The 70704-nt window shown below is 35.0% G+C and overlaps 6 protein-coding genes across 8 annotated transcripts; 3 read left to right on the forward strand and 3 right to left on the reverse strand.

Annotated features, from left to right (window-relative positions):
* The first annotated feature begins 1479 nt into the window (after nt 1-1479).
* On the forward strand, nt 1480-4537 carry LOC133693649 (glucan endo-1,3-beta-glucosidase 11-like). The gene is made up of 4 exons (XM_062114908.1): nt 1480-1811; nt 1901-3012; nt 3765-3963; nt 4343-4537. The coding sequence occupies exons 1-3, from the start codon at nt 1760-1762 to the stop codon at nt 3843-3845; spliced, it is 1245 nt and encodes a 414-aa protein (XP_061970892.1). The 5' UTR covers nt 1480-1759; the 3' UTR covers nt 3846-3963; nt 4343-4537.
* Nucleotides 4538-4799: 262 nt separating this feature from the next.
* On the reverse strand, nt 4800-13977 carry LOC133693637 (ubiquitin carboxyl-terminal hydrolase 9-like). Of its 2 annotated transcripts, none has more exons than XM_062114895.1 (14): nt 13749-13977; nt 13459-13664; nt 11998-12234; nt 11051-11198; nt 10304-10363; nt 10092-10187; nt 8907-9299; nt 8656-8796; nt 7965-8135; nt 7206-7463; nt 6985-7127; nt 6038-6598; nt 5639-5909; nt 4800-5454 (listed from the first exon to the last, which is right to left on the reverse strand). In XM_062114895.1, exons 2-14 carry the CDS (start codon nt 13632-13634, stop codon nt 5290-5292), a joined length of 2820 nt encoding a protein of 939 aa, XP_061970879.1. In that variant the 5' UTR covers nt 13635-13664; nt 13749-13977; the 3' UTR covers nt 4800-5289. The 2 variants fall into 2 exon arrangements, with proteins under 2 accessions (XP_061970879.1, XP_061970871.1); XM_062114887.1 differs by having other exon boundaries at nt 10092-10190.
* Nucleotides 13978-15388: 1411 nt separating this feature from the next.
* On the reverse strand, nt 15389-21907 carry LOC133704842 (uncharacterized). The gene is made up of 8 exons (XM_062129864.1): nt 20716-21907; nt 20179-20531; nt 17939-19084; nt 17704-17862; nt 17255-17603; nt 17052-17122; nt 16812-16934; nt 15389-16232 (listed from the first exon to the last, which is right to left on the reverse strand). Exons 1-8 carry the CDS (start codon nt 21656-21658, stop codon nt 15879-15881), a joined length of 3498 nt encoding a protein of 1165 aa, XP_061985848.1. The 5' UTR covers nt 21659-21907; the 3' UTR covers nt 15389-15878.
* A 6306-nt stretch (nt 21908-28213) lies between these two features.
* Nucleotides 28214-36534, forward strand: LOC133693907 (polyadenylate-binding protein-interacting protein 11-like). Its single transcript, XM_062115287.1, has 11 exons — nt 28214-28410; nt 28630-29096; nt 29613-29720; nt 29831-29875; nt 29953-30025; nt 30141-30253; nt 30367-30426; nt 30531-30578; nt 30675-30743; nt 35991-36052; nt 36152-36534. Exons 2-11 carry the CDS (start codon nt 28662-28664, stop codon nt 36207-36209), a joined length of 1071 nt encoding a protein of 356 aa, XP_061971271.1. The 5' UTR covers nt 28214-28410; nt 28630-28661; the 3' UTR covers nt 36210-36534.
* Nucleotides 36535-36773: 239 nt separating this feature from the next.
* LOC133693896 (alcohol dehydrogenase-like 3) lies at nt 36774-48931 on the reverse strand. 2 transcript variants are annotated; one of them, XM_062115269.1, is made up of 10 exons: nt 39675-39846; nt 39452-39588; nt 39318-39367; nt 38898-39226; nt 38559-38641; nt 38008-38083; nt 37801-37862; nt 37615-37710; nt 37158-37319; nt 36774-37058 (listed from the first exon to the last, which is right to left on the reverse strand). In XM_062115269.1, the coding sequence occupies exons 1-10, from the start codon at nt 39844-39846 to the stop codon at nt 36948-36950; spliced, it is 1278 nt and encodes a 425-aa protein (XP_061971253.1). In that variant the 3' UTR covers nt 36774-36947. The 2 variants fall into 2 exon arrangements, with proteins under 2 accessions (XP_061971253.1, XP_061971260.1); XM_062115276.1 differs by lacking the exons at nt 39318-39367; nt 39452-39588; nt 39675-39846 and adding an exon at nt 48918-48931.
* A 9787-nt stretch (nt 48932-58718) lies between these two features.
* On the forward strand, nt 58719-60221 carry LOC133673057 (uncharacterized). The gene has a single exon (XM_062093680.1). The coding sequence runs from the start codon at nt 58719-58721 to the stop codon at nt 60219-60221; it is 1503 nt and encodes a 500-aa protein (XP_061949664.1).
* Nucleotides 60222-70704: the final 10483 nt, after the last annotated feature.

Raw genomic sequence — 70704 nt, forward strand, 5'->3', positions numbered from 1 at the left:
CTTGGTTTTTTCGGTTCTGTTTTTTTATTAATTTCGATTCGGTTTGGTTTTCTAAATATTCTAATCGGTTTAATCGGTTTTTTCACAGTTCGATTTTATTTTTATTTTTTTCGGTTTTCTTGGTTTAATTGATATTTTGATTTTTTTACTCACTTCTACTTGGTTTTGAACAAACATCAAACTAGTCCCCGAATTATCTTTCTATCATCAATTAGGTACTACAACTTTTTCAATTGCATCTCCACAACTTTAATGTTTTCAATAGGGCTCCTCATACAAAAGTGAGGGCGACTTCGCTTAAACCCAATAATTACACTAAACAAAACTTTCATCTTCGTTTTTGTTCCAATTTAAAATTGGATATTTTTTAATTGAATCAAAGTTTTCTTATTTGGTAATTTAAAATACATATTATTTTTAAATGTTGAGTTGAACAACCATTTGCGCGAGTCTGCCTTATCAATGCATGCTAGAGTTGTTCATCCAAAGTATGTATTTTTATCAATGTATAGCAAGGCTGAAAAATGGCTTTTATGAAATCAGACATGCTGCAAGTGTGCATTAAACAAAATTTGAGTGATTGTAGTAAAACCTAACATGTTCAACCTTTAGTTTTTATGACGATATGAATTTATAAAAAGAATACTTTTTTTATTTTTAGAATTAGTTAGGTATTGCTTATCAATCTGTCTTTTAAATAAATAAATAAATAAAACATGTTGAAAATATAAAAAATAATGCTTTTCAACTTGTTTTTTTTATAAAAATCTAAATTCAAACTTGTATGATAATGCGAAGAATATATCCATTTATCATCTAGGCTAAACCTTACTCATTTATCATTCAAACGAAGACTTCAACGTTGTAATGCACATATTTATACAATAAAGCAAAAATCTAATTACTCATTTATCATTTATACTTATATGTTTGAGAGTATGGTTATAATTATTTTTTAAAGTGCTTTTCATGTTGAAATACATCAAAATAATATTTTTTTTCATTTTAAAAAAATTATTTTTGAGATCAGCGCATCAAAACGATCCAAAACACAAAAAAATTAATTTTTAGCAAAACAAATTAACTTTTTTTGAAATACAACCGCGTTTCCAAACGCTCACAGACTTTAAGGGTCTAATACACATATTTATACAACAAAACAAGAATTCGATTAAAGAATCTCTAAAAGGTTGGGAACTATATCAAGATATTATTTGGTATTGTGGTATATAATGTTTTTTTATTTAAAAATATATTAAAATATTTTTTTAGATTTTTTTATGTCAATATATTAAAATTATTAAAAAATACTAAAAAATATTAGTTAAATATTTTATTAAAATAAATACATTTTTAAGAATAGAAAACTATGTAACTAATTTGTGGTTTCCTCTTCGATTTTTTGCCCTTCTGAATTCAAGGACAGAATCCTTAACATTTATCGCCGCCCCTAAATTGCCCACTATATAACAACCTACTTGGACGTTAACTCCACCACTGTCTAGCAATCTTAAGCCAGGGTTGCACACTCCACACAAATAGCCAAAAGTTGAAGGTCCAATCTTTCGGCCATCCCTGACTCACCAAGCCCATTGCTTTCACGGTTGCGTGCCACCCTAACCTCTGTCTCTTTCACTCGCTGATTTGGCCTACAATCTCTAGATATTTTTGTGGTCTGCCCTCAAAACACAGCTTTGAACTAGCTTCTTGCATCAGGATTTCAAGCCCTTTTGAGCTCACTCGACCACTCTGGCGAAGTATGGAGCACAGTAGATTCTACTACCATGTTTCACTCATCCTTTCCATTTCAGGTACTTTCTCTTAGATCCCATGTTTCTTAAAGGTTTCAATGCCTTCTTGTTTTTGAAATGACAACTAAAGCTTGCTTTTTTACATGCAGGTTTGGTGTTTCCTGTCATGGTGGGTTCTATTGGGATAAATTATGGTCAGATTGCAAACAACCTTCCAACACCAGACAATGTAATCCCTTTAGTGAAATCAATTGGGGCAACAAAAGTGAAACTTTACGATGCAGATCCAAGAGTGCTTAAAGCATTTGCTAATACAGGGGTGGAATTCATAGTTGGTCTTGGAAATGAGTATTTGTCAAAGATGAGAGATCCAGATAAAGCACAAGCTTGGGTAAAAGCAAATGTTCAAGCTTATTTACCAGCTACAAAAATCACTTGCATCACAATTGGTAATGAAATCTTAACCTTGAATGACACAAGTCTAACAGACAATCTCCTTCCTGCAATGCAAGGCATTCAGACAGCTTTAGTGAATTTGGGACTTGATAAGCAAGTCTCGGTTACTACTGCTCATTCTTTGGCAGTTCTTGATGTGTCATTTCCACCTTCAGCTGGATCTTTTCGAAAAGATCTAGTGGGGAGCATCACCCCCATATTGAATTTCCATGCCAAGACTAATTCACCATTTTTAATCAATGCGTATCCCTTTTTCGCATTCAAGTCTAACCCCAAACAAGTTTCTTTAGATTTTGTGTTGTTTCAGCCAAATCAAGGGGTTATTGATCCGAAAAGCAACTTCCATTATGATAATATGCTGTTTGCTCAAATTGATGCTGTGTATTCTGCATTAGCAAGTTTAGGATACAGTAAATTGCCAGTTCACATATCAGAAACTGGCTGGCCATCAAAAGGTGATGAAGATGAAGTAGGAGCAACCCTCGAAAATGCTAAGAAATATAACGGGAACTTGTTTAAGACAATTTGTCAAAGGAAGGGAACTCCAATGAGGCCTAATACAGATTTGAACATTTATGTTTTTGCTTTGTTTAATGAAAACATGAAGCCTGGACCAACTTCTGAGAGGAATTATGGGTTGTTTAAGCCTGATGGATCGCCAGCTTATTTGCTTGGAATTAATGGAACTGATGCTATTAGCACTAACTCCACCCCCACCACTGCCACCACCACCACCACCACTCCTGCACCGCGGTCACCGGAGAGTTCTTCAACTGGGTATTTGTCAATTTCTGCTGCTGTAAAGGTAATGCTCTGGACTTCATGGTGGTGCTTTTACTTTCGGTTCTTTTGTTGTTGTTTTGTGTACCTAACCTGGGAAAGTGTTGTCGTTTGTGGCATGATTTGATTAACGCGTGAAGATAGAATGATGAAGTGTGGTTCAATATGATTGGTTACTGTTGTTTTCATTTAATCAATGATAAGGTAGTTTATTAGAATTAACTTGGCTAGCATAGTCCTTTATTATACAAGTAGCCCTAGTAGTTAAGTTTTGTTATCTATTAGGTTGTCATTGATTAGGACCGGAGTCTAATCTGAAGCCAGCGTGAATTAAGCACCGATGGTGACAACGGTTGAAAACCGTGTCGGCTCACATGTTGTAGATTAGATGAGAAATATGCTGTAGATAGCTTCAGCAACTTTCACATGCTTAGAGTAGGTGTTTTGGCGTTAGTTGCAATTGAAGCATTCGGATCGGGTGCACTTCTTGCATGCTAAGTCACATGAATAAGAACACGCACAGTACAGATGCAGAAACTGGTTCTGACATCTTGATATGAAATGTTAGCAAGCCATTCAATCCAATTGCTTTCGATTTGTTCATGTCTGGATCTCCTGTAAGTTAAACAATCATGTTGTGAACTAGCTGTGATGGCCAACAAATGTAATTCCAGAAACTAAGAGACTATTGATATATCAGCTATAAGATTGTTTTAGTGTTTTCCATAAAGAGTGTTAACTCATTGATTAGCATCTTGCTGTTGTCTTTTCTTTCAGGGAAGATGGATCAGTTGCATAGGCCAGCTACTGTTTCCATTGCTGTTGTTGAGCTGCTTGGCCTTTAGACTAGCATTTTGAATTGTGCTTTGCTTTCCAAGCCCTTGGTAAAAAAAAAAAAGAATCAGCCGTTAAAGCAAAAATGGATGAAAAGCAGGGATTTGGAGAGAATAAGAGGCAACTTCGTAGCTAGGGAAAGGTGAAGTTCTGTTCCTTTGCTTGTACTCTGCAAAATGCAAAGCATCATTCTTTATCATTAGTTGACTACCACGAGCGCACAGAGTGCTAATCTTGTTGGGATAAATTCCATTCCCAATGAGCCCTAATAGCTCCTCAGATGGGCCCTCGCTACCCACTTTTATTGATATTTTCTTAAGCTATCACTGCCACAATTGCTGGTAGAAGTTTCCCATGGGCCAATGCATGGGTCCTTCACCAACTTTTTTTATTGATCGTCGTTGCATTTGTTGGAGGGGGGGACTAGCTCATAGGTGTGGCTGATAATTAGGGTTACTTTCTGCTCTTTTTAGTAGGCAACGAATTTTTCTTTTTGAACTTTTTGCTCTTGTCTTTTACAGGGGATGATGTTTCCATGCCTCAATAATTTTAGTTTGCTAGGTTTGCTGATGGAGAGTTTGGTAGATCAGGGAGAGAGAAAGAGTGGACTGCATTTGTTGCTTCAGATAGACTACTGATGATTAATTTGCTGTAGTTGTATTCCATCTCCTTTATTTAGTGTGGATGAGTATTTATTAAATTTTTTATGCCCAGAAGATCCTCTTTTTATTCTTAAAATATTCTTGATGTCGCAAGATCATTAAAAACCTAACACAAAAAAACCAAGTGGATCACTCTCTTATTCGATCGGATCCTAGGAAACCTAGGATCAACCTGTGCTAATAGTGAAGAGAAATGGTCGGCAATGTTCTTCTGCATGTTCCCGTTACTAGCAGATGACACCCAAAATGCATGATAATGACAGCATAATCAATCAGATTTGGATCCACAAGGCAGATATTTAAGGTCTTTCGAAGGTTAAAAAAAAAAAATTATATGATAATACTGTCTAGGAGCGAAAAATACACGAGGGAAAATCTTATTTCAGATTCAATGCCCTTGATCTAATTTTACAGCACTGTGAATCTACACCGGTGATTGTTTTATGCCATGTCGATAGAAACCGAAAGGCAGGGCGAGTCTTCTTGTTTTGTAATCCAATCACTAGGGGAAGTCTGGGTGTAATGCAAAAAAGGCAAGAAAAAAGGGCTGCGACCGACTAATATTGATAAGAGGATGATCAATAAGCTGCCTAATAGAGAGCCAAAATCTCTCCCCAAGAATTAAAAAAATATGGTAAACTAATTGCCTGCTACGTTTTGCAAATTCTTTTCCTTGACGGCAATCCATGAGTAGAGCTTTCCTCTAATGGTAACTTGCAGGATTGCTAGGCGGAATTATTTCCCGTGAAGCTGGCCAATGTGGTATGGAACATTATGATCCAAACCCAGAGTGACCGCATAGCATTTTAAGAACCAGCTTGAACTTGTGATGTCTCTCCCGATTCGGCCTTTGATTCAGTCCTGACTCTTCGGTAGAACAAGACATACGCTGCTGATGTCTTGATGTCATCTTCATTAACTGGAGAAACTCGGCTATCATCGAAACTGTACCATCTATTCTCATCAATCAACTGCACAGTAGGTGAACAAAAAACTTAAGAACTCGGAGAAAATCAGTGTCTGAAAATTCATCACAGACATGCTATAATTATGATGATGGGCCTTCTGGGTATTATATAAAATCATAGAGTAGTTTGATAGGGTCCAAGATGACTGGACTAAGGGGCAACTGCTGCACCCCGAGTCTTCATTTACCTTGGCAAATGCAGTATAGTGCCCTCCACCTAGACCACCATAATGGTTGCTGATGGCAAATAGTTCGTACGTGAAAGAATGTCCATCCTTCTTTTTCACATATTTACTCAAATCAAGATTGTGAATAGGGAAATCCACAAAAGTATCCAGTTTGTTCTTCAGGTATCTGCTGTATGAGAACCGTTTCAAGTGAAAAACAAGAATATCTGGCAACATCCACAAGTCAAGTTTCTTGGTAGCTTGTCTATGTTCTTTACAGCTAGGACAATACCTGCACCAAAATAAAGTGCATTGTCACAAATATAGTTAAATGTGAAGTGCTTTCGCCGGGTATCCAAAGAATATTCTCACAGGAAATGTAAGAACAGAGTCGTTTTTTTTAATAAAGAACCATCATACCACATGTCATCAGGCCCGAGAGGCTCTTCTGTCAAGAATGCCTCCAGGCATGAAAATAAAGAGACAACTTCCTGTCGGGTTTTCTTTGTTGTATACCCATTCTTGTGATAAACCTCGGGGAGATCCTTCAGATAGCTGGAATCGTATAATTTCTGTTCTTTCTCAGTCCACTCCATGACAACCTTTATTTGATTTCCAGAGTTTATGACAGAATCCTTAAAGATTGGCTTGCAGCTTGAATACCGATCATCAGTCAAAAAGAGCTGGAATGATAATTCCCGGCTAGATGTGTCCTCTAGTTCTGTGTCACCCATGGATTGGTCTCTAGGTTCACATTGACCATTGCAGCTACTTGATGTTTCAGCATTAGCCTCTGAAAGCAAACCATTCTCCTTGCCACTATGAGCCATAGTAGGGGAACATGCTCTTTTCAAAGGTGAGAGAAGTTTACAAGCAGCTAAATAGATATCAGCTCCAGTTGGTGAGTCATCATCCATGTAAGTTATCAGAGGTGTGCCAAAAGATTTCCCAACATTTCCCTTCAGCAATTCCAGAGTGGACCTGAAACCAGTGCATAAAACTTCATTTCAAAGAAGTGAAAGAAATGAAGAATAAGAAGAAATAGAGAGAAAAACATAAATAAACAACAGCCAAGCAAAGCATCCAGCTTCTCCCCCTGTCTACCCACTGTTGGAACCATTCCCCACTGGGAAGAACACATCCTTACTAGTTCAAAACCATAATTTAAGACATTATTTGCCTGCAATTATTTATCGATGATAATGTGCAACACATTATGGAAAGCCACTTGGAATATGAATAATCACTATCATTGCAACAAAACATATTCATGACTAATCCCGTGACACAACTACTAACAAGTAACAACAATTATTTATCAGTTCTCCAATAAAAAAACCTAAAAGCCTCTTGATGACGTAACTCACTTATCCCGATGAATAATTTCCAATTTCCTTCTTCCTGTTCCCTTTCCAGAAAATCGATAGGCCACAATACGATCTTCATCCTTTATAGAGACCAATGGTTCAAAAGGATTTTCCAGCAGACGATAAATCTTGTGATCAAATACCTGATAAGAAAATGTCTGACACTTTAGCCACTTAACAGTGTAACTAGAAAGAATGAAGTTAAAGAGAAAACTTCTTACTTCTGCCAGCAGAAGGCTTTCTCCACCTTTCATACAGCATGCAGTTCCCAGTGCCTGGCTAAGATCTCTACAATTACCATGTTTTAGCACTGAAATGGTGTATGGCATTGGAAGGCCACTTCCATCACCATAAAACACTGTTACTGTCATTGACCGAGTGACAGTTGAAGGCAGTGGCAATGACAAATACATGAAGGGGTCAAAAGTAATTGAAATTTTGCTGCAAATTGGGCAAACCAGCGTTGACTTATATTGACCCTGAGAATTATTTTCCAACATAGCCAAAAGGTCAGTGACTGAAAATAATAATCCATACTAGATTTTGAGAGCTAAACTTTGAGATGCAAAACTGAGTTACATTTAAATAACAATATTATGGGCCAATTTCTCATCACCAATTGAAGGAAACAAGTAGAAAACTAAATGATATTAAATATTCATAAGAAATGAATTGCATTCTTAAACAGGTTGGAAGTCTCACTATGTCCTTACTAATCTGAACATTGGCATAGCTGGTACTTCTAGTTCTACAGTTCAGGCATACATAAGCATCAAACAAAGACAGTAAACCAGGTTTAAGTAACTAAGATCATTGTGTGATGAGGACCTCATAATTAGATGTTATAAAAAGAGCTCAACAACAACCAAGACTCAGTCCCAAACTAGTTGGGGATATTACAAAATGAGTTCATTTATGAAAATTCTATTGACACTTATTATGCAACCATAGAAACAGACGAAAATATAACACTTCCTTACTTGGCAAACATCCACAATAACTGAGTCATTCCGAGCCTTGTGATTTCTCCAGCACTCATCTGCAATTTCCTCGTCTGGTTCACCACTCCAATCCTTCATTTCAATGTAAGGCTTCTGCTTGACACGATTCAAATCTTCATGCAGCCCATCCAGCAAAAAAGCAAGAAGTTCCTAAAAAAGAAAAGATTCCATCAACAATGGAAATTGTGAAATATCACCTATCATCATTCAAGACAATGAGAATTAACAATTAAAGAAACAAAAAAAAAATCAAGTGCCAAGGCACAGCCCATCACATGTCAAGTCATCACTAGTCCATGTGTCTAAATTATTGCACAGGTCACTAACACATCATATAATTAAGAACCCAGAGTTCTGAACGCATGAGAGAAAAATTGAGGATGCAATCTTTTCTCATTCATAGTTTTGATAAACTCAAGGACATGAAAACACTTGGGCCAGAAATATTTGGAGCTACTAAAGCACTTTTTTTATGCGAGAGATCCAACTTTTGTTAGAGTTTTGTGAAAGGTGGGATTAAGAATTGAGACCTCATTCCTCTTGCTTTTGCAAGAGTACTACTGAGCTATGCCTACAAGCTCATCGGTAACAAACAGAGCATTTAAAATTTGAATTATGCTATTAATATTATTGCAGTAACATAAGAAAGCAGAAATCACAGAGTACTAACTTGAGAATCATGTTGATTATAACCACTGAATTGAGGAGCAAATAGTGCTAGTTTTCCCTTAAATACACGCGGTGCAATGGCAGTCCGGCCTGAGGACCACAGTTTCCTCAACAATTCACCAAATGCAAGTGCAAGTTCACCCTACACAGCTAAAACATAAGTTAGCAATAGTGTACGAATAAAGCTAGTGTCCTTCAAAAAACCAAAATGGAATAGCCAGCAGATGACAATAAATAAGCAAAGCCACCTACATGCATTCCTAAAGGATTCTGTGTGTTGATTTCCTCAGAGTAATCTTGCAAGAAATACTCAACAAGTTGAGGTGTGTGGATTAAGCATTGCAAAGCACTATTCATAAAGCAAGTATTTCCCATATTCTGCAGTCCTGCCAAACCTCCCTTCTCTACTCTCCTAACAGAGCTAGCACCAAATCCATTGTCCATATCTGTGAATGATGAGTTTAAGGCACTTCCTGGCTGTAAGTTCAAGCTATAACTACTCGAGTGACCATTTGACATGACCGGCCCCCCTGCAATCGACACGGGGGACCTTGGAGGTTCCAAGGTTACCACTGCTAACTCATTCCCTGTCGAATCCTTTCCAGATTGAGAAGGAGAACTATCTTCTTTCAGCTCCAAAAGAATCTGTGAAAAAGAAGAGGATGCATCAACCATGGTAATCAATCAACTCCAATGACCAATGGGAAGCTAATCCCACAGGATAAAAAAAGCACTAAATCACAAAAGAATTACACATCCATGCACGGCATTACAAATGTCTACTTAAATTAACAAAAGTTGTGCAAGTTGGGTTATCATCAGTGAAAAGTTGGTTCCAATAGTGCATTAGTAATCTCCATTGATGTTTTACATCACTTAGGCAATGACTAGAGGAATAAGTTGAAGTTATTAGACATGACAATAATTTTACTTAAGGAGTCTCTCCTTAAGTTAATGCTTGTCTCTTTAAGAAAGCTGCAACTTGGAATTAAGACTCTCATAGTAATTATGTTGGACTTTCTAGAGCCTGGTTAGAATGTGAGTCAAGTTCTAGAACTGTTAAAATGTCTTATGAAACAGAACTAAAGTCGATCAAATTACTAGAAGTCCAATGTGGCAAAAAATTTAAAGATGGAATGAAAATCAGAAGCATTATAAACATGCTGTCTTAAGCATTTACCAAGAACTAAAGCATTTTGTGCAATGTATAATTCCTCAAAAGATGCATGTGTGTGCTCAAGCGCATGTCTGTGTTTCAACTTTCAGTTATAAGACAGCATAAAAACTCATTAGGTACTGGCCATGATAAAAGGTTTATTTTTTCTTGAAAAAAAAGATAGTGGGAAATCGCAAATTTTTGTTATATAAAACCAAAAAACGAGTACCAGAATTGAAACCAGTTATCCACCATATATACAATGATACCAAACTACACACCTCTTGATCCATCTGCAAGTTTAATTCCTCCAAGGTTTGGTTTGAATCGCTCAACTGTGAAATCTTTTGCTTATTGAAGTAGTCCCATATAGAGGCCTGCTAACATGCATTAGAATCAGAAAATCAAGGGGGAAAGGTAAAAAAGAACCAGGCCTTCAGCATCCAAAAAGAAGTAAAAGTACATAGAGCAAAAACCAAAACATAAAACAAACCTTTTCACGCTCTACTCTTCTAACTGAGCAAACCCTCTCATAGAGCTCTTGCAGAGAAGCCTAAAAAAGAAAGCAAGTTAGACCCTGGATAGCCTACAACATAAAGAGGACCTTGAATCAATTATTCAAAAACTGCAAAACCACACTTTCAGAGTCATTTCTGCAAATATTACAAAAACTCAAACAAATAGATCATCTATAATCAGAAATTCAGGAAGATAAAATACAAATTTGATAAACCCAGTTTTTCTACTCAGCATCATATCATAACCTTCAAAGCCATAGACTTGGCAGATCCTTACAGAACCAAGAGTCACTCAAATATCTCCTATGCATAGAAACAATAAATTGAATCCCCACTATGATGCAATGCAAGTGTTAACTTGCACTACCTGCATGTTTGTGCACCTATTATATATGCCCTGTATCAAAGTTGATGCAATTAAACAGTTAACATGCACCAACTTCATTGTCATTGGAAGATGTCAAAAAGTGACAGTAGAAGCATGGAAAATTGAAGAGGCAATCACAATGATGTTGCAGTATGTAATACCTGAGAAGTTACTCAAACAATAAGAAATTTGGCAATCTAGTAAACCAATTGAACTAATGTAACACATAAGAACTTTATATGTGAGAAAAATGATATTTCTTGCAAATAGCAACGTGTTGAACAGAACCATCTTAAATATTGCAATGACAGAGTAAAGAAAAACAAAAGGAAAAGCAAAAAGAAAATGACATTACTTTTTTGCTTATCCGTATAGTTGATTCACTATCATCTCTGGGGTCAATTAACTTGAGGCAAAGCGGATAGACCTCCACATTGAACTGCTTTCTGTTAAAAACACCCTGAGAGATCATCTTTCTTGGCAATGTTGGTCCTCCTTTATACCTAAAAGAAAGAATAAAAAAAATAGGATCAGCTCACAAAGACAACTAGTAGTTTAAAAATACAGCCAAAAGAGTGTGATTGAGAGAGGGAGGGAGGGAGGGAGGGAGGGAGGGAGAGATTCAAGTTAAAATTTTAAACAATTAAGCTCATTCATAGATTCTGCATCCATTCAAAATTCAATCGCTAAGTTACTTAGAGATTAATGCAGAGTGTTTCCATATAAACTAGACAGAGAAAAGAAGCACTGTCTACATTCACTACAATGATTTAGAAAATTAATGATTTCGAAACAAACTTCCAAATCACCTGTGAGCCTGCAGCTAAAAATATCAATACCAAATATTAACGTAGGCTAAGATAGCAGCACATTTTGCGGACAAGGGATTAAAAAATAAAGTCATCATAAATTTCCAAATGTCAAACCCCAAGCCTTCAGGTGGTAAGATCATAACACACATAGACCTTATCAAATTCCTACTCTACAAATGTTTGATTCAGTCACTCAAAAAGCCTAAGCCATTGGGCAGCAAGACCATAACACATAAAATCATAACGAATCAAGATCCCCACCTTACCAATGTGGAATTCAACCACTAACAGTAACAATCAATCCAAGTCAGCATACTTGTATAACACTCAACAATTACTACCAAGCTGTTTATGACTTCCAGAAATGTACCAAGTATACATCACTTTTTTCTACATATTTTATCACATCCAAATTAATGAATTTCTGTTTTTATTTTGGCAAGTGAAACAGTCAATTCAACAAGGAAAATAAATAAGAAAAATTCCTTACCACTGGACAAGCTTCTCCCAAACTTTCTTAGGAACTAATACATAGTCCTTTCCTTCCAACAGTGCTCTACCAAGCTCCAGTTCATCACCCTCATTACCACTCCCACCCTCAATTATATCAGAGTTATCAATTGGCCCAGGTCTTTCAGCATCCAAATCTTGAGACTCCAAAGATTTCCCATTATCCAAGTTGTCAACAAAGCCTTGACCAACATATCTCTCCCATTTCGAGAACCACCTAAACAGCATAAGAAAACCCAATCACAACCATGCAAGTTCTTAATTGAAAAAACAACTTCAATTATTAAGAAGTGAAAAAGAATCACATTATTATGGTAAGCATACCTCAAATCCCTAAGGCACTAACAATGTACCCTTATCATATTTAGGCTACCTAACTAGCCTAATTGTAGCTAAACCAGTCAAGTTTGGTTAAAAAGTAACAATGAAAAAATGAAAATTTTCAATAAAATTGATCAACCTCAACACGTGCACAAAACATCAGCCAACATAAATCACAGCGGCACATGCCTTTCAGGCAGTAAGACAGCACACACCATATCTAGCATGCCTAACTAGCCTTAATAATAGCTGAACGGGTTGACATTGTAAAATTATAAAGTTAGTTTCTATTTTAACCTAATCATTCCAAAGATCCCTTAAAATACATGCCTTACGTGCCCAATCAAGCATAACTGCAGTACCTTTCCATAAATTTTTGCAATCATTGAACGTGCCTTTTCAGGCAGCAACACAACACCACACACACACCGTATCTAGCATGCCTAACTAGCCTAAAATAACTGAATGGATTGACATTGTAAAATTAAAAAACTTGGTTTCTTTCAAAAATTCCCTTAAAATACATGCCTTACTTGCCCAGTCAAGCATAAAAGCAATATCTTTCCATAAAATTTTGCAATCATTGCCAAAAAGGTTTTTTTCTCCATTGGATAAAGAATAACCCCTCTATTCAAAGAATCTATAAAAACACATGTATTATTAGCCTAACCAACCATTATCAGCATGATTTCCATGAAACTTATCAAGCACAACGCGTGCACAAATCTCATTGAAATTAAGTTAAAAAAATAATTAACCCACCAAGATGAGTTCGAAAAAAATAAACACATGCAGATACAAAACGCAAAAATGTAGCTAGAACTGATAATCATTGCAAAAGGGTTTTTTTTTTTTGGACAACCCAGTTATTCAAAGAATCTCTTGAACACATTCGTTACCTACCCAAACAAAAATAAGATATCCACAGATTTTAAAAAAATACAGCGATTAAATCATGCAGCTCAAAATCCAGAAAGAATTACAATCAAATCTAGAAAAAGATTAAAAAAAATAAAGTTCAAAATTAAAAAATACAACGATTAAATCATGCAACTCAAAATCCAATAAGAATTACTAACAAATCAACATAAGATACAAAAAAAAGAAAGTTCAAAATTACCTAGAAGAAACAACAAAATATAAATTCCCTTCTTTCAAATCACGTTCAGCTTCACGATTCAACTCCTCAACGATCTGTTTCTCTTCTTCAGGCGTACACGGCAAACAACTTCCTCCTCCTCCTCCCCCTACTCCTCCTCCATTCTCCATTAAACAACTTGAATCAATCATCGTCATGATTTCTCTCTTAATCTTCTTAATCACTCTCTACATTCCAATAATCAAACAGTGATTAGTAATCATTAACATCTCAAGAAAAAGGAAATGGATTTGGATTTGGAATTTACGTACTTTGAAATTCAATTTCGTGGAGATCCAGTAGCGGATTTGAGAGACTGCAATTTTCTCTTCTTGTTTTTTTTTTTTTTGGGGGGGGGGTGGATTTGAAATTCGAGAGAGAAGGAAACCCTAGATTTATGGGTTTGATTTGTTATTATGAAGAGATTATGGAGGAATTTATGAATATCAAGAATTTAGAGAGATAAAATTGGAGAGAGAGGGGGGGGTGTCTTTTCAACCATCTTGCTGTCTTTTTATAACTTGAGGCTGCCACGAACCGTTTTATATAGGAGGGGGGGGGGGATAATTAATTAGCTAATTTCAAGTAAAATATTATTAAAAAAAACCCTTTAAAGGTAGGTTAACTTTTGGTTGGTGCTAGCTATTTAATAGCAAGAGTTCAAATTGAAACCATGTGGAAGCTCTAAAGTTGATATTGAGGAAATTTAAACTATAGGGACCAAAGTGGAATATTGCAAAGTCTACAGGGATTAGAATAGTTTACCATGTGATTTTTTAATTTTTATTAAAAAACTCTAAATTTGTTCTTGTATTATTTATTTATTTATTCTGTTTAGAATTTCCTTTAAAAATGACGGGTGAGTCATTCATTAATTGTTAAATATTTTTATTAAGAATTTAAACATGCTAAATGACCCTTGATTGATGTAATTAAATGGAATTGATGATTTTGATTTCTAAATTTTATATTATGGATTTTGTTTTTTAATTTATGGAAGGTAGAAAAGATAAAGTTTCAACTACCTCACATGTGAGTGCTGAGCTCCCTTTTTGGCCTAGAGATTTCTAGTAGATTCTTTTGTTGTTTTCATTCATTTATCCATTATTATTTAATTAAGATTGACCGGACAAGTTAATTTAAAATTTAATTAATTCATGATCTAACTTAAGATGATTTTAAAAAAATAAAGAAGAAGAGCTCATCTAACTAGATGTATTTAAAAACTCGAGTTAATTTTTAAATTGATCGAAATTCAAAGAATTTTTTAAAATAATATTATTTTAATTTTTTTAAAATAAAAAAATAAAATAACTTCAATCAAAACAGTTTAATCCATTTAGTCCGCGACTTAATACCTGTGTCAAGTGGGTTTAGCAAGTGGTTTTAAAAATCATGAAAAGGGTCATTTTCTTGTCTTTAAATATTCATACAAAATAAAAATCATAGGTTGAATGGGAACAACTTGGACCGAATTAAAGAAACAATAAACCTAGTAAACATAGAATATTTATCAAAATTCAAATTTGGAAAGCCTCCACCATGGTCGGTCTTTGTGGGAAAAAGTAGAAGTTCATGCCAATTTTTTAGTTTTTAAATGTTGCATAGTATATATTTTCATCCAAGTAAAAATATTTGGATTTGTGTATTTGACTAAATCCCAGTTGACACATTTAAAATCCCACATTAGACAAAGAACTCAAAAAATAATAAAACAAATCCCATCACAATTGTATCAAATTGAATAAAAATCAAGGTTGAGCATTGAAATTGTAGTTTTCTCGTTAAACCTCTGAAATTCGAACCATTTCTTTGCAGTTTGACCAGTTTTAGGTTGAAAGGGAAGAGAGGGGCAAATTGCCCGGCAAGGAATGTTGGACAAGAAAAGAATCCGGTGACCAGAGAGTTCACATCAAGAACAAAATGATTCGCAGCTTCGCAAATCAAGCAAATCTCCACGTTACTTGTGGTTTTTGATACATGGAATCCAAGGGATTCTTTGCACCTAAGTAAACCCGCTGATTCTAAAGAAGCTTACAAACGAGCTGCTTCTTTTCTAAATTTTGCAGAATCTACTCTAATACAATGGCTCCTACGCCTCTACATAAAAGATGGCCTCTTATAACATATTGCTACAAAAGCTACAACAATTCATATGTACACTAGCATTACAAGTTTGGCTCCAGCTTTCATCTTGCACCTGCAAATTGGTGGCCAGGACAATTAATGACCAAATGTAACTCAGTAAGGTCGCGGACACATATCCATTCACAAAATTACAAAAGGATTCCGAGGCATCCTCCAAAACTAAATGACGATGTGGTAGCTGCACAATATTAACCTCGTGTGATGGACGCAGGACTTGGCTGAAACCAAGAAGCAGCTGCTGTAAGGAGTCACTGCTATGAGGTTTCTGTATCATCTGAGCTAGCTGTGGCCTCACTTCCAGTCACACCTGCTCCATTGTCTTGACTCTCATCCTCGCTAAACAATGTCTCGTTACTTGAATTAGAAAATAGACCACTATCATCATCAGTGAGCATGTCTGCCTTCTGCCGTTTCCTGACATCCTTTATACCTCTTCCTTGCAGTGCCAGTCGCCTTCGTTTCCTTGCTTTTCGCTTGCCCTTGGGAACCTCTTCTCTTTGTGACTCAAGCCTTTTGCTTTCTCCTCCTTTGGTAGTTCTTACCTCGCCATAGTCATTATCTTCTGATTCATCAGGATCAAACTTGCGCCGTTTTCTACTTGAATTTGTCTGGTACAGAATGATCAAAAGCCAGATTTGATTGATAATTAGGAAGTACAGCTGATCCAAGGGCACTAAGTATTAAGCAAATTCAAGGTGAAGACGATCCATAAAATCCTACTTGAAATTTGTAAATGATAACCGAATGAAAGTATCAGAATCAGTATTACAGTCATCCAGTTACCTTACTTTCCCCAAATGGCTTTTTTAAAATCGATGTGGATATATATGGATATGCAACACCACCAGCATTACTTAAAGACCAGAGTTGGCCAAAACCAAGGTCAAATAAAAGCCTTCCCAATGCTCCTTAGGCACCAGTATTAGACAATCAGAAAGATCAAACCACCAAGGGTTGAAATGACTGAAAAACATGCATTGATTGTAAACAAGAATGCATCACTAAATATCCCCACTTACAGTTTATTAAAGCATGTGGTACAATTGAATATTATCTAATTTGGTCAAAAATCATCTTTAAGTATGGGTTGATGGCATACTTTAATGGCAACTAGCATCGGAGACTTTGCGCAGTAAAACACCATTTCATGTGATTTAAAAACAACAAAAAAGAAACAGTTTGTGTACCTTGGGACCACGATCCACCAATTGAGCCCATTCTTGTCGATTCCTCAGGCAATCAAGAACGGCCTGAGATGGACTTGAATATGCATAGCGTTCTCCATTATGCTTCCTCAAGTTATGCCAGTGCTGCAAAAGGAATCACAATGAGTGAAGGAGATCTGCTTTGTTTTACTCAGGATCAAAGCTTCACGAAACAAACATGCAGAAAATAACAAGCGATTAATTAAATAAAAGTAACCATACCGGTAAAACAGCATTACAGAGCTCCTCATATGTCATGCGCCTGCCTTTACTCATGATCTCGTTGATTAACCCTATGGATGATGCAAGGAAAATGCAAATTAAGTTATTAACTGAGCAATTAAAAAGAAACAGCATCATTTGTTGTTATTATATCCTTTTGGCCCTAAACTGACACAGAATTTAAATTCCAGCGAGGTAGCTACCTGGTAGAGTGCGATGAACAGGAGCCCGAACAGTGCCTGTCTCCTCATCAGAAATATTCCTGGGTGAATTACGTCTAGATGATAAATGATGGTCATTAACCTCAGTAGAGGAAGATGGGCCACTGTTACCAGTTGAGGTGGAGGCAGGAGGGATATTGTTCTTGACAGAATGTACTGCCGTCGGAGATCCATTATCCCCTCTCTTCGACACTGAGTCAGGTTTATATCCTGTATCTTGCCTCCTCTGATCAGAAGAAGATGGTCTGTCAGTCTTTTTAGCCTCATCATCAGGCTCCTGATTACGGCGAAACCCATCTTTTGATGTATCCTTACCTTTTCTTCTAGAAGCCTGAACAATGATGAATCACAGATCATTTTCAAGCACCACTGCATAACCTTAATAAGGAAATACTAAAAGAAAATCATCTTGTTGTGGAAATACATCTTACCGAGCTATGATCTTTTGCTCCAGAACTAGATGTACGCTTCATCAGCGCACTTGTTGCAGTTGGAGAAGCTGAATGTGGTAAACCACCAGCATGGCGAACACGTGGAACACGAGGTACTCTAGGAGAGCTATTGAGTTCTTGATGTAAAAGCAAAGCAAGCTGTCACAAAAAGAAAAGAAAATGAAAATAAGAACAATACCAACCATATTTAGAAGAGCTTGCAATTTGTTTTCACCTCTTCATCACTTAAAGCTGCAGGAGAATTGATAGGTGCGGAAGTATTCGTTGACAATGCATGACTTGTCTTAGAACATGACTGGCCATTAGACTGATTAAGCTTTTCAGCTCTTAGGGGTAATCCTGATGCTGTTGCCTTATTTTGTGCAAGTGAAGCGGTCTCAATTTGCAGTGATCCAACAGTATCACCAGAATTCTGTGCCATTTGCAGTGATCCAACAGTATCACCAGAATTCTGTGCCAAAGATGCTTTAGGGGACGAGTAATGCATGGAATCTTTGGAATCTGAATTGGTTCTCTTAGGAACAGATGTATGCGAAATCTTGCTTGAGTGCAACAATGTTGAAACAGAATTCATAGAGGATTTTGGACACTCTTTTACTGTTTTTGTTGACAAGTCAAGCCTTTCTCCGTCTTTCACTATCTCACTTGTAGCTCGATCTTTCTTAATGCTAGTACTGCTGTCAGGTATAACTTGTTGCTTAGTGTTAGAACTAAAATTCAAAGTATCTGGAGATCTAAAATTGCCAGAGGCAGGCATTTTGGAGTTCATCACAGTGGATGAAGTAGAAGATGACTTTCCAACACAAACAACCATTTTACGGTGATTGAGTAGTGCTGGAGTGCTTGAGATAGTTTCACCTGATTTTGACAGTTCTTCAGCGGCCTCTGTATCATTTTTGGGTTCTAGAGGACATTGTTGCATTTCCATTGAGCCTTCAGATCTTTCTGATTCTCTTTTATGCTGACAAGGATCATCAGATAACTCATTAGCTTTATCCATGTGACAAAGAGGGACTGCTTCCATATTTCTGTCAACCTCTTGAACCTTATGGTCATTTGATGAACCACCTAATGTTGCATCATTCATTTTTGAATTTTCAGATATGTTTTCATAAGATATCCTTGCATCTTTTACATCACCATGAGGAGACTGACAATTCAAGACCCCCTTAGAGTTGTCATCATCCACTTCTACTTGAACACTAGGTTGTGCAAAACTTGGAATTGCATCACTGTTACCATTAATCTGATTGCCTTTAACTTCTGGTGAAGCCCTAGCTGGGTCTCCAACTGCAGGCACATCTCTTCCAGTGGAACCCTCCAATTTATCATCTAAATTTCCACTTAGAATGTTATTGCCCTATAGCAAGCACAGACGAAGTCATTCAAACACAGCAAGTGAAATCTGAAAGCATAGAAGTGAACGTACAATTACACCCAAGAAAAGAGCTATGTTATAGGTAAGATGTAAAAGCCAATCAATAAGGCACAAGGCGGAACCACCATATTGTAGAACAAGAGAAACTACTAATGTGCATATTTAACGGAAGAAGCAACCTGTCAAATTTAAGAGCTCAAAAAAACTGGCAAGGTGTCAAAATGTATGGTTTAAATCCGGGTTTGCTGGGGTAGGGGCCAGTTGCATGATGCTGATGGGACTGGGAATGGGGGGATTTCCACTGAAGCTTGGCTGGTGCACTGCTATCAGAGCTGAAATGTTAGCATTTCATGTGGATTTGCAGGAGGCTTGTTATAGAGACTATCATTGCATTGTGTTGGGCTTGGATTCAATGATAAGAGTTTGGTGTCTTCAAACTTGATGGTGCAACTCAGTCACAATTAAGGCTCATAATGGCCAATTTATGGATATGCTGTTAAGAGAAGGGTTTGGAAACTTAGGTATGTTATGGTTAGGGGAATAGGAGTACTGCTCTTTTAGTAACATTGGGGTTGAGGCAGATGTAATTCCTTTTTGGTTTGAGGGTCTGCCAGAAGGAACAGGGCCTCTGTTGTTTGATGATTCAAACAAGGAGGGCTGTTTCCCTTGTTTAGTTTTAGTGTTTTTGTCCTCTGAACCAATTTTCATACAAAAACATAAAAATGCAAAGAACCCAAAAGGTTATTCAAAAGAGACATTCTTACTTCCTTCTAGCATAATGATTGATGCGCTGCATATCTTGAAAGACAACACAAATTTAAACAGTATTTCAAATCACTAGTTATGTATGCTCTGGTCAGAACTCAGCTTTTGCTAGATTCCCACATATTGTCATTTCTCATTCCCTGTCAAGGGATTCTAAACTATTATCATCACTTACAAATGTCATTCTTGGTTTTATTCTAGTAGTCTTGTTTGTTTTCTGGATCTGTAAACTACTCCCAATAACAATCATCAAGAGACAAAGCACAGTACTATCCCAGGCAAAACCAAAAAGGAGAGAGAGCAAGGCATACCTCTTGTTTTACAGGCATTCTCCCACAAGATACATTAAACTCTTTGGGAGAACTCTCAACTGCAACCAGAACTTCCTGGCTAGACTTCTCTTCCTTCAATCCAGATCCAGTTGAAGAATCAGGTCTAGATATGTCAGGTGACAGTGCTTCCAAGGGCAGCTCAACCACTGCCAAGTTATTCTTGGGCTTCTCAACACCATTTTCTACTGCTATATAACTATCTGACTTCTGTTCTTGAATATCAGAGTCCTTTAAATTCTTGTTCTTATTACTTTGAAGTTCACTCTTGAAGGACTTCAGAGCTCTGTCTTCATAAAACTCCAACGGTTTTGCATCACTGGTGGATGTAAATGCTAGTAATAAGAATAAAAACAAGAAAGAATTGGAGTCAACAAGTGTGTGTCTACTACTACAAGATGTGACCTAATGCCTAAACTTCATGCCATTAATGTGAAATAAGTGCACTTGGACAGCTCGAAAAAGGAGAGACAGACAATACAATTAGGAAATAAAGCAAAGCAAGTCATATCCAATCACCTGGTTTAAAAGCATGAAAAATCCTCTTCTTTGCCTCCATCTCCTTCTCTGCAGTTCGAGCCTTCTTCTTTACACTCCAATCTTTGGACATCCCAAGATCTTCTTTCCCCCGCTTACCTGGATTTGCAACAACCGGCTTGAGTGCACTTCTCTCCCTTCGCACTGCAAAATTAGCACCCCCAACTTCTCCATCCTCACCCTCCCACTTCTTCATCTCTCTCGAATACACCTTCCTTTCACAACCACCACCCTCATCCCTCTCTCTCATGCCACCTAACTCTGCCACCGGCATCCCAAACACGCTCTCCTTCGACAAAGAAAACAAAACCCCTGCACCCTTATCAACCATATTCTCATTCTCCTCCTCACTCCTCCTGTTCTCCACCTTCCTCTCCTTCTCATCCCAACACGGAAACTCCCTGTACTGAAAACTAAATTTCTTCGGAACATAGCCAGCACACTTCCACAACTCTGGCGTGAAAACCTTCGAAAACCCACTAAACAAAGCAGGATCCCCACCCGGAATCCCCTGCACGTGAACTCTTTCCTCCATCGGAATCTCAGTCCACAACCTCAACCCTTTCCTCGGGTGACACACATTCCCCCCACCACCATCACCACCATTCTCTAAACTAACCGTTTTCGTCGTCAATTCTACTAATAACTGCGCAACCTCAGTCTCATCACTATCATCATTATTACTACTATTACCCCCCTTCTTCCTCCTCTTACATTTATCACAAGTAAACAATTCTTCCCCCTTAACATACTTTGAACATCGCGTGTGTACCCACACGCCACAATCATCACAATTCACCATTTCCTCTCCATCATCAAAGTTTACACCACACACACAATCTACTGTCCATGACCCATCCACCCAGTCCTCATGCGGGTCATTCTGGTGGTGGGTCTGGAGCCGGTGCGATCGGCCCCCCTTCATTTTTTTATGCCCTAACCACCCCAAGAGAAAACAAAAACCTAACCCTGCCCTTAAAAAACCTAATCACATGGTAAATTTAAGAACTTTCCTGGGGAACTCGCCTGACGTTGAATTTCTCCGATGAAGCTGGTTTTTTTGAGGATGTTTTTGAAAGAAATTGGAAAATTTAAGGATTTGTTTATGTAAGGAGGGATCTGTCCGGGTGAGCACGAGGAAATGAATGATTTTATGGGCGGAACTGTGAAAGAGAAGAAAGTTGAATTTAAGGATTAGTGTTTTGTTTTTTTTGGCGTCCGGTTTTTTTTTTTTTTTCAGACAAGACTTGGGCTTGACTGAGAATGGTATGGGTTCGAGTTGGGCTATTAAGAATGGATTACTGTCTAAAGGGTTTTAATCTTTTTAATTGATTTATTTGGAATTTCAAAAGAGTTTTGGAAAAAATAAATTTCATGTGGAGTTTTTTTATGTTTTTATTGGTGTAAAATAAGGGTGAGTAAAAGAATTAAAAAATTGAATAAACTTAGAAAATCAAAAAAAAATAACAGAAAAAACTGAACCGTGAAAAAAAATCGATTAAACTAATTAAAATTTTAAAAAAACCGACCGGTTCGGTTTTGATTTTATAAACCTGAAACCAAAAAAACCAAACTGAACCGAACTCAAACTGAAAAAAACTGAGCCAAACCATGAAAAAAACGAGCCAAACCAAAAAACCAAACCAAACCGGAAAAAACTCAGCCAAAATCGAGCTAAACCGAAAAAACCGAGCCAAACCGGTTTAAACCGGTTTTTGTCTTAAAAAAAAACCGAACCGGAACCAGTTTCGGTTCAGTTTTGATTTTTTAAATCTGTTTGGTTATATTTTTTTTATAAAAATAAATCGAACTGAAAATGATCACCCCTAGTATAAAATTATAAAAATTATATTATTATAATTTAAAAAAATTATGATAAATTGAAGGCGATGAAATGGTAGAAATATATGAATATTTTTATAGAATTTTAAGGTGTTTTTTTATTATATAAATTTATTACATGTTTTTTAGACATTCTTTGGAGACTAGTTTTGTATACCTATTTAATGTTTTACTATAGTTTAATTGTATTTAATAAGTTGTATGGTTGTAATATTTTGTAGTTGAACTACCTAGTTTTATTTGGATTTGATTAATGACGTGATGTGATGATATTACTTAGCCTAAACACTATATATGGAAAACTCTTGAATAAAAAAACCTCTCATAAATCCATGCATTGTATATTTTAATTACATGTATGCTAAAAGTGTGATATTTATAATGTTTATTGAAAATAGTTTCTTATGTATGATGTTCTTCCACCTTTTTAGAAATCTAAAAATCTCTCAAATCTTTGAAGATAAATATTTTTTATAAAACTATTTCAATTATTTTCAAATTAATTTTTAATGGTATGAATTTGAGGTGGGAAATGTATTCTACTTTCCCATCTTATATAACTTTATTACAATTATAATAAAATATAAAAATTTTAGTGTATATTTAATATTGTAGTAATTTTTATTATTGTGGTTTTAAAATATAGATTTATAAAATCTATAAACATAAGATATAAATACTTTCAAAATTATTATTAAATTAAAATACAATTTTAATTCCATCCCACCATGCTCTCAATTAGACAACGAGTCAATTTTCTACAATCACTTTTATCAAAACTATAACCATCTAAGTGGTGGCCCAATGATAAGAGCTTGGAATCAAGAGGTTTGCTCCCTCTGTGGTCCCAGGTTCGAACCCTGTGGTTGCTCATATGATGGCCACTGGAGGCTTACATGGTCGTTAACTTTAGGGCCCGTGGGATTAGTCGAGGTGCGCGTAAGCTGACCCGGACACCTACATTAAACTAAAAAAAAAACTTTACATCATTCCTTAATTTTTGGGATCATGACGTACTGCCATAAATCAAAACACATCAAATCATCAAGAAAGCTTTTCCCACGAACCCATGCCTAGATGTTTCAACTAAATGAATTTCTCCAAAAAAATATTTTCTCCACCATTAACCAATCATTTTGTTTCCTTGGTATATTCTTCAGCAGCCTAGAAAAATTCCCTACACCTTGAAAAAGTCTATATATATAAAGAAATATTTAGAAAAATTGATAAAATAACATAGTATAAAAAAATATTTAGAAAACTAACACGGTTTAGAGAGCTACAAATGATCTGCGATTTGTGAGTCACGACCTTTTCAAATTGCAAATTTTGAAAGACACGTGATTTAATAAGAAGAGAAAAAGAAAAAAGGAAAGAAAGAAAAAAACCTTAAAGGCACACCAAAACTTTAATGATGATATCATTGGCAGTGTTAGAAAAAATATTGACAAGACGAGTCCAACGATACCAAAAAAGGTCACCAATAGTAACCGGAGTGGGCCACATAAGCAGTCTAAAGGCAAGCGACCCCAGCATCTTTGGACAGCTCGTGTTGCCAACTTTGTTCACCATTTGTGACCTTATTTGATGTCATTGGACTCGTCTCATCCATATTTTTTCAACGGTAATAGTGTTGTCATCATCAGAACTTCAGTTTACCTCAATGATCTATTTTTTTTACTTTTTTCTCTCTCCTATCTCTTCACAAATTACAAGGGGGAGAGAGGAGAGAGGAGAGAGAAAGAAATAAAGACAAAAAATAAAATGTCCTCGGAAGCACACCAAAGTTTCGATACAATACCATTGATACTATTGAAAAGACCTCAACTAGTCCAATGACACTAAAGAAGGTCACAAGCAATGAACGGATTGGACCACACAAACTGTCCAAAGGTGTCGGGGCTCACTTACCTTTAGGCTGCTTGTGTGGCCCACTCTAGTCACCATTAATGACCTTCCTTGTTGTCGCTGAAGTTGTTTTGTTAAGATCTTTCCAACGATACCGCTAGTGTCATTATTGGAGTTTTGGTGTGTCTCTGAAGTATTTTTCTTTCTTTATTTCATTTATTCTCTCTCATTTCTCTTAATTAAACCACGTGTCTTTCAAATTTTGTAACTTAAAAGAGTTGCAAATGACATTTGCGACTTATAAATAGTAAATATTATTTACGACTCTATAAACAATATTATTTTTCTAAATATTTTATTAAACTATGTTATTTTATTATTATTTTTTTCTTTTAGAATGTTCGAAACCAAAAAAACTCAAGAAAAATATCCTAGGGATGTAAGACAAGATAAGATGTTCTTTTGCTAGTTCATATTTCTTAGCCAGCGGTCACTTTAGCGTTAGCCACCAAACTAGTACGGTGTCAACAACCCTACCTACACGGCTACACTATAGAAAGCAATAACTCTACTCTACTAAGGTAAGAAGTTAAGAAGACAATAAAAAGTGAATGAAAATAGTATCATATTTACCATTCATCCATCCCACTTAGCCATTACATGCCACGTGCGGGTTTAACGAGACTTTGTTTTTCAATTCAACTCGATTTTGTTATGGATTTTTGTTTTTTTCTCTCGATTTCATCATTTAATATTATACTGATTGAGAAATTGAGTTTCATAAATTTTTTTATTTTTCTTTCTATAAGATTAGTACATTTTCAAAAACAATTATGGTATTAGGTTGATGTTTGATTTTTTGACAATTTTGTTTTCATCATATAGTTAAATAAAAAATAATTTTGAAAAAAATAGTTATTAATCCAAGTAAAGTTCATGACTTAATTAACGAGGTGGACGTGTTGACTTAGGCTACTCGATTTATGGGTTTTGTTCGATGAGGGGAGTCTTATCTAGATATTATTTTCCATTCCTATCACCTACGATGGTAAATCTGTGCTTAAGATGTTTTTTTTAGATTGATTTTGGGTTTGTGGATTATTCGAGGTCATTGATAAGTTTATTAAAGTTTATAGGATGTTTTCTAAAGTGGTTTGAGGTAAAAAACAGGTTGAAAATCAAGTTTTTTGGTAAAAAAAATTGTTGCTCAGTTTATCAGCAATCCTTCAATCGCTTGAAACTAGGTGCATCGACTGCTTTTCTTGTTTTTTTCAAAAACATAAAAGGTGAACGACAAGCACATTGTATGCTTATTTTTTTTTTCAAAAAATAAAGGGTAGGTGACAGGGGCACATGCCTTTTAATATATATAAAAAAATTCAACCCAGGCATGCGAGCCTGGGCTTTTAATTTTTTTTAGTTATTTTAATTTTTTTCTTGTAATTTCATTATTTATTTGTTATTTATTTTTAAATTTTAATAAATTTTTAACAAAGTTTTATAAATTTTTAAATAGAATAGAATATAATATAATTTTTACTTAGTATATGAATAAAATATTATCATTTTTTTCTTATGCCAAGAGGCATACTTTCAATGCAACCTTACTTAAATTGTTTTTTTTTTTAATTTTATTCAATTAATTTTTTTGTATTTTTTTATTTTTTCATTAAATAAAAAAATAATTTAAAGAAACAATATTATTAAATACAAGAGTCTATGGCTGGTTTTTCGATATCAAGTTTGTACAATCACATTTATTTCTCAACTTTCTAATTTTATATTTTGTTAAATATAGTTTAATTTTTATTTGGTTTTCATATAAAATTATAATATTTTTTTTATAATATGTGCACCTTTATATAATATTTTTTTATTTGATTTTTTTAATTGTTTATATATATGTCTGTTTTTATTATTCTTTGATTCTAAAAAATAAAGTTATTAAACACAATCAACTATATAACCCATATTATGACATAAAAATTTTTAATCTTGTCTCTCAATTTTTTTTAAATTTAATCTCTAACTATCATTAACATTTTTTTTTAGATTCATGTTTAAGTTTTCGGGGTTTATGATTGATTTTTTTTTAAATTAAAAACGTGTTGAATATATATATATATATATATCTTATTTACCATAAAAAGACAATAAAAAGTGAATGAAAATAGTATCATATTTACCATTCATCCATCCCACTTAGTCATTACATGCCACGTGCGGGTTTAACGAGACTTTGTTTTTCAATTCAACTCGATTTTGTTATGGATTTTTGTTTTTTTCTCTCGATTTCATCATTTAATATTATACTGATTGAGAAATTGAGTTTCATAATTTTTTTTATTTTTTTTCTATAAGATTAATACATTTTCAAAAACAATTATGGTATTAGGTTGATGTTCGATTTTTTGACAATTTTGTTTTCATCATATAGTTAAATAAAAAATAATTTTGAAAAAAATAGTTATTAATCCAAGTAAAGTTCATGATTTAATTAACGAGATGAACATGTTGACTTAGGCTACTTGATTTATGGGTTTTGTTTGATGAGGGAAGTCCTATCTAGATATTATTTTCCATTCCTATCACCTACGATGGTAAATCTGTGCTTAAGATGTTTTTTTTAGATTGATTTTGGGTTTGTGGATTATTCGAGGTCATTGATAAGTTTATTAAAGTTTATAGGATGTTTTCTAAAGTGATTTGAGGTAAAAAAACAGGTTGAAAATCAAGTTTTTTGATAAAAAAAAATTGTGGCTCAGTTTATCAGCAATCCTTCAATCGCTTGAAACTAGGTGCATTAACTGCTTTTCTTGTTTTTTTCAAAAACATAAAAGGTGAACGACAAGCACATTGTATGCTTATTTTTTTTTTCAAAAAATAAAGGATAGGTGATAAGGGCACATGCCTTTTAATAATAATAAAAAATTCAACCCAGGCATGCGAGCCTGGGCTTTTAATTTTTTTTAGTTATTTTAATTTTTTTCTTGTAATTTCATTATTTATTTGTTATTTATTTTTAAATTTTAATAAATTTTTAACAAAGTTTTATAAATTTTTAAATAGAATAGAATATAATATAATTTTTACTTAGTATATGAATAAAATATTATCATTTTTTTCTTATGCCAAGAGGCATACTTTCAATGCAACTTTACTTAAATTGTTTTTTTTTTTAATTTTATTCAATTAATTTTTTTGTATTTTTTTATTGTTTCATTAAATAAAAAAATAATTTAAAGAAACAATATTATTAAATACAAGAGTCTATGGCTGGTTTTTCGATATCAAGTTTGTACAATCACATTTATTTCTCAACTTTCTAATTTTATATTTTGTTAAATATAGTTTAATTTTTATTTGGTTTTCATAGTTTAATTTTTATTTGGTTTTCATATAAAATTATAATATTTTTTTATAATATATGCACATTTATATAATATTTTTTTTATTTGATTTTTTTAATTGTTTATATATATATGTCTGTTTTTATTATTCTTTGATTCTAAAAAATAAAGTTATATATAACTCATATTATGACATAAATAATTTTAATCTTGTCTCTCAATTTTTTTTAAATTTAATCTCTAACTATCATTAACATTTTTTTTTAGATTCATGTTTAAGTTTTCGGGGGTTCATGATTGATTTTTTTTTTAAAATTAAAAACGTGTTGAATATATATATATATATATATATATATATATATATATATATATATATATATATCTTATTTTTGTTAAAAAAAAATCCAACGGACGGGTAAGATAGGCTACTTTATATAATGCAGTGTTGCAGGTATAGGCTGACGGTCGAAAGGTGTGCAAAACAAAACAAAGAAGGAAGGAAAGACCAGTCTTCAACAATCAAATTCTCTCTTTCACTCACCATTTCAAGATCAAAATGTGAAGAAAACCAGATCTAAGAAACCGATAAATCCAAATACAACACAACAAGAAAACACCGACAACATCAAACACCACTGTAAGGAATTATAAAGTTTGGTTCTTTATTATTATTTTTTGTAAAGTTTTAATTTTTATTACACTTTATTGTTGTCTCTATGATTTTTTTTGGGTTGTTTTTTGTTTTCCCCGTAGTGATTTTGAGGTGGGTTTTGTTTCTTTTAGCTTAGTCTCGAGTCTTTGCATTTTTATAGCACTAAAAATGGTTTATTTGTTGTGTTTTTCTCGTGTTCTGTAGTTGATTTTGAGGTTTGTTAGAGAGAAAACATTATGGCTGTTGGAGAGAATGTTAGTGTTGATTTGGGGAATTTTAGGGCGGAGTCAAGTGTATCATCATCATCAAATGATCAGGATCATCACATCCACAACAACAATGTTCTGATTCAGCCTCTGTACATGAAGGTTTCCCAGGTGGGCCATCATCAGGCTCCTCCTTATAATCATCATCATCAACAGAGATCAAATGGCGGGGAGAGTTATAAGAGGGAGATTAGAGAGTTGCAGGAGTTATTCTCTAAGTTAAACCCCATGGCTGCTGAGTTTGTGCCTCCTTCACTTTCCAACAACAATAGTTTCGGTACAGTTAATGGGCTCAATGGAGTTAATGGGGGGTTTTATGGCAACAGCAGCAGCAGCAACAACTTGGTTGTGAATGGAAATGGCTTCGACAGAAATGGACAAGTTAATGGAAATGCTGCTAGAAGAGTAAAACATGACTCTGCCTTTTTAGCTGATTAAATAAGTATTTTTATCATAAACTTCAAGAAAGAAAAAAATGAAAGGAATTTTGAATGCTTTTTTGATGTTGTGTTTTTTTGGGTTAATTGAATTGACAAGGTTTAGTTGAACTAGGACAGACCTAGTTTTGAAAAAGATGAAACTATGTGGTTCAAACGCTTGTTTTATGTTGGTTTTTATTTGTTTAGATAGTTTTTCTGGCTGCCTAAATTAGATATTTTGAACATGAAATATGGAATTGGAATCTTGTGTTTTGTGGTTTTGGATTATTCAAGTAGTTTTATTATCTATTTGGTTTAGCTGAGTGAAGGTTATTGTTCAAGTGTGTCTAAAATGGTCAAATTAAAAATAATAACTTTAATGAAAAGTTTTATTTGATTTTAAAGAGCTTTTATTATCCCTTCAGGTTAATGAACTTTAAAGGGCTTAATTTAATGCCTATGAATTCTAGAATTTGTTGATGGGTATTTTTGCTCGTTTCAGAAGAAAAATTATGGTCAAGTGAAACGTAGAATCAGTAGTAGGACAAGTATGGCTCAACGGGAGGATACAGTTCGCAGGACTGTGTATGTCTCTGACATCGATCAACAGGTATTTGCTTCTTTGCGATTGTTACTCTTCTTTTGATTTCTATGTTGGTTTCTGCATGCATCATCTATTTGTATTAACTACTGATTTAATGGCTTCTTTCATGGAATTAGGTTACTGAAGAGCAACTAGCAGCTCTATTTATTAATTGTGGACAGGTAATGGTAATCTAGCTGCTTATCTAGACAGCTTTCATATAACTGTGCTTTTGAACAAGTTCCTTTCTCTTGTGCAGGTTGTGGACTGTCGTATCTGTGGCGATCCCAATTCTGTACTTCACTTTGCCTTTATTGAGTTCACTGATGAGGGTAATGCTAGTCACGTGTGCCGCAATGACTCAATGCCTACCTTAGGAATCCATCATGTGTGTGTGTGTGTGTGATGGTTATGTGCTTATGTATGCTTTGGTGGTTGGCTATACAGAAGGTGCACGGGCTGCCTTGAGCCTATCTGGGACGATGCTTGGATACTACCCTGTTAAAGTGCTACCCTCCAAAACAGCCATTGCACCAGTTAATCACACCTTTTTGCCCAGGGTGAGAATGCTTTGCTATATGGCCATTGAATCATTCCAAATTTCCGACAATAGACATTTGTGTGTTAGTTTGATTCTATATACCCTGCTGATCAATTGTTTCTCCAAGTTTAGAATGATGATGAGCGTGAAATGTGTGCAAGAACTATCTACTGTACCAATATTGATAGGAATGTGAGTACCTGGATTACCATCACAAAAATAATCCCTTTTTTTCCCGTGACAAGTATTGTAATAGATGTTAATTTCTGCGGCTAATTCGACTTAATATTCTGCAGTTTACTCAATCAGATATAAAACTCTTTTTCGAATCACTATGCGGGGAGGTTTGTTATTACACCTGGTGAACTTGAAAGCTCCTTTTCTTTTGGATGTTACAACGCTGTTAGTGTGATTTTTTCGGTTTGGCTTATTTGATGCAGGTTTATCGCCTGAGGCTGCTAGGAGATCATCATCATCCAACTCGTATTGCTTTTGTGGAGTTTGTGATGGTAATTGCTTCACTCTTTATTTCTAATGCTGAACTTTCACTCTCTTTCAACATCAAACAAATTTAGGCGGAGTTTAGTCTAGCACTTGGCAAGGTAATAAAGGATTCTAGGCGACAAGGTTGTTTTAAGGCAAGACTCTAAGCTCTTGCAGATCCTAAAATGGCCATATGACTATTTATTAAGTAATATTCTAAAAGGTGTAGGGAAAATACTGTTCCCCAATCACCAAGAAACAAATTACTATGGACTGTCATAGTAATTTGTATTTTTTAACTCCTTTTTTTTATATTTTTATTTTAAGCACCCTTATAAACTCAAATTGATGGTCAATTAAACCATATTTATTAAGGAAGGGCAAGATTTAAAGATAGGGGATTAAAATGAAAAACACGACAAAAAGAGATGGTCTTGCCAAAATTGAGGCTAAACATACACTTTAGTTTTGAAACTTTTCAGAGTATAAGCTTTTAGTCCCTAACAATTTATAAAATTTAATTTTGGTCCTAAACTTCATGTTTTTTTTTGGTTTCTGGTTTGAAAAAGAGGAGGGAGAGTGGCCAGATTCTGGTGGTAGAGAGAGAAAGTCTTGGTTGAGACTGATTTTGGCCACAAAATAGGTGATTTTGGTTTCAATAGGTTCCTTTTGATGAGTAGAGTTTAGACAAGGTGTTGTTTTTCCCTTAAACTTGCCTGAAATGGTGGATTTAAACCCAAAAAGAATTTTGATTTCAGGTTGATTGTGGGTTTTAGAGATAATTTTTAGGTTAAAGGTTATGAATATGTTTAGAGTGTTTTTATGGTTTTTTAGGTTGAAATATGGTTCAAAACAAGTTTTTCTTGGTCTGAAACAGACCAACCAAATTTTTTTTTCAAATCATTAAGGCCCTTAAGAAAATTAAAAAGAAAAAGGCCCACAAGCTATGGGCCTTCCTAGCTCGAAAGATTGAGCCATTTTCTTTTTAAATTATTATTATCTATTACAATTACATTTGTTTTTTTAATTTTTCTTCCTTATTTGTTTTTTTAATTTTATTATTTAATATTTGGTTTATTATTAATTAGATAACATAATTTGTTTCGATTTGATTTTTTTTTCCAATCACTTTGATATTTTGTTGGTTCTTAGGTCCTGAGTTTGGTTGGTTTATTTTGGCTGGGTAGGGATCGGGCTTAATAATTTTTTTATTGTATACATAATTCTCAATTTATTTAATTAGATGCATGTATAAATTTTTGAATCCTGCTTGAGATTTTATTTTGGATAAAAAATATCATAAATAGCTAGTATAGACCAAAACTAGATTGGTGGCTCGTTCGACGCCGCAGACCAGACCCATTTTTTAATCGAAAAAAAAGTTAAAGAGACATATTTTTAAAGAAATAAGAGAAATTCGATAATCAGTTAAATATTGATTAATTTGATAATATTATAAAAATATGAGGCGGCAACAAAAAAAGAAAAAAGTAAAAACAATATTGAACAATGATATTGAAAAAAAATAAGATAAATATATTTCAATCCCTGCTAGCTTTTTAAACATTGACCCAAGTTATCATATCGAAACTACTATACATAAAAAAATTGTAAGGGTTAAAATTACACAAAAAACCTCACAAAAAATCCAAAATAAAAAATAATAATTAAAAGAATGAAGGTTAAGATCGCAAAAAATATAAAATAAATCAGAGGGCAATAATAAATTTTCAATTTAAGAGATAAATTGTAAAGAATAAAAACATTAACAAAAGGATAAAAATCAAAAGAATGAAGATTAAAATAAAAAAAATACACTATAAATTTGGATTGAAAGGTGAAATTAAAAACAATTGAATTTCTATAAAAGAATCAAGGAAAAAAAAAATCAGAAATCATAAGAATAAGGATCAAATCTAAAACATCAAAACATAATAAAAAAAATCAAACGTGCAAAATTTTTCAACGTCTTTTTTTTTACATATAAAAAGTCCTAGATGTAAATTGAAAAGCTTATGCATGGATCTAATTAAACAAATCAAAAACCATTGTGTAAAGAAATAATAATAAAAAACAGTCATCAACAATAAACAAAAACGAAACTAAGAAATCTAAGATGTTTCATTCACCCCAATCATTTAAAAAAAAAAGATGTGTTGCCTACATCAATAGATGATGTGTCGTCTGTGAATCCCTAGAAGTCGGCTACTGTGGTGGCTGGAAAAACGAGGTCCCAAAGTTTTTGATAAACAAACCTATTTTCAAATCCATTTTTTACCTAAAATACCTTGAAAGCACTTCAGGAACTTTGCTAAACCAATCCATGACTTTGAAAAACATAAAAAACCAATTTAAAACCTAAAATCAACCAGAAAACCAAAATCTTCCAAAGCTCATATTTGAGTCAAGGAACCAGTTGACACAAAGAACAACCACTTTGGTGGTTGAAATTGTCACCAACAACTTTCTCTCTCTACACCAGAATCCAAAGACTCTCTTCTCCCTCCAAAAAGGGATTGAAAAATGAGGTTTGGTACCAAAATTGAATTCTTAAAAATTATAGGGACTGATTAACCTAATAACTCAAAAAGATAGAGGATGAAAATGAACTTTTAATACAAATTTCAAATCCATATCCTAGTCAATCTGTCTTTTTCACTTTAGTCCCCTGTCTTTCAATTCAACCCTCCCTCTTTTTCCTACTTTGTCTAGTTTCACGACTAGTAAGATTAGGCTTGTTTCACTTGGCTGAGGAGGCGCCGATGTAGAGACTACAAAACCCTTTGTTTGTGAAGTTAATAGGTGTTGGTCCCTCTCAAGAGACAACATATCATGATTCAGTTAGCTTCTAACCCCCATCATCATTAATCCGTGCCCTCTCAGCATCAGAAAGTTAAATTGTTTTTGCAGAAACCTGGAGTTTTAACCGGTCGATTGAATCCTCTAGAGTTTGAACTGGTCGACCTTTTTCAAGGACAATAGCTCTCGGGATCTCTGTTGTGTTCAACTGGTCGTCCGGTTCATAGGGCGGTTGAACTGATCAACTAGTTCTACCTAATTTGTCTGTTTGGGTTACTGATTTTGCCGCAATATAGCAATCGAAGAAGATGTAGCCCCTTCAGTCATAATAATTAGGGAGCTACAAACATGGAGAGCATCCCCTTCATTTTTTTTTTTTGTCTTGAACATGTCTTCCACCAACACGGTTGGGACCTCAACCAATGCCTTGCATAAGTAGCCAATGACTTTACAAATTTCAAAAGCTATTGGTTTCCATTCATAATCAACCATAATTGTGATGGACTGTATAGATAACCTACACCGAAGTTGAAAAACATGAATCATAGGTAGTGAAGAACCAATTCCACCAAACTCTTGCATAATCAAATCGGGTGCCACTAAGACTGTTCGTCACAAGCCAAAGGGGGAAAGGTGATCCCTGAAGGTGATCCTATATTGACACTTTCGTGATTTTGTTTTTGTTAAGAACAAAGTGTGGGTGCCACAGTTGGAGAATAATAGATCCCTCCCTAAACATCCATGATTCCTTTTTCATAACTGAGTTAGCATCATCCTCACTTTTAAAACCAAAGATCAAGAAACCTTATTGTGTCGTTGTGACACTCTCAAGACCATAATTCTTCCATACTCAAAATGCAATAGAATTGGCTGCATGATATGACATCTTATAACCTGGGAAGAATTCCACCAAGCATCAATTCCATATGCATGTGCTCTCCTCAATGACATTATTCAGAATGTTCAAAATGGTGCCCATCTCTTGCCGTGGAAAAGAGGCTATCTTGGCACGGGTTATAGCATTTGAGACCTTTACTTTATCCGTCCATGAAGTATTTTGGGCTAAGTTAGGGGTGTGTTTTTGTGGGTTGTGGTGGTATTTTGTGTAGGGATAATTTGGTTTTTCTTTTTGTAGGGTTGTTTAAGGTTGGTCTTGGTGTTTTGATGTGGTTGGTGAGTGGTTTTTCTCGTGGTTATGGTGTTTGTAGTGTTTGTTGTGTTTATGGAGGTGTTAAAGGGATTTTAGTGGCTATAGCTGGGTTGACAGCAGGTTGTTTGGTGAACTGGTTGATCTGGATGATTTGTATCCGTGTCTGGGCAGTAACTATTAAACAACACCACATACAATAGAGATAAAAGTAGCTAAAATTCAATGGTTTAGCTCAAGATAAGCAGGTATATAAGCAGGTATAATATAACATATCAAAGAGTGATCCAATAGCTAGATTAAACACAATCTACAAAGAGACGATTAGGTTCGAAAACTGACTGGAGGTACTTCGAGGAGTAAAAAACTTTCTAGGAATGTTGGAATCTGATCTCCACCATTTAGACCTGAGAGGACCTCTCGGCGAACCTTTGTGTGAAAAATGGATTTGATCCAACAATGAGACTAGGCGAACCAAGCCGGTGAATATAGCTGCTCGGAATCCAGTTTCCTAAAAAAACTTGTGACGACTATAACTCTCAAGTGACACCAAATAAACCAAATCCGTTCAGTGAGCTTATAAAGTAGGGTATGGTGCACAACACATACAAATCTAAGCAAGATCTAACGGTGGCTGAAGTACTAATATCTTTGGCAGCCCATTCTCTCTCTTATCTCTTTCAGACCTTCTCTCTCTTTTGCCCTTGTTTTTTCGCACTTGAGGTAAAAATCAAGAGTGGTCCCTTTAGTTTGGCTTTTGGTCAAATCTCCCCCTCTACCATGAAACGAGGATGAAACTAGGTGTTATAGACTTTAACTTTTATTAATTGGTCATGCGTGGTGCCTCTAACTTGATTATAAGTTAAGTAAAATTGGATGGTGTATTCGCTACATGTGGGTGGTGGTGATTACTAGACTTGTTAAAAAATAGAAATAAATGCACTGAATTACCAATTCAAAGTATTTTAAATATTTTAATGTGTATTATTATATTAATATATACTATTGAAAAACAAATAAAATAAAAATTGTTTCTTCCCAAACCCTGAAAAAAATGTTCTTCCCAAATTAACTTATATTATTAATATAATTTTTTTTTTGATATTCTTACTGAAATTTGTCTCTCCCTCACTCCGCGGCGCCAGTGATATTTTTTGCACTATTTTTGTTTTTTGTCTGCCTCCTTATGCTTGCTAGCTAAGATACTATCCGGTATCAGAATGGTTTCATTATTAGTTCAGTGATATGCGGACGCATTTTGTGCTTCTGTAAATTGGCAATCTGTATGAATGAATCTGTAATTTATTCACTCTTTACTCCTCTGCAGGCTGAAAGTGCAATAGCTGCTCTCAACTGTAGTGGTGCGGTTATAGGTTCATTGCCAATAAGGTCAGATAGCAAGCTGTTCCTCTTCCCTCGAGAATTCTGAATCTCTATGACAGAAAACTGATAAATGCTTTGGTTGACCTCTGGTGTTTCTATTTTCAGGGTGAGCCCATCAAAAACACCTGTGCGGCCCCGTGGTCCTCGTGTTTCTGTGCTTTGAAGTGCTTGGTGCTCCAGTCGACTTTAAATCCAGCTTTTATATATTTAGAAACGTACACCTGACCAATGTAAAGATGAACCCTAGTTTATATACTTCATGGCTCCATCCTTGCCTCCTTTGGCCTTAAACGTTATTATCATATGAGTTATCTTTTGGTTATTCTAGCAATATATAGAGTTGGATGGAACTTCAAGGCTTTAGGAAGATTTAATGTATTATTCCTCTCAAATGTGGATTGGACTCGCCTTGAAGGTTGAACTTCGTCGAGCAGTTTCTGAAACTTAAAAAGACTTGTTATTATGAAAAATCGAATGGTTCCTGGAAAGGGTTGGGATGTTAACTCAGTTCCAACTTCACCTTGTTGATCTTTGAAATGGCGGTTTTCAGTTGATTGGGTTTATGTGGTATTTGTGCTTAACTGTTTTCGTTCCTTTTTTCATATTATTCTTCCGCCGTGAGTTCTCTATAACAGTTGATGGAACCTCAGGATAGTGGCTGTATTTGTTCATATCGAACCTCGATTTCTCTAGACATTGCCATGTTAATCCAAAAGTCATTGTAGAGGGTGGCAAGACCAGATGATTATGGAAATTGTAGTTTTGCTGCCCAAACATAGAATCACAACGCAAACGGTGATATTATTGTCCGAAACTAGTAAATGAACTACAATTTAGTTCTGTCTGAGCAGAAGAAATCAGCAAGAACTTCAACTTGCTCCCAGTGCTTCCCTGTGAGACCTCAAACGTGCAGAAGACATCTCAATGCCTTCCCATCACTGAGCAGCTTGAATGCTTCGTTTATCTTCTCGAACAGAAGTTCATGCGTGATGAACCCATCTAGATTCACAACCTGGAAGCAAATTCAAGGATGAAATTCCATGATTTTGGTATCTTCAATGCACAAACTACTTGCTTGCTAATGAACATAAATATGATGTAGTGAACTGACCCCATTCATGCAGGCTTTGGCAAGCTCAGGCAGTTGGCTCTTTCCCTTGAAGTCGCCAAAGATTGTACCGATGATGCTCCGACCATCAAACAACTCCATTGGATGGAAAGGCAGCATTTCCGGGGTTGGATAAATTCCTACCACCACTGTCTTTCCCCAGCCCTGCCATGTGCAAAATCATACATGTCAGCATTATTGCCTCCTAATTCTGCTTTCCATTTTTGGGTTAAATCTGTCTTTTTTCCCTATACAAGGACTTGAATCTGAAACGTCTCGATAAAGCGTTAAGATGTATCACCAGAGACAAGCATTGGTGGTCGGGTGATGCGCGCAAATTGATTCGAGAATACATTTGATTTTAACAGTTACACACAGACAACCCCCACACACAAAAAAAGAAGAAGAAGAAGAAGAAAAGAATCGAAAATATAGCAATGAAATGCCATTTAGGACTTACATCATGAGTGGACAAGAAGGCCTCTCGGAGAACCTCTAGATCCCCTACACACTCAATGCTGTAATCTACACCTCCACCAGTCATTTCCCTGATTCTCTGGAACCATTTGCTAGAATGGTTAATGCTTAATAGTCACAAAATCAGCAATCAGACTTGGAGAAAATTCCATGCATATTAGTTGCTAACCTGGTGCACTGGCTTTGAACCGTCTTTTGGGTTTACGAAGCCAGTCATTCCCATTGCTCTGGCTGCCACCAGAACAAAAGAGATTGCCATAAACTAGGCTTGTTAGCTTTTCCCCAGCACATTTTCCATTTAGAAGCTTTTTTTTTTTTTCTGGTTGGAATTATTGGATGTATCATGAAGAGCCTAAAAAAAGAGAGGAAAGGATACCTTTATTAAACTTTTCTGGGTTGGTATCAACACCTATTATTTTAGATGCTCCTCTGGCTCGTGCTCCTTCTGAAGCCTGTGAGAATTGAATGATAACATGTTTTAAGTTTTATTAGTTAATAAAAAGAATTAATGAAATATTGTATAAAAACTTAATTATTAAACCCGGAATAGAATCTTGAACCAGTTTAGATTTTATAAAAAATAATAAAAAAAAAATTAATCCAGTGTAATCTAATCAAAAACTAAGTAGAAGCAAATAAAATTAGATCAAAATCTTTTTTTTTTATATTTTAAAAAATTTAATTAAATTGAGTTAACTAACTTTACCCATTACCCATTCCTTTCTTTTAAGTTTTCAGTAAGGTTTAATCAACAGAACTCTTTGAAAGTAAATTTAATTCTCAAATAAATTAGAAGGTGGATTATTTTGAAATGACACCAGAATCTGAAGTAAACATGGCCAAAAATTTGCCAGACTTGCATGCCCCAGCAATATTTCATGTGGGGCTAAAATAGAAAAAGAAGCAGATGAAAGGAAATGAACTTACAGCAAGTCCCACCGTCCCCAAACCAAAAATTGCTACACTTGATCCAGGTTGTACATTGGCAGTGTTCCATGCAGCTCCCATTCCTGATCAGGTTCACCATCATTTTCAGATGTCCAAGATCCGAAAATACACATCCAAAGTGAGCCTCAAGAATTTTGTTGTCTTACAAAAAAGAAAATTTAAAACTAAAATGCAAATGAATGCTACTTAGGTTGCATTCAAAGAGTAGATGAGACTGAACGGAAATGGAGGGAGATGGGGGGGGGGGGGGGGGGGGGGGGTGGGGGGGGGTGGGGGGGTGGTAATTTGGCTATAAGATTAATAATCTTGGTATCTTACCAGTAGAGATGCCACAGCTTAACAAGGTCATCTTCTTGAGGGGAGCATTAGGATCAATCTTGACAACACAGGCAGAATCAAGTACAGTATACTCAGTGAAAGTTGATGTGTTGAGAAAATGAAATATGGGTTCTCCATCCTTGGTTGAGAACCTACACTTTCCATCATGTTCCATAACACTCTTGAATGGGTTCACACGATAAGTTTGGCAAAGATTGCTAGTCTTAGTTTTGCAGTAGGAACAATGGCCACATTCTCCATTGAAGATTGGAATCACATGGTCACCTGCTTTCACGTCTGTGACACCTTCACCTACACTCTCAACAAGGCTGCAAGATTTATCCACATCCCGTTAAAGTGGATATCAAATATAGAAAACACAGCATTGAATGATCAAACAACACTAGGAACATGTCTTACCCAACAGCTTCATGTCCTAGAATTCGCGGAAACGCTTGCTGAGCTTCATTCTTTAGAAATTTTGTTGTGATTAGTACAGGAACATAAATTCAACCAAAGTGGATTAAGATTAAGGCTGTTTGGTGTCATGTTACCTCGCCTTTCCAAGCGCCTAGATCGGTATGGCAGATTGAAGTGTAGAGGATCTTGATTCGGACCTCCATCTTCTTTGGGGGATCGACTCGAATCGTTTCCATAAGAAAAGGTTGTCTCGGACCACGGATAATGGCAGCTTGATCACCATAACAACCAATGACATAAGTGAATCAATGAAGCAAATTCGAATCATGAGATCACACACAAGGTTGCATTACTTACCATTGCAAGTGATGACCTTTCCTGACGTCTCATTCGGATTGAACAACTTTCTTTTCGTCACATTATCGTGCAAGCCATGCGTCGATCCTAGTAACTTAACAAAGGTTTGAGGTGATTTTGAGTTATATCTAGGCAGAGTTGGTGTCAATACTCTTCTTGCTTGCAGTAGCATTGCCATGTTTTGATGAATCTTGAAATGTTCGAAACTAGCTATAACATGGATGTGTTTACGTGCATATATAATTATAATTTTACTGTTTTTTGCATAATCAATATTAATACAGTCAAAAGTCCTTTCCATGGACGAGGACAGACTTCAACTTGCATAATACAGGAAAATTATTTATTTTGAGAATGACAGAATACTAGCATTAATTGGGTTGACTACTATAATATCTGACTTTTATTTATATAGTATCTCTTCACAAAAGAAGATAGAAGAGACACCTTGGATAAGGAAAACTATCCAATATAGCTTCTAAATAGTATTTTATGTTAATTTATAATATAAGAAAAAATAATACTTTTATGTTATGGATGTATTTTCTATTATAATAATTTTTTTAATTAAAGAATGGAAAGATAATTTTTGTTTAATAAAATAAATCGAAAAACATATTAACTGTTAAATCAAAAAAGAATTTTTAATGCTAATTAAATATCGAAGTGGAAAGCTAATCTTCCTTGTAAAAAGTAATTAATAATTGACGCAAATGCAATTATTTTATCTCGGTTAACATTTTTATTTTATACATTTTCTTTTATTTAACTTTGAGGCTAATTCTAGTAGCTAAGTATGTGTGATTTTTATTCTTATAAATATACCATGTAAAATCTCTATCTAAAATTTCAAAGGAAAGTAATTTAAGGATAAATTACAACAATCGGACTTTTAATTGTTGGAATGTGATCGGCAAAATATTTTTTCTCTCCTTTCCCTTTCATGGCAACTCTCTCTTCTCCCTCGATATTCAAGAGTTAAAACATAATAAGAATATAGTTTTAGATCAAAACAAAAAAAAGACTTTAATATGCATAATTTTAAACTATAAGGATTAAATTGAAGTTTTTCATGCGTGTTAACAATTAAACTGAAAAACATTTATGTTTTTAATTGATGTTAATTTTGGTCCTTGTCTTTTTAATTTTCTTTTAACCATAACCTAAAATTATATTTTATAAAATAAATCTTTAGTTTAACTTTAGAATATTCTATATATAACATATTGGATAAATGAGATAAATCAATCTTTAATTCAAGGCCGGCCCATTAGACTTTTCATTGATAATAAAAATTTAAAGAAACTTGTAAAATTTTTATATAAAGGAACATGAAAAAAGGGCTGGCTTTGGAACTGCTTGATAGGAGCAAGTTTCTGATTTCATTGTAGAGTGTAAATAATTTAGAATGTGTTTGTTTTTATGTTTAAAAAATATTTTTAAATATTTTTAAATTAATTTATTAATTATTTTGAATTATTTTAATGGATTTATGTTAAAAATAATTTTTTTAAATAAAAAAATATTATTTTAATATATTTCTAAACAAAAAAATATTTTAAAATATAATTACTACTAGAATCCTAAATATGCCATCCCTCCGATTTTTAGCCTCTTTGATTTCACCGATTCATTTAGGGGTGTTCACGGTTCGGTTTAGACTAAAAAAACCAACCGAACCGAATTTCAGTATTTTTGATAAATATTAACCGAACCGGACTGGAAACCAGTTCAAACCGAATCGGTCCGGTTCAGTTAAATCCGTTTTTTTTTTGGAAAAAACCAGGAAACCCAATCCCTTCTTCATATATGGATTTTGTTTTTGGTTTTTTTTTTAAATTGGCTTAGCTTTACATTAAAATGCACAGCAACCTGATGTTCAGTTAAAATCTGGACATGAATTAAATTAGATGCAAATTGGCTGACTTTTAGTTTTAATATGCTTCCCGAAAGTGATAAATCAATGCAAGATGCATGATCAAATTTAAACATCTCAAATTAAAAGTTTGTTCGCAATAAAAAAGTAAAAATTAACAAGCAAATATATTAACAACCAACAATAAATTATCATAAACATCCGGCATAGTTTGAAGAAAAAACCCAGCAACACCAGCATCCAAAAATTCCAGCAATGGCAGCATCCAAAAATTTCAGCAACGATAATACTATAAAAAAACACTAGCAAATTAGAAACATATTAGAGTTCAACTATTGAAAGAATTAAGTATGCAAAATGTTAAGGGGAATTAACAAGGTAAAGTAAATTAATTACCTAAAACAATTATATTTTAAGATTGCACCAAACCACCAATACTACTTACAAACAATCAGTTGAGATTTTTAAATTTTCACCAAATTCTAAAAAAACATAAATTAAAATGTTAGATTAATTATATGTAAAAAAAATATTATAAATAACTATATTTAAATTTGTATGAGAAATTACCTGACTCAATCATCTCAGAATTTTCAATATAATTCATGAAGGTTCTAATGTTGATTGGAATTGGTGCTAAACTCAACTAATTCTGACAACAACAAACAAGTGCTTGCACTATCGATGGAGATAAAGAGTTTCAAAATGGATCTAATATACGACCGCCAGTACTGAATGTTACTTTAGAAACAACTGTAGATACTGGGATAGCTAATACGTGTTGTGCCACCTTAGAAAGAATCTTGTATTTTGTAGCATTACACCTCCACCAACCCAAAATATCTAATTTAAAATCATTAGAATCCTCATAATGATCACCCAAATACCTCTCAACCTCATTTTTTTTGGACACAGCCTTCTTCTTCTAAATCTTTTTTGAATTGAGAAGTTAAGTCATTTAACATATCATCATTTACCACCATTAAATCAGCATTAACATTTTCATTTATACTAGTTCCAACACTAGGAATAACCTCAACATTCTCATCAACATTCATATAATGCTTAAACAACCTTAGCAAAATATCTTTAACCTTAATTGTAAAATTTTCAGCCTCTTCAACATCATACAATCTTCCAAAACAAAATCTCACATACTTCAATTTGAAATGTGGATTTAACACAACAGCCACATACAACAAAAAGTTTTATGTATCTTGATCCCCCTAATATTTTTTATACTTTGCCATCATATTCTTGACCATGTTACTTACATAAACATCTTCACTTTTACAAAGTTGAGATATGCTTGTGTGTATGGAAATCAATTCATGGAAGAAAGAATTAGATGTCACATACAACGAGTCAGAAAATTTCAATGTAACCGTGTAAAATAGTTTCAAGAACTTGATAAAAGATCTAGCCTTTTCCCAATCTTCTAAAGCAGGAGGACCTAAGTTTTTTGTTTCTCGTTTGAATCAACCTCAAAGTAACTCAAATACCTAGGATCGGTTTATTCTAACCTCATAAAAACCATATCAAATTTATCAGCCGCATCTAGCATCATATATGTAGAGTTCCATCTAGTTGCAACATCTAAGCAAATAGATTTTTTACTCCCAATTTTCAACCTCTCCGCACATTGGTTAAAAACAAGTTGTCTAGAAGGAGAAGATCTAACAAATCTTACTGCATTCCTAATTTTAACCACTGAATCATCAATATCTTTCAATCCCGCACATACAATAAGATTAACAATATGTGCACAACATCTAACATGTATGAAGTCATTTGACAATATATTAGTTGCCCATCCAATTATTACTCTTTTTAGATATTTTATTGTCAAATTATTTAAACTTACATTGTCTACAATAACAGTTAAAATCTTATCAATTCCCCTCTTCATTAATGAATCATTCATTAGTCAACAAAGTTCTTGTATGTTCATGGTCCACCAATCATGGAGATGGGAGTCATGGGACAGCAAGAAATTAATGGCTGAGGTCTCCATTTATGAAGAGGGATAACTAAACTGGAAATTGTGTAGTGGACACAACAGCTTTCATCACCAATTTCTTTTTTTTTGAATCCTGTACGTAAGAACATTTATCCTTGTACTGGTATATTGTCTTTTATTAAGAAAAAAAATCAGAAAATGCTCGTGAAGTTAATATTTTATTAGTTATTTTTTATATTTATTTTGAAAAAAATTATAAACATAACTAATAACTAATATAATACTATAACTAATATTACTGAATACTATAAAATTACTGGAAAAATCCGGGGATGCTGGATTAGAAATCCAAAATTTAGAGACCAATTGATTTGGTACCATTAGAGCAATTATGTTAATCCAAAAAAACATTATGTCATAATATTTTTATATTAATCAGGTGTGCACAAATTAGCCCGAACATCCACATTAAATAAATAAATAAATAAATTATGTCATCATATTGTTAATCATTGAATTATTGTTGGGACATTGGCAATTAACAGTAAGGTTTGCAACCATCATCAATCATGTTATCTTGGAGAAAAACTCGAATCAGCTAGAGCAATTAATTTTAATATTAATTGAGTAATTACTTTTGTAATTATATTATTTTTATCTGAAAACATAATTAATAATCAACATTAATTCTTTTAGGAAAATCTGGATATGGCTTTCAACATTACATTTAGGCATGCATGATATTAGTAAGGATTTTATATTTTGATGTTTAAACCTTATAAAAAAGAACTGTTTTATAAATTTACAATATAGGCAAGAAGAAAAATTTATTTATTACCTAAAAAAACTTATCCGATTGTTTCACATGAGAGGTGTCAGGAGGTTCCTTATAGTATGAATTTCATAGTTACAAAAATAAAAATCTCAAACAAATTAGTGAGTGCCTTATCCCACCTTGAGGATAATGTTGATAAAATATTCATTCAGGTCTTGTGATTCATTTACAAAATAAAAAAAATATCAAAACTAAATTTTAAAAAATAAAAAAAATATTATTTTGATATATTTACAAATAAAAAATATTTTAAAAAATAACCGTTTTCAAGTAAATGTTTAGAATTGTGGTAGCTTTTATTTTTTTTTTGTTTCAAAAAATATTAAATTAATTTTTTTTAATATTTTTTTAAATTTTATTGATGTGTTAATGTTAAAAATAAAAAATATATAAAAAAATCATTTTAATATATTTTTAAATTAAAAATAATTTTAAAAAATACATTGCATCACGGTAAAAAAGCTCAGTGCTTATCACATTACTCTGATGACAATAATACCTCCAGGAAAAAAAAATCAAATCATAACACCTAATTAGTGTAAATAAAATTAATATATTGAATAATAGAATGAAAAATAAAGTGAAAAAAAGAAGAGATACGAATATTTTTTTTTTATATATATAAAAAAACGATCGAACTCGAGATATATAAAGTGGAAAACAAATATCAGTCGAGTTACAACTCATTAATAAATAAAGACTCAGGCACTTGGCCAATATTTTTTTGTCAGATGAATGGGTCAACATATTGGGACAGGAGTCCTGGACAAAGTTTTGACCTAGAAGTAGATGATGAATGGAAGCCAACATTTATGTCAGCATGGGTCTCCATGTGAAGCAACTGTTTATATCAAGTTGGTTCGTGCATGGAGATGAGATGATGGATGCGGTCCCTGGACAGTAGATAGCATTAAATTGTAAGCAGAAGCGGGGCTTGGACACCATCAATGGACATGCAAATGATGCCATATTTTTCAACGTGAATATCTAGCCATGATACTTCTTCCCCGCCGCTCCAAATTTTGGATTTTAACGTGCCAGCGATTAAATCATAAAAAAAATATTAATTTAAAAAAATAAAAAAAATCTAGAAAAAGAGCAAAGGTTGGTTATTGCTAGGGCTAGCAAACCAGACTAGTTCGTTTAGTCTATTTTGTTAGGATCTGTATTGTCGCATGTGTATGGCATCGCGGCAAAAACATTCACACTCAAATTCTATCTAATGTCTATGTGTGGGAAGACAAGGAATTCTTGTATTTTATTAGTGGAAAAATTGGAATGGAAGTTGCCATTTAGTATTTTGGTCACTAAAAACCCTAACTAGTCACAGAGATCAGGTACGGGGACTGGTTGCGTAAAGTAAATGTTTTAACACCCCAAATGCACCCTACCTAAGGTAGGCTGCATTGTTTTATTGTCTGATAAAATTTAAAGTCTTGTTGTGTTTTCTAGTTATTGGTCCGTCTACGGTTGAAGAAAAGTTCTCTTCAGTAAAGAGATCCTTATCTTATCGAGTAAAACTTAACCGTTCTAACATTAACAAAAGAATTTAATATCCGGAATACGTCTTACGTATAAGGTCGTACTCCAGATACTAAAAGAAAACAAAATAATTTTTTTGAAATTTTTGAAATATTGGCCTAGTTCTTGTGACTTTAATAAACTGGTTATTAAAGCCAAAATGCATGCTAAATATTTTTTGAATTTTTTCTTTGATGTATGAAGATGCAAATTTTTATTTTATTTTTGAGAGACTTGGCTGTATGCATGAAAACAAAACTTTTTTTTTGATGAAAATCAGGTATTTTAATACCGGATTTGTATCTTTACAGTATAAAAATACAAACCAATATTAATTATAGACGATGGCTCTTCTTTGCGGTGGCGGGCAGTGTTTGCTGCTGTTCTTCCCGTTGGTGCAGAGGCGCAGGCTTCTTCTTATTCTTCTTCTTCACAAACGTTGAAGCAGGGGGAGGAAGATGGTGAGAAGCTGACGATGGTGTTGTTGTTGCGGCAACCAGCTGTGGTGGCAGACGTTGCTTCTCTTTCTTCTCACCTTTGCTTTGCTGTGCTGCTTGTTTCCTCTGTATTTCGTTTCTCCCGTCAACAGCGTTCTTGCCTCTCTGCAGTGGCTTTGTGGAGGTGCTGCTGGTGCTAGCGGTGCTGCTGGTTGCGGTGAAGAGGAAGATGGGTGGTGGTAAGCGGGGGACGCTGTTTTGTTTTTTTCTGTACTTTCTTCTTCTTCCTCCTGCCTTCTGTGTGCTTCTGTTTCTCCTCACGTACTGCTCGCTATGCCTTCTCTGTCTTTCTTTTTTTTTTTTTTTTGTCGCGTCTTTTCTCCTTTTCCTTTTTTTTTTCCAGCTCCTCCTTGTTCTCCCTTTTATAGCCAAAACTGCTTGCGTTTTTTTATAATGAAAACGTTCAAGACCGTTATTGCAGTGGTAACGGTAGAGAAATAGTAGCTGCGAAACGTTCCCATAATCTGTGGCATTTGTTGCTGAAAACGGTTCCTGTCTGCTTAAACGGCTGCTTTGAAGATGGTGATGAATAGTGTCTAAGGAAACATCGCCATTTCACAATTCAAATGAATATTTCTGATTCGGTCCTTGGTTGTTTTGACAATTCTGTAATCAAGCCCCTGGATGAATTATAATTGGATCCCTTGATTTTAGATCTTTTTTTTGATTTAGTCCTTGGTTTTGAATTGTTTCAATCAAGTCCCTAATTGGCCATCAAACTTCAAGAATTATGCAATTAAGCCTATGATTTGACTAAATCAGTTCTTAAAAATTGTAATTTAACTATAGAACTTTAATTTCTTCTAATAAAAGTGTAAATCAATTTTTCTTGCAATCAAACACTCCATAAATTCAATTAAACCTTAGATAAAATTTAATTGAGTCCATAAACATCTGATTTTGAATGTATTTTTCAAAAATTGAATTTTCTTTGTCAACAGGGCTCTCATCATTAAAAAATATACTGTCAAATTTCACCATTTTGCATTTTTGAACCTCCTCAACCAATTTTGGCTATTTTTCAGCATTCCAGTATCCTTTTCTCGCTCATATTATTTTTTGGATTTCTTTTAAATATTTTTTTGATATATTTTTTTTGTATTTTTTTTCATTTTTGTATAGGAACCCAAAAATAGGTAACAACACGTATGATTGAGCCTTTAATTTTCTTATTTGTAATTAGGATGGATGATCTATCATTCGTCCCAAATGTTTTTGAAAAAAATAATTAGCCAACGCATATCCTATAAAAGCGGGCGACAAGTCGTCTGATTTACTCAGATTCTAGCCACTGTGGTGGCTGGAAAATCAGAGTTAAAGTTTTTTCACCCAAAACCTATTTTGACCAAAAAATTTATAAAACACTATAAAAATAGTGATAAACCTATCTATGACCTAAAAAAGCACATAAAACCTACTGTTACCTATTTTTTTAGGTCCCCACATGAAAAAAAAGAGGGGGGGGGATACAAAAAAAATAAAAAAATGTTGGAAGAAAATAAAAAATATACCAGTAAGAAAAGTATACCAGAACGCCTAGGGAATCGCTAGAGATTGGTTGAGGAAGATCAAATGTGCAAGAATTTAATAGTATATTTTCAACCGATAAAGGCCCTATTGACAGAGAATTCAATTTTTAGGAGAAATTCAAAATTGGATGTGAAAAGGCTCAATTAGAATTTTTCCAAGTTTAATTGAATTTATTGAGGGTTTAATTGCGAGAAATTTAATTTTTTAAGTCAACATAGGCTTTAATTAGAAGAAATTAAAATCTGAGGGTCAAATTGAAATTTTTAAGAGTTAATTTGGTCAAATTAGGAGTTTAATAGCTTAAATATTAAAGTTTGATAGGCAATTAGAGACTTAATTGATGAAATCCAAAACTAAGGACTAAACTAGAAAATAAGTGTGAATATAGGGATTGAAATCGTTGAAATAAAGGGCCAAATTGAAGAAAAATGAAGTAAAAATATTAATAAATCATATAGTATTTCCATATGAAAATTAAAAAAAAAATATTTGCATGTATTTTTTTGATTTAATAACCAATTTATTAAAACCATGAGAACTAGGTCTATATTTCCAATATACCAAAAATTATTTTGTTTTTTGTTAGTATTTAGGATTATGAACTTATACGCAAGACATATTTCTGATATTAAATAAAAAGATAGTTTCTTTTATTTTTGTTTTGGTATTACAACGGTTATGAATTTAACATGATAAGATAATTATTTTCTTACCGATAAGTTTTCTTAAACTTTAGATAGACCAATGATTAGAAAACACAACAATACCTTAATTTATATCAGACAACTTTAGATAGACCAATAAAGGACATGAATTCCTTGTCCTTTCATTCCCGACCATTCTTGATTCAGGAGAATGATCGTCACATGTGCGACAAAACCGCCCTAAAAATCAAAATCAATCCGAATCTAAAAATCAACTCGAGCTCAGATATATTTTTTCACGAACTTTAAAGGTAAAAAAACACCTAATATGAACTCCACTCATCAAATGAAACCATTTGGCACAAATACCCTCTCACTACCAGAAATTCAACATATACAAACGGAATTACCAATGGTTTTTTTTCTAATCAATATTTTGCGATGAAATTTACGAACAAAACTTTTTCCATCGCTAACTTCGTCTGTATATACCGACAGAAACAATTCATCGGTATATATCGAGGGAATCTTAGATGAAATATGAAGAATAAAAAAACTAACTGTGCGATGACATGTAAATTTATGTGAATGATTTTACCGACGGAATTATAGTCGAATTCAAACCGAGCTGTCCATATACTGACATATCAAAAACAACAAAAAAATTATTGACAGGGTGATAGACAAAATTATTCCATCGGTAATGCCTCGATAATAGTTAATATATGTCCAGGCCATCGACCTTTCCCTCCCGTATTTCTTCTTTTTCCCCCTGCATCTAAAACCCCCTTCCCCCAACATTAACAACCATCAACCAACTCTCCACCCCCAAACATCCTCCCTTATCTTAACAAAATCTTTTCTAGTCTCAACATCTGTGTTTTGATTTATTGCAGATTTTTTATTTTTGGTAAGTAAATCTATCTTTTTTTAATTGTAATACAATTTTAAAATGTCAATTTTATTATTGAATGTTTTTTAAGTATATGTATTTTGTTTGGGTGTTGTTTTATTATTTTTTCTCAAATAAACATGTAGTATGGATTTATAATTTCATACTTGTTTATTTTAGATTTTATAAAATTATATTTGTTTGTAAATTCTTGAAACTTATGTTGATTTACCGACTTAGATGTGTTGTGATGAAATAAATAATGACTTGTTTAACAAGTCCGTTTTAATTTTTATCAGTTTTATTACCGAGTTATAATTTTCATAAATTAATGTATATAAATTTGTATGTACATACGTAGATAATTGATAATGAATATTTAAGAGAAGTTTGAAAGTAAGTTGGATAATCTTGAGCTAAATCAATATTTTTGCAAATTTATTTACTTAACATAGTTAATTAATACGTGTTGTCATCATTGTTTTATAAATGTTCGATAGAAGTCATGGATATATCGAGATTCACATTAAAGATTGTAGAGGATGAATTATTGTAATGAGGTTCAGAGTTTTATTAATTTCATAACATTTATTCCTAGAAATTTTAGTGGAGGCAGTATTAGGTTTCCTTCGAGGAGGTGTAAGAATAAAACATTTCTTCATTAAGATGTTGTAACGACGTATTTTTTACGCAAAGGGTTCATGGAGGATTACTTGCATTGGTATGCACATAAAGAATTATTTGTGAGTAACGAGAGCATGGTAGGAAGGATGGGCGTGTCAACTTTTAGTGCTAGTAACATGCATGATGTTATAGATGACAACTGTAATCCTTACAGGAATAAGGTTATGGATGCAATGAGAATGAACCAAGGTAATACTAGTCAATTCCCAATCATACAAGAAGAACCTAATGCAGATGCGACCAGGTTTTTTGATATGTCAAAAGATTCTGATGAAGCTTTATGGGATGGCTACATAAATCATAATAAATTATCGCCCGGTGCATAGGTGTTCACCATCAAGTCGTATTATGGGTTGAGTGAGGCCGGTTATGATAGAATTGTTGAATGGGTGAGAAGTATTTACCTAAAGGGAACATGTTGAAAGAGAACTTCTATGTTGCTAAGTCTATGATGAAACCCCTCGGTCTAGGATACCAAAAATCTGACACGTGTCTAAACTTCTGCATGTTGTACTACCTTGAAAATGCTGAGCTGACCGAGTGTATGACATGTGGGCATTCCCGTTACAAACCCAGAACTGGCATGAGAAAGACTCTTGTAGCATATAAAAAACTTAGACACTTCCTAATCATGCCTAAGCTGCAAAGGTTATTCATGGCACAAAAAACTGCTGAGCACATGACATGACACTAATCACATGATGTGGTTGATGGAGTGATGATGCATCTTTCTGACGGTGAAGTATGGAAACACTTTAACAATGTGCATCCTCACTTTTCAACTGAATCAATGAACGTGTATCTTGGGTTGTGTATAGATAGATTCAACCCTTTCAGGTCATTTGCTGCTTTTTATTCTTGTTGGCCGGTTATACTCACGGTTTACAACTTGCCACCGGGGGTGTATATGAGGCTGGAGTTCATGTTTTCATCTATCGTCATACCCGATCCTAATAGTCTGAGCCAAAATATAGATGTTTGTCTTTGATCATTGATTGATGAGTTGATGTAGTAGTGGTCCCCCAGGGCTTTGATTTATGATGTATCGAGAATTTTTTTTTCTTATGAGGGCAGCTTTGATGTGGACTATCAATGATTTTTCAGCTTATGGAATGATTTTTGGTTGAAGCACACATGGAAAACTAGCATGTCCATACTGCATGGAAAACAACAAGGCATTCACGCTAACAAACGAGGATAAAACGTCTCTTTTTGACTGCCACCGACGTTTCTTGCCAACAGATCACAGGTACAGAAAGAACAAAAATGATTTTTTTTGTAGAGTTGAAAAGGATGTTACACCCCTACGTCTTTTTGGTGAAGAATTGCATGACTGTGATGTTAGAGTACGATGATATTGTGTTTCGTTTCTAGTCCAGTAAGCAGAAGTTTCCTGATTTTGGTTTGACCCACAACTAGGTAAAGCGAAGTATTTTCTAGGAGCCTTCTTATTAGAAGACCAATCTCCTCCGCCATAACCTTGATGTTATGCACATAGAAAAGAACATGTTTGAGAATATTTTCAACACAGTTATGGATGTGAAGGGAAAGACAAATGACAATCAAGGCTAGAATGGATATAACGTCGTTTTGTAACCATAAAAATATGAAGTTGGTTTTGGATGGGTTACGGGTTGCAAAGCCCAGAGCAAGCTTTGCCTTAGAGAAGAATGCATAACTACTAGTTTATCAATAGCTTAAGAGTCTGTGTTTTCCCAATGAACATGCCTCGAACATATCAAGGTTGGTTAATCTGGAGGAATGCAGATTGTATGGAATGAAAAGCCATGACTGCCACGTGTTTATGCTAACACTCATTCCATTAGCTTATTGTGATTTGTTGCCAAAGAGGATATGGGATGCACTCACAGAGATCAGTCATTTCTTTAGAGATATATGCTCCAGCAAGTTGCAGACACATCACATTGAGAGACTTAAAACAAATATCATCGAAACAATATGCAAACTTGAGATGATATTCCCTCCGTTATTTTTTGACTCGATAGAGAATTTACCAATATATTTACCATATGAGGCAAAAGTTGGAGGTCTAGTCCAGTATAGATGGATGTATCCATTCAAAAGGTTAGATATTATAGTTACAATATAATTATTAATGTATTTTTATTGTTTTTGTTAATTAAAAATATATATTTTTAATTCGATGTAAGTACTTGTTCAATCTTAAGGAAAAGGTTAAGAATAAGGCGCATGTTGAGGCTTCGATACTTGAGGCCTATATTATTGAGGAGATCTCAACATTTATATCGTACTATTTTGAGCGTCATCTGAGAACGAGAATCAACCACGTTCCACGGCATTATTATGGTGGTGAAGTGCCTTTGAGTGGAAACTTGTCAGTATTCTCCAATCCTGGACGACCCATATCTAAAAATATTGTAAGGGGAAGATATTTGTCTGAAATAGAATTCAAACAAACACATAATTATGTGCTATTTAACTGCAATGAACTGAGACCTTTTATTCAGTAAGTATATATACTACTTAAACTTTGTTGTAAATTGACTATTTATCTATTGCAATATCACAAACTTATAGATTTTTTGAAAACCTCATAGGCAACATTGATAATATTTATTGTCTAATAACTCACAGCTGACGGAATCTCAAATCTTTCGATTACAAGATGAACAATTTACCATGTGGTTCAAAGCACCTGTAAATACTATTACAAACTCATCATGTATCATTGTATTTAATTTCGTTATAGAATTCTCATTTACTATTCATTGTTGTACTTGATATACAAGGTTTATCAATTGGGAAGGAATGCTAATGCTTCATTGTCTTTACTAAGCTTGGGTCCTGAACGAAAAGTAAATTGCTATAATGAGTATTTTGTCAATGGATATGTGTTTCATACTGAAGAATACGAGCATGGAAGAAAGACATATAACATGGGTGTTTGCGTTAAGGGATCGACTAGTAGTGAGTTTGAAGTTGACTATTATGATAAATTAGAAGTTGTCATTGAATTGCAATGTCATAACAGGCATAATAGAGTGTTTTTATTCAAATGCTATTGATATGACACCACTGACAGAGGAATCAGAACAGATCCCCACTATGGCCTGTTCGAAATTAACTCAAAATCTAGACTCTATAACGTAAACGATGTCTTTGTTTTTGCCAAGCAATGCCAACAAATTTATTACATACCCTTCCTTTAGAAAGGATTGTTTAAGAGTTGATCGATTATCTATTTTAAAAACGAAACCCATGGGTCGTGTAAAAGTTGTTAAGCATGAGAACGAAAACATAAGTATGAGAGATGATGTCTTTCAAGTTAGTGAGTTGGTTAAATTATATCGAGTTGCTCCATCGATTGACTTAGAAGAAAATTTAAATTTTCACATCTTCGATAATAGTCTTGTTGATGTTGATGTTGATGCTGAGGAGTTAAAATGTTGTTCTATCCAAAGGAAAAGCACAAATCAATGAAGATGATGATACCAATGTTATCAATGTTGAAGATTGCGGTGGAGCTGATGACGATTCAGTTGAAGAAGAAGAAGATACTTCTGACTAACTATCATAACATGAATGCAATTTTTTATAATGTAATATTTATAGATGCAAAAATATTTATTTCATAATTTATTTGTGAACTGTTGTCATTGTGTTGGGCGTGTGATTAGTACTTAAAAGTGCACTTTTATCAAGGTTTTATATCATCATTTTGCACTTGAAGTATCAATAACTCCTTAACTAAAGCATGTTTTATAATAACATATCTAATTATATAAGATACCTTTAATTTATGGTAAATGTTCATCTTAAATGCAGGCCTATCACATAAATGAAAGAATTGATTGATGAGTTGAAGTACTGAAATTGAAAGGACAAAGAGATGGCCAAACTTAGAAAAGAGATGCTGGTGCAGTCCAAACTGGAATGCTGTTCGGTAATTGGGTCATATCTGGAGCTGTAGATCTTGGATTTAGGTCCATTTTATATGGATGGAAAGATAAGACATAGGCCTACAACTTTTATGTGGAGCCCAAGATTTAAAAAGGCCGTTTTCAAGTCCAAATTGTAGCAACAACGAATAAGTCCGAATCTGTCCTGCAGCCCAGACACTGTTCAGTGTTCAGCCAATATCTCGAGTTCTAGAAGTTCAAATGATCTCAAATGTTTACCCTGGAAAGATGAGACAATTTCCTAGAACTTTCATGATTTAAGTTTGTTCAAATTATGACGTCATCAATGACGTTTTTGGCAGACAAGAAGATAAGAATTGTCACCAAGTCAAGATGTGGCCACCCACTCATCAATTAGTCAACAAATCAATAGTTCTGAATTTTGGCCTATAAAAGGAGGCATTTGCCATGTATTTAGGCATCTTGGTGTTCAGATCAAGATCATACTCTTGCTTTCTCTCTTTGTATTGCTTATGCTTTGCTTTCATTAATATCAAGTTTATGCCTTTCATTTCCTTTCCTTTACTTAGTTAACTTTTATCTTACTTATGTTCTTATGTTGTTTATTTATGTTTCTTTCTTTCATTATGTATAGCTAAGTTAATTATGTCAAGGTGAAAAGGTTACACTAATGGTGTAAGGATAAGTATAATATAAACTCAACATGGACTTTAATGTTGGATACTAACATGCTTTATATTTGTTATCTTATTCACTTTTAATACTTTGCTTGTTAAATGGTTAATCTAGATTTATGTTGTATAACACTTGGTACAACAAATACTTGGCACTTTCATAGCCCATACTGTATGGTATAACCGACACTTGAGCTATGAAAGGAACTTGATTTGTTGTTAACATAAGTTATAATCATGAATGCCTGAAAACATTTACAAGTATTAGCATTATTCGAATAAGATAACTAATGTAATCATGTTAACAATTTATAATCTGATTGGAACCTCCTTGTGTGTGGTTTCCAATTGAATAATAAGAGTTTATACTATACTTGTTTGAAATACCATTAGTGGATCCTCTAACCTTGACATTTGTTGTTATCATTGTTTAATCCTTACGTTAATCTTCCATCTCAAAGTTCTCATCGACTTCTTCCTCTTCTTCTTCACTATTATTATTAACACTATTATTATTATTGTTGTTGTTGTTGTTATTGTTACTTTTGTATTATTGTTATCTATAATTTATACAATTAACCTCCCTGTGGTTCGACCTCGGTCTTGCCGGGTTATTTATTACTTCGACACTCCTGCACTTGGAAGAAGACATCAATCTTCTGATCGTGTCAGCGTGTAATTTTCAATTTAAGTATTTGTTGGGAGGATAAACATGAAAGCAGACACAACCTATTATTCACTGTGCATATCATCGATGGAAACATCGACAGACATAAAACGTTAGTGTTTTACAGAGGCTAAGGGAACTGTTCACACTGCGAATAAGTGAACAGTTCCCACATTACTGATGGAAACACCGAAGAATACAAAACCATTAGTGTTTTCTAGAGGCGATGGGAACTATTCACCCATCACCTATGGAAACACCAAAGGTTTTGTATCCGTCGATGTTTTCTAGAGGCGAAGGGAACTGTTCACCTCTTATGTCAGTGATGTCAATTAAAATCCTTTGAATCACCGATGGAATTATCGACGGATTGCGAATTTCAAAGCGTGGGTAATTAATGCATCTCTGACTGTGTGTACTTATTTCACATTAGCTGTCATCACCCAATTTTGGGTGATTCCCCAAAATTCGTTTTTTTTCCCAAAAAATAAAATAATCAAAATAAAAAAAAATAATAAAATAGAGGCTGGCAATGCGGAGAAAGCTGACCAAGAAAGGCTGCAAAAATAGGCAAAAATCAAGCTGCAATTTTCGGAGGCCCAAATGTACGCTGTTATGCGCAAAAATAGAAAAATGCAAATTCAAAGGTCAAATTAAATGAGCATTGGACGAATTTGCATAAAAATTAAGTCTAATGACATAATTAAATTTTTAATGGGCCAATTTGATTTAATCATGGGCCAAATTGAATTTTAATTATGTTCAAGAATTAATTTAGGTCCAATTGAAGGAGTTAATTAAGTACAAGGACTTAATTACACTTTAAGCGGGTCAAAATTAATTTGAGGTCTTAATCGGTGAAAAATTAAGTTTGGGGGCCTAATTTGAACTTAATTGAAATATTGGAATTTTGAAAGACCTAATTTAATTTTTACCAAGTTTTTGCAAAAAAAAAAAAAAAAAAAAAAAAAAAAAAAAAAAAAAAAACGGGTCACTGTTCATCATCTTCCCCGCGAAACTGCCCGAGTGGCAGACTTTAAGGAGCATTTTCGGCCTCGTTTCTTCCTCCAAATCCGACAACCCGTGCACCAAAATGTCCACAAGAAACCCCTTTATCCTTGAGAATGGTCCGGTCGGGTCGAAAAACTTTGAAACGGCTTCGTTTATTGGCCCAAAGTGGCCACCTCGTTCAGTCTGCAGCCTTGGATTGCCAAAATTTGGCAGCTCGAGGTGCACACTTTGAACCAACGGCTTGGATTACTCGAGTCGAATCAAGGGCTGAGACTTTTTCCACATTGAAGACAAGATTACCCTCTTTCCAGCCCTATAAATAGGAGCAATTTTTATGCTCAGAGAACGGAGAAAACGGAGCTCAAAGTTGGCCGAAAACCAGCCTTCTGTATTCATTTTTCCTGCAAGCAATCCTTTTTCTGCTTTCTCTCTCCACCGTGGCCTTCAGCCACCACCACCTTCATCACCTGGCTTCTCACCATCATCCCCACCTCCAGTAGCCATAAAACCATCTCACGTGACAGTTGCACCGCTTCTCTCCCTCTCTCCTCTGTAAAAATCTTCTCCTCTGCCACCGGGACTCCAGCAGCGGCGGCGACAGCAGAGCTAGCATCCACCACCTTTCCCAGAAGCTCTCTTCCTTCCCAAAGGCAGCCGGGGTAGCAGTTCTCTCCTCAGCCACACCAACAGCTCCAGCCGTGAGCTTTCCTTCTCCTCTGCAGGACTCGTTTCCTTCTTCTTCCAGCCGTGACCAGTGCACGCCGCCGGCCTCACCACCTCCAGTTGCACCGCGCTCCGCCGGCCAGGCCGCCAACTCCTCCACGCCAGGTAATACTTTCCTCCCCTTCCGCTTCTTCTTCGCCGTCTCTGTTCACTGAGTGAACAGTGGACGTGAATTATAATTCACGTCTACTGTTCACGCATGAACAGTAGACGTGAATTATAATTCATGTCTACTGTTCATGCAGTGTATTATTTTCTTTTTTTTTTTTTTCCAAAAAAATTTCAAAAATTAAAAAAAATCTAAATTTAAAAAAAAATCATTTCAAAAATTTGTGATTTTCTTAAATATTTTTCTACCAAGTTTGCTCGATATTGGGTTGTATACTTACATTGTAAGATACAAGTCCGGTATTAAAATACCTGGTTTTCTTCGAAATATTTCAAAAAAAAAAGAGAAGAAAAATTTCAAAAAAAAATATTTTATTGCATACGGCCAGGTCCTAAATAATTTTCCAAGCATGTTTGTTTTCAAAAAAAATATAAAAAATTGCATCTTTCTCATGTTTTAAAAAATAAAAAAATGGATATCATAACTAGTTTATGATCATCTGTTAGGGTTTGGCCAAAATGTCAAAAACTTTTATTTCAACTTTTTTTTTCTAGGATCCAGATGTAGACTTTAATATTTGTGGGGTGTAAAATTACACGATAAAGTACACTCTCGGGTATTAAAGATACAAGGTGTAAATAAAAGCAATTTTAAAATTCAGACTTTAGAATGGTTAGGATTTGACCCAATAAGGTAGAGACTCCCTCATGAAGGGAGATCTGCCTTGAACTTTAGAAAAGACCAACGAATAGAACCTTGACCTAGAAAAATAATCAAACAACAATGCAGCTTACCTTAGGTAGGGTGCACTGGGGGTGATGCGTCTTCCCCTTGCACAACCAGTCCCTTACTCAGACTCTCGCAGACCATAGGTTCCTAGTGACCATAATACTAGGTGGCGACTCCAAAGAACCAAGCAAAACCAACAATAATAATAAAAAAAATCGCCAGCCGACGTCGCGCGGATTTTTTTTGACGTGCGACAGAATGGCGACTCCACTGGGGAAAGCCATGTCTGGTCGGACTAAGCATTGATTGTTTGATTGTTTTCCTTTTGTTGGTCTTTAATTTTAGCTCGCATTTTTACTGCTTTAGCATGCATTTTAATTTTGCGAATAAACCCAATTCTAGGATTAGGTGGGGAGTAGCGGTCTGCCTCATGACTTTCAGTCGGGGTTCAGATTCGTGAAACATCCAACTATAAACTGAGTGTTTACTCGGTAATGGCGGTCACAATGTGTCCCAACCATTCCTTGTAAACCCCTATACTGCCTTCACGTGAGGTGGTCACTGGGCAGTTCATAGACCCTTTTAAGACTAGGTAGAAAGTCTACCCATCATGTAATGACCTAAAACCTTCCTTTAGAGCATGAACCCCTTACATATTCATTTTGCATGGGTGTACCTACATTTGCATCCACACACATACATCCATCCATTGTAAATAACATACATACATGCAACAGGTTGAAATATAGGTCCCCAAATAGCCTATAACACCCGACTCTGAACACAAAACATGGAAGGTGAAGAGCGTGCTCACCGTGACGCCCATTTCCAAGAAGAGTTAGAATCTCTGAAAGCAAGCGTGGCTCGCCTCACTAGCTTACTTGAGCAAACACTTAGAAATGCCTCTGGTGAAGGTCCTTCCAACCGGCCTGCTATTTTTGTTCAACCTCCAGCAACAGTTCAACTCGAAGAAACAATGAGTGAACATGGTCATGAACCTCCACACAATCCAGCTTTTGTGCACTCAATGCCACCAGCACCAACCCCCACAGTCATAGATGCATTTGCCAATAAGTCCCACAAGACCAAGTCATCTGATAACATTGATAAGATGGCAGCGCTAGAAGCCCGAATCAGAGCCATTGAGAGGGTAGACTTGTACGATCCAGTACGAGCAGTAGAAATGTGCTTGGTCCCAAATGTGGTTGTCCCGAAGAAATTTCGTGTTCCTGAATTTATCAAATATATTGGGACACAATGCCCCACAACTCATCTCAAATCCTACTGTAACAAAATGGCAGAAGTAGTACATGATGAAAAACTACTTATGCATTTTTTCCAAGATAGCTTAAGTGGGGCGGCATTAAACTGGTACATGAGATTGGACAACACCAAGATCCAAAGATGGAAAGACTTGGTGGATGCTTTTGTCAAGCAATACAAGTATAATATGGACATCACTCCTGACAGAACCAGTTTGTCCAACTTAGAGAAAAGGGACATGGAAAGCATAAGGGAATATGCTCAAAGGTGGAGAGACCTAGCTGCTCAAGTACATCCTCCACTCCTGGATAAAGAGATGGTCACTCTATTTGCCAACACGCTCAAAGACCCATACTACGAGCATGTGATTGGTAGTTCGGCCCAACAATTTACTGACGCTGTGGCAGTAGCTGAACGCATAGAGCAAGGAGTAAAGAGTGGTAGAATCTCTGCATCTGTGGAGAAAAGAGGCTTTGAAGATAAAAAGAAAGAGGTTGACTATGTTGAAAGTGGATATAGGGGTAGGAAGAACCCATTCCAGAACTATCACACTCCATCCCCTTCACCCCAAATTTCTAACATCAATCTCAGCCCTACATTCCTCACAAGAAAACCTAAGCCTCAAACCAAACACCAAAGAGTCCAAGAGCAACTACCTCCATTACCGTTGCCCTTAAATGAGATGTACCAAAAGCTACTGAGCATCGGGCATATAGCTCCAGAACCTTTGACACCTTTGCAACCACCTTACCCCAACTGGTACAAGCCTGACCTCACTTGCGAGTACCATGCTGGTGCTGCGGGACACAACATTCATACTTGCAGTGCCTTCAAGAAGAGGCTCATGCATTTGATTAAAGCTGGATGGATAACCTTCGAAGGAACTCCAAACGTGAGTTCGAACCGTTTACCCAATCATGCTTCAGGTACCGGATCGGTGAATGCATTGGAGGTGGAATGCTCCGAAAACCTCAAAGCACTGATGGCAAGAGCAAGGTGTGAAAAAGGAAATGTGCACTCTCAAGGATAGAGGACCAAGTTCTGCTATAGAATGGGAAGATGGAGCCTACCCAATTATTTCCTTTTGTTTGATCATGTCTGTTTCAACCTGTTTTAGTCTTATTAGCAATTTAGCTCATAATGCCATAAGACTTTCTCTCTCAAATGAGCCTTTCCTGTTAATAAAATCATGTGTTTTCCTGTGTTCATGACATGCCTTCATTTTTTTGTTGTTTCATGCAAATAACACATTGAACATAACCTTTAAACATGAAACCATTGCGCCAAGAATCTTTGGGCGTGTTTCCCCTTTCTTCCAAAACTATGCATGTTTTCACAAGGATTTTTGGGAAATCAAAGTTTAGTACAAAAACAGAAATCATGTTGGTGTCTGTTCAAATAAACGAGTTCTGAAAATTCAGGTGATTCCTTAGAGAGGTAACCATACACCTAAAAAAACCCAAAAAAAAACAACAGAATGAAGTGACTCTAAAAGCTGAGTTTTATTTGCATGACTAATGAGAAATCACTCTGCATACTCGCATGAAAGCAAGGCTTACCGATCCTAAATGCATGCATTTGAGATGAAGAAAGGCCATCTTTGATAATCCTTTCACAAGGCTGAAATATATCCTTTGCAATCCCCTTTTGAGCCTAATGCATTTTCCTTGAAAAATAACCTTAGCTAGGATCACACCCTACACTGGGGGGCAAGTGCCAAAAAAATCCTCAATGATTGAAAGTGCCCAAATAACTCTTGGGGGCATGAAAAACCTTAACGATTGAAAGTGCTCGAACAATACTGGGGGGCATAAAAGAAAATTCTCAATCATCGAGGGTGTCCATACAAAGCTGGGGGGCATGAAAACAAAATCCAAAGGATCCAAAATTCTGAGCATAAAAAAGTCAAGCCAATGCAATGATGCTCAAAATCAAATGAAAAGAGAAAGAGCTCAAGTCCAACACTGGGGGGCACCGTGGACCATTTTACAAATCAATTCCAAGGTCCAGAAATGTATGAACAAAAAATGTTGGGATATAAGCACTAGTGATCCTTAGTCTTAAAGTCCCTTAAACACCTTTTGAGCCTACAAATATCCTTTTCTCTATAGCCAAGAGCCCAAGCCTACATTACGTGCCTAATCAAGCCCTTTCTGATCAAAGGCAAGCAATTTGGATCGGTAGGCAGTGCTTTCTCATGCGAAACAAAATCATTATTCATGCAAATAAAATGAATGCTTTGAAAGACGGTTCTCAATAACCCTCAAATTGACATTTCAACCCTTTTGTGACCAACCAGATGTCACTTCTTCACATTTTCGTCGAAAGACAGTTCTCAATAACCCTCAAATTGATATTCCAAACTTTTGTGACCATCCAAATGTCACTTCATATTTTTCACCAAAATCAAAACCAAAAGTTTTCATCACATCTGAAAACCTCTCAATAGGAATCACTTGATTTTCTTCAGAATGAGTTTGCTTTCAACAAACATCAAAATGATTTCTGTGTCTGGAATAGCTTTGAAATTCCAAAAATTCATCATGGAAACAATTCCTTGTAAATAACTAGACCTTCCTTCACCTAGCCTCATCCTCAAACCTGATTTGAATACTTGGGGGCATGATCAAGCTAGGCGGCAATCAAAAACATCTGGTAGAGTCGGCTTCATGATTCCCTTTTCCCTTTCTAGGAAAAATGTTGGGCAAAATTGGCAACCCTTGAGGTAAAGGGGTGGAGGACAAAGAAGTGTGATGGTATTCAGTCCTTCCTAGAGGTCAAAATCACAAGATATGACTCGAGTAAGCAAGAGCGAAAAGAGCCATCGAAGCTTACTATCAGAGACTCAAACTTTTGAGAAAATCAGAACTCCATGAAGAAAGGAGAACTCCATGAAGAAAAAAAAGGGACCTACATTTCTCAGGTAAGTATACATGCATATTGATCATGATGCATTACTTTCAACCTTGACATATTAGTGTCTCATCATCACCTCTTTTGAGCAGGTTGTTAAGCCCTCATCATTTAGGTAGTGTGTTTTCTAACCTTGCCTCCATTTTTAAGTGGGCCTTCGTGCCCTCACATCTTAGGTAGCGTGTCCTCTAACCCTACCTCCTCTTTCGAGTGGGCTTTCGAGCCTTACTTCCTTTTGAGTGCGCCTTAGAGCCTTCAAACACCTTAGGTAGCGTATTTTCCAAACCTACCTCCTTTTTAATGTGCTTTCGAGCCTTCACATCTTAGGTAGTGTGTTTTCCAACCATACCTCCTTTTAATGTGCCTTCGAGCCATCACACCTTAGGTAGCGTGTCTTCCAACCGTACCTCCTTTTTAATGTGCCTTAGAGCCAACAAACACCTTAGGTAATGTGTTTTCCAACCGCACCTCCTTTTTAATGTGCCTTCGAGCCATCACACCTTAGGTAGTGTGTTTTCCAACCATACCTCCTTTTTAATGTGCCTTCGAGCCATCACACCTTAGGTAGCGTGTTTTCCAACCCTGCCTCCTTTCTTAGTGTGCCTTCGAGCCATCACACCTTAGGTAGCGTGTTTTCCAACCATACCTCCTTTTAGTGTGCCTTCGAGCCACCAACCATCTTAGGTAGTGTGTTTTCTAACCATACCTCCTTTTAGTGTGCCTTCAAGCCATTAACCATCTTAGGTAGTGAGTTTTCTAACCATACCTCCTCTTTTAAGTGCGCCTTAGAGCCAACAATCACCTTAGGTAGTGTGTTTTCCGACCATACCTCCTTTTTAATGTGCCTTCGAGCCATCACACCTTAGGTAGTGAGTTTTCTAACTCTGCCTTCCTTTTTAGTGCGCCTTAGAGCCATCAACCACCTTAGGTAGTGTGTTTTCTAACCCTGCCTCCTCTTTTGAATGTGCCTTAGAGCCATCAACCATCTTAGATAGTGCGTTGTCCAACCCTGCCTCTTTTTAAGAGCTCCCTCGAGTCTTAACCTTTTAGGTAGTGTGTTTTTCTAACCTTACCTCCTTTCGAGTGCGCTCTCTAACCCTCAAGAGGATTCATCATTCCTCAACAAGATGAGTCAACCATATCTCATCCTTTTTTTCTTCTTTACAACGCTTATTATCTAAAGTCTCTTACGAGACTTTCTACCATAAGCATTGTAAAGAGGGGGGCAGCTGTCATCACCCAATTTTGGGTGATTCCCCAAAATTCGTTTTTTTTCCCAAAAAATAAAATAATCAAAATAAAAAAAAATAATAAAATAGAGGCTGGCAATGCGGAGAAAGCTGACCAAGAAAGGCTGCAAAAATAGGCAAAAATCAAGCTGCAATTTTCGGAGGCCCAAATGTACGCTGTTATGCGCAAAAATAGAAAAATGCAAATTCAAAGGTCAAATTAAATGAGCATTGGACGAATTTGCATAAAAATTAAGTCTAATGACATAATTAAATTTTTAATGGGCCAATTTGATTTAATCATGGGCCAAATTGAATTTTAATTATGTTCAAGAATTAATTTAGGTCCAATTGAAGGAGTTAATTAAGTACAAGGACTTAATTACACTTTAAGCGGGTCAAAATTAATTTGAGGTCTTAATCGGTGAAAAATTAAGTTTGGGGGCCTAATTTGAACTTAATTGAAATATTGGAATTTTGAAAGACCTAATTTAATTTTTACCAAGTTTTTGCAAAAAAAAAAAAAAAAAAAAAAAAAAAAAAAAAAAAAAAAACGGGTCACTGTTCATCATCTTCCCCGCGAAACTGCCCGAGTGGCAGACTTTAAGGAGCATTTTCGGCCTCGTTTCTTCCTCCAAATCCGACAACCCGTGCACCAAAATGTCCACAAGAAACCCCTTTATCCTTGAGAATGGTCCGGTCGGGTCGAAAAACTTTGAAACGGCTTCGTTTATTGGCCCAAAGTGGCCACCTCGTTCAGTCTGCAGCCTTGGATTGCCAAAATTTGGCAGCTCGAGGTGCACACTTTGAACCAACGGCTTGGATTACTCGAGTCGAATCAAGGGCTGAGACTTTTTCCACATTGAAGACAAGATTACCCTCTTTCCAGCCCTATAAATAGGAGCAATTTTTATGCTCAGAGAACGGAGAAAACGGAGCTCAAAGTTGGCCGAAAACCAGCCTTCTGTATTCATTTTTCCTGCAAACAATCCTTTTTCTGCTTTCTCTCTCCACCGTGGCCTTCAGCCACCACCACCTTCATCACCTGGCTTCTCACCATCATCCCCACCTCCAGTAGCCATAAAACCATCTCACGTGACAGTTGCACCGCTTCTCTCCCTCTCTCCTCTGTAAAAATCTTCTCCTCTGCCACCGGGACTCCAGCAGCGGCGGCGACAGCAGAGCTAGCATCCACCACCTTTCCCAGAAGCTCTCTTCCTTCCCAAAGGCAGCCGGGGTAGCAGTTCTCTCCTCAGCCACACCAACAGCTCCAGCCGTGAGCTTTCCTTCTCCTCTGCAGGACTCGTTTCCTTCTTCTTCCAGCCGTGACCAGTGCACGCCGCCGGCCTCACCACCTCCAGTTGCACCGCGCTCCGCCGGCCAGGCCGCCAACTCCTCCACGCCAGGTAATACTTTCCTCCCCTTCCGCTTCTTCTTCGCCGTCTCTGTTCACTGAGTGAACAGTGGACGTGAATTATAATTCACGTCTACTGTTCACGCATGAACAGTAGACGTGAATTATAATTCATGTCTACTGTTCATGCAGTGTATTATTTTCTTTTTTTTTTTTTTCCAAAAAAATTTCAAAAATTAAAAAAAATCTAAATTTAAAAAAAAATCATTTCAAAAATTTGTGATTTTCTTAAATATTTTTCTACCAAGTTTGCTCGATATTGGGTTGTATACTTACATTGTAAGATACAAGTCCGGTATTAAAATACCTGGTTTTCTTCGAAATATTTCAAAAAAAAAAGAGAAGAAAAATTTCAAAAAAAAATATTTTATTGCATACGGCCAGGTCCTAAATAATTTTCCAAGCATGTTTGTTTTCAAAAAAAATATAAAAAATTGCATCTTTCTCATGTTTTAAAAAATAAAAAAATGGATATCATAACTAGTTTATGATCATCTGTTAGGGTTTGGCCAAAATGTCAAAAACTTTTATTTCAACTTTTTTTTTCTAGGATCCAGATGTAGACTTTAATATTTGTGGGGTGTAAAATTACACGATAAAGTACACTCTCGGGTATTAAAGATACAAGGTGTAAATAAAAGCAATTTTAAAATTCAGACTTTAGAATGGTTAGGATTTGACCCAATAAGGTAGAGACTCCCTCATGAAGGGAGATCTGCCTTGAACTTTAGAAAAGACCAACGAATAGAACCTTGACCTAGAAAAATAATCAAACAACAATGCAGCTTACCTTAGGTAGGGTGCACTGGGGGTGATGCGTCTTCCCCTTGCACAACCAGTCCCTTACTCAGACTCTCGCAGACCATAGGTTCCTAGTGACCATAATACTAGGTGGCGACTCCAAAGAACCAAGCAAAACCAACAATAATAATAAAAAAAATCGCCAGCCGACGTCGCGCGGATTTTTTTTGACGTGCGACATTAGCGATGGAATTACCAACGAACTATGAAAATTCTGGAGGGTTTTGTGAAAAGTTTAGTGCAAAATGAAAATTTCAAAGTGAATTCATCGAGGGAATCACCAACGGATTAATTAAAAATAATATTATTTAAAATTCCATCAGGGATTCCATCAGAATAAACGCAGTATAAATCCCAGCAAGAGCCCTTTTAGCCTAACTGGTCTCAGAGATCGGGTACGGAGACTGGTTGCATAAAGGGAAGGTATTAGCACCCCAAGTACACCCTACTTAAGGTAAGCTGCATTGTTTTATTTGTCTTATCAAAATCTAAGGTTTGATCACGTTTTCTAATTGTTAGTCCTGTCTGTCTAAGATTCAAGAAAAGCCCTCATAAAAAAAGAGGTTCTTATTTTAATGAGTTAAACCTAAATGTTCTATTGTCAAATAAAAAAACTACCTTTTTAATATCGGGAGTACGTTTTACGTATAAATTCGTAATCTCGGATATTAAAAGAAAACAAAATAATTTTTTTAGATTTTTTTGAAATATTAGCCAAGTTCTCGTGACTTTAATAAACTGTTTATTAAAGTCAAAATGCATGCTAAAACATTTTTTTTGAAGTTTTCTTTGTTGTATGAAAATACAATATGAGTTTTTTATTTATTTATTTTTAGAGACTTGGCCGTATGCATGAAAAAGAAACATGTTTTTTTTTTAATGTTTTGACAAAAATCGGGTATTTTAATACCGAATTTGTATTTTTATGATATAAAAATACAGACCGATATTAATCAAAACGTTTTAGAAAAATAAGCGGAAAAATCACAAATTTTCAACAATGATTTTTTGAATATATTTTTTTGACTGGCCCGGCCCGGCCCAAAAAAAAAATTTAAGCCTATCAGCTACGGGGCTGGACTCAGCCCAGCCGCGTGGGCTGGGCTGATGTTCCAACCCGAAAGAACAAAGAGCTGGTTGCTGGTTACTGTGCCGAGCACAGTAACCAGTGAATTATAATTAGGTGGTTACTGTGCTCTACACAGTAACCACCTAATTATATTTCATTTGCTACAGAACGTGAATTGCTCACGTTCTGCATGCAAATGAAGCCGAACCAAAAAATGACAGCAGAGGGGGAAGAAGGTTACCTGGAATGAGGGAGCGTGGTTGTTGTCTCCGGTGGCTTGCAGCAGCGGCGACGGGGAACCCCTGTGATTCTTCTTCCAACGTGGTGTCTGTGCAGTGCAGAGCTGCTGAGCCGGTCGATCTCTTCTTCCTTCCTTCTTTTCTTTTCTTTCGTTTCATTCACTCTTTCTTTCTTTTCAGTTTTTGTTTTCTTTTCTTCTTCTTCCCTCTCTGTTCTGTCTCCTCTGTTCTATTCCCCTTCTCTGCTTTTTTTTTTGTTTTTCCCTCCTCTCTCTGGTCTCTTCTCTCTTCTTCTTCTCTCCCTTATTCTCCTCTGTTTTTTTTCTTTAACTCTACCTCTCTGTTTTGTCTCCTCTGTTCTATTCCCCTTCTCTGCTTTTTTTTCGTTTTTCCCTCCTCTCTCTGGTCTCTTCTCTCTTCTTCTTCTCTCCCTTATTCTCCTCTGTTTTTTTCTTTAACTCTACCTCTCTGTTCTGTTCAGTTTTCTTGTTCTTTCTCCTTCTCTGTTTTGTTTCGGTTTCTCCTCTGTTGCTGCTGGTGGCAGCTGTTGTTGGCGGCTGAATGGCGGTGATGTTGTGGCGGTGGAGAGGAAGCACAATGGTGGTGGGGAGCGGTCCTTCTCTTTCTTTTCCTCTTCTTTTTCTCGTTCTCCCCCTCTTTCTGTCGTTTGCCTCTCTCCTTCACCAAAATTTTGCCCCCCTTTCTCTTCGTCTCTCTTCCTCTATTTATAAGTAGGAAAAGAAAGAGCCCCCCTGCTCTGTCCCATCATGGTGCAGGCGGGAAACGGGCTGCCTTACCTGTGCAGGGTAAGGTGGCCGGCTGTTTGCAAGGCATGGTGTCCCTCTCTTTTATTTATCACGTTGGCAAGGTATATGGGAGCATGAGTTGTTATCAGTTTTATGTAAGTGGGAGGGAGATAAACTGAGCAAGAAAAGATTAAAAATCTTCTTCTTCCCTGCCTTTGCATGGGCAAGGAAGAAGGAGAACAGCGCCGTTCAAAACAGCACTGTTTTGAGTTTTTTTTTGAAGAAAAAGAAAATGAATTTGGGAGTGACCCCAAAATGAGTTATGATATATATCATGACCCGCCACTGCCAGATTTGCCACCTGAAGAAGAAGGAAAGAATAGAAAATTGAGAGGAAGAAAGAAGATCGTGAATAGATCTAAAAAAAAGAAAGAAAAATTAAAATCAACTGCTTGTTGTATTTTTGGTTGTTTTTGCAGGTCACCATCGGCATAGGGAGACAGAGAAGAAGAAGACGTTCCCGATCCATCGATTTTATTGCCTTTACCGTCGACGGCGCATGAACCCATGCGTCGCCAGTGACAGCCGCACGTGGAGCAAACGCTCCGCCATTGTTCCTGCTGTTCTAGAAGTCTTCCTAGCACTGTTTTGAATTTTTTTGGCGGTTTATTTTGTAAATTTCAAATTGTTTAATATACTATTTTTTTTATTTTGAATTTTGGTGATTTGTAACATGTAAATGTGGGTGTGTGAGAAAAACATAATGAAAAGGGATGTTTGTGTGTTTGCACTTTCTTTTATGTATGTTTTTGAATTATAAAATAAAAAAGACAAAAAAAAATTTAATGTTTTGATTTGTACACAGTCAAGGATTACGATCTTATATTTATTTGTACACTGACATGATATTAAAAAAAAAGTTGTTTGTTTGGTTTTATTTATGTTAAATTTTGTTTACCTAATAAGATAAAGATTTCTTTACTGATGAGAAATTTTCTTCTCTTTTTAATAGTTTAGTGACAAGATAAATTGGCAAAACTTCTAAACCACATCAAATTGCAAAGCAGTTTACCTCAGGTAGGGTGCGTTAAGGGTGCTAATACCTTCTCTAGTCACAACCAATTTTTTAATGTCATCTTATTAAAGTATGTTTGAGATTGTGTTAGCGGTTGTTTTTCAAAGTATTTTTTGCTTGAAAATATATTAATTAAATTATTGTTATTATTATTTAATTTTTTTAAAATTTATTTTTAATATCAACACATCAAAATAATTCAAAATCATAAAAAAATTAATTTAAAACAAAAACATTTCAAAAATACTTTTTAAACGGAAAAAAAAGACTTACTGAACATCGAATATAAATCTAAATAATATGTCAGTGTTTTAAACTATGATTAAAAAAAAAAACAATGTATTTTCATTCCACTTATAATTGCAGCTACAATTAGACTGCGTAGATAAACAACTTCTCAACTTTTTAAATTTAGCATAGATGCTCTATAAATCTCTTTCACCCAATTAAACTTAACATGCATGGATCAAATGAAAATGAAGATTTTGAATGACAAGTTTAAAATGAAAATGAAGATTTTGAATGACAAGTTTAAATTCTGATTTGTTTAGTGATGGAGTTTGGACTATTAATATCCTGTTTGAGTGTGGTAGCGGTTGTTTTTTAAAATATTTTTCACTTAAAAATATATCAAAATGATATTTTTTTTATTTTTAAAAAATTATTTTTGATATCGGTGTATTAAAATAATAAAAAATACTAAAAAAATATTAATTTGAAGTAAAGAAAAAAATAAAAAAAATTTAAATTTTTTTAAAAATACTTTTAAAATATATAAAAAAAAACGAGTCAAAGACTTGTTGCAAATTAGGTTTATGAAATCTTAATTCGTGTTTTAAGCCAATGATCTCAAGTGAATTTTCTTAAGATGATTTATTATAAGCTTTCTAATTTCTATTGCATATAATCAAAACAACAACAATAACAACTGATTTGCCTACTTTTTGGAGCCACCAGATGTTTACACTAAGATGTACAATTACTTGATCCGTTGAGATTTGTAAAGATGATGCTGATGATAGAAAGGGGCCATTACCAAAAAAACAAGCCCAATCCACCCTCGGTTATGAAAAAAAAAACCCAACAAATTCATCGAAGTTTCTGTGCGAGTTCGTCAATAACAAATCTCAGCAAGCCGTAACAAAAAATCCTTTCTTCTACAAAGTATTATATTCTCATAATCTTTACAACCATTTTTACTGATTTCTTTTTCATTTTAAAAAATATATTCTCAAAATTAAAGAGATGAAATTGGAAATAACGAAAATACTCTCTCCTCAATGCTTATTAGCTTTATGAGCGTAGGCAAAACATGATTTCTCAACTCGCTTTACTGATTACCACTTCTCCCCTTTTGTACAATTTCCTAACCTCCCATTGCTAGGAAACATGCATAAATACATTTATATTTCAAAAATATTTTTTAAAAAATATTTTTGATAGACCAAAAGACACATGTTCCTCGAACCATCGCGCTTGCATTGCAAGCTTGGTGACAAAATTCTCCCCCTTTTTGTATTATACACATTTCATACAGCGATTTTCTTTAGTCCCATACTTCCATGCATTACGCTACTAGTTTCCAGTTTGTCTATCCAAATTAACACCCTTTCAAAATAGAAAGTAACATGCCCACTTACAAATCCTTAACAAATGAACAACCTTTTCATCTACAAAACGTTTGACGTAACAATATTTCACATCTCCCCTTAAAACTTCTCGCTCTCTTCCCCATCACACAAAGTTTTATCTCTGTCCTCTCCATTACACCACCTCTTTGAACAACAATGGGCAATCGCTTTGCTTTGCACCAACTCACCAAGAGAAAGTCTTGCTCTCAATCAACCACAACTAGGCATGAAGATGTTTTAAGGGTCATGAAGACTAATGGAGAGATTTTGGATTATACGAGGTCTATATTCATCAAGGGCTATGGAAATAATGATCATCATTTTTTTCCCATATGGAACTTGGGCAGGCCTATTAGAGTTGCTGGCGATCATTCTCCTACTTTAGTAAGCATGGAT

The sequence above is a fragment of the Populus nigra genome, chromosome 1 (assembly GCF_951802175.1).
Source record: "Populus nigra chromosome 1, ddPopNigr1.1, whole genome shotgun sequence".
Lineage (NCBI taxonomy): Eukaryota > Viridiplantae > Streptophyta > Magnoliopsida > Malpighiales > Salicaceae > Populus > Populus nigra.

Excerpts from the sequence above, each read along its gene's own strand:
- LOC133693649 (XM_062114908.1), top strand. The coding sequence starts at position 1,760 with ATGGAGCACAGTAGATTCTACTACCATGTTTCACTCATCCTTTCCATT. Across the intron at positions 1,812-1,900 it reads ACTCATCCTTTCCATTTCAG|GTTTGGTGTTTCCTGTCATG; the intron begins GTACTTTCTCTT and ends TTTTACATGCAG. Across the intron at positions 3,013-3,764 it reads CAATTTCTGCTGCTGTAAAG|GGAAGATGGATCAGTTGCAT; the intron begins GTAATGCTCTGG and ends CTTTTCTTTCAG.
- LOC133693637 (XM_062114887.1), bottom strand. The coding sequence starts at position 13,634 with ATGACGATGATTGATTCAAGTTGTTTAATGGAGAATGGAGGAGGAGTA. Across the intron at positions 12,235-13,458 it reads TATTTTGTTGTTTCTTCTAG|GTGGTTCTCGAAATGGGAGA; the intron begins GTAATTTTGAAC and ends TATGCTGTTTAG. Across the intron at positions 5,455-5,638 it reads ACTATACTGCATTTGCCAAG|TTGATTGATGAGAATAGATG; the intron begins GTAAATGAAGAC and ends CCTACTGTGCAG.
- LOC133704842 (XM_062129864.1), bottom strand. The coding sequence starts at position 21,658 with ATGAAGGGGGGCCGATCGCACCGGCTCCAGACCCACCACCAGAATGAC. Across the intron at positions 20,532-20,715 it reads TTTTCATGCTTTTAAACCAG|CATTTACATCCACCAGTGAT; the intron begins GTGATTGGATAT and ends TCTTATTACTAG. Across the intron at positions 17,604-17,703 it reads GAGCAAAAGATCATAGCTCG|GCTTCTAGAAGAAAAGGTAA; the intron begins GTAAGATGTATT and ends ATCATTGTTCAG.
- LOC133693907 (XM_062115287.1), top strand. The coding sequence starts at position 28,662 with ATGGCTGTTGGAGAGAATGTTAGTGTTGATTTGGGGAATTTTAGGGCG. Across the intron at positions 29,721-29,830 it reads TCTCTGACATCGATCAACAG|GTTACTGAAGAGCAACTAGC; the intron begins GTATTTGCTTCT and ends TCATGGAATTAG. Across the intron at positions 30,254-30,366 it reads ATCACACCTTTTTGCCCAGG|AATGATGATGAGCGTGAAAT; the intron begins GTGAGAATGCTT and ends CTCCAAGTTTAG.
- LOC133693896 (XM_062115269.1), bottom strand. The coding sequence starts at position 39,846 with ATGCTACTGCAAGCAAGAAGAGTATTGACACCAACTCTGCCTAGATAT. Across the intron at positions 39,368-39,451 it reads TAGGCGCTTGGAAAGGCGAG|AATGAAGCTCAGCAAGCGTT; the intron begins GTAACATGACAC and ends AAATTTCTAAAG. Across the intron at positions 37,711-37,800 it reads GTTCAAAGCCAGTGCACCAG|AGAATCAGGGAAATGACTGG; the intron begins GTTAGCAACTAA and ends AAATGGTTCCAG.
- LOC133673057 (XM_062093680.1), top strand. The coding sequence starts at position 58,719 with ATGGAAGGTGAAGAGCGTGCTCACCGTGACGCCCATTTCCAAGAAGAG.